The sequence below is a fragment of the Camelus ferus genome, chromosome 19, assembly GCF_009834535.1.
Source record: "Camelus ferus isolate YT-003-E chromosome 19, BCGSAC_Cfer_1.0, whole genome shotgun sequence".
Classification (NCBI taxonomy): domain Eukaryota; kingdom Metazoa; phylum Chordata; class Mammalia; order Artiodactyla; family Camelidae; genus Camelus; species Camelus ferus.
This window is the reverse complement of record NC_045714.1, coordinates 11391853-11463355: the sequence shown is the minus strand read 5'-3', so window position 1 is coordinate 11463355 and position 71503 is coordinate 11391853. Positions and strand designations below refer to the sequence as shown.

The following is a 71503-nucleotide window of genomic DNA, read 5'->3' as shown; positions in this document are numbered from 1 at the left end:
AGTTTTGGCTTCAAAACCTTGAAAACGTTTAGATAATTATAAAACCAAGGAAATTTTAAATGACAATGCAAACAATGTAAATGAAAATAGTTGCAAATAAAGAGAAAGTGTGTGAGCCTGCACACCGGGTTGGTGGTTTACAACCACAGGGTTCAGCAAACTCTGCCCTGCATACTGGCAAAAGCCAGCTTGCTACCTGTTTTTGTAAATAAAGTTTTATTGGAACACGGCCGAGTCTGCTCATTTACACTTTGTCTATGCAGCTGACTGTGTGCTGTGATGGCAGAGTAGTTGCAACAGAGACAAGAGACCTACAAACCTGAGAATACTTACCCTTTGGCTGTATACCCTGGTGGGACAAAAAGGACGACAAAGAAATCTTAACACTGTTTTTAGTAACAATGATATTGTTAGTAATACATTGGTGTTGAAACACATACATAAACACACACACACACATATATATGTGTAAAGCCAATATGCAATTATTTTCATTATTGTCAGTGTAAGAGAAAATGGAAATATAAAATCAAAGCAATCAAGTAAAATCCCTGTCATTCATCCTAAAGTTGAAACGAAAATATTAGTATGAACACACGGTATCTTTTTCTCTTATCCATTTTCTAGTTCTGACCACTGAAAAGCCCAGAAGCAATGATCAGTCCAATAGCACTGAGCACCCACATTGCCCAGACTGTGGATTCTAAGTACTAATTCCAACTAACAAGAGCCAGGGCTCTTTGGAGAAATGTCTGATTCCAAGTCTGGAACAAGAAATGTGTATCATGGGTCTGGAACACCTTGTCACCCCAGAAAGCAAGGAATTCATCAAAGACTCCTGATGGGGTGAGGAGAGGGTGTCAAAGGACACAGAAAACAACTTGAAGAAGCTACCAGTGGCCAAGGATGGAACAATTTAAACATCAAGAAGAATAATTTTGCAATTAATTAAAATACATCAAATATGTTAAAAATCCATGAGCATCATCATCATCTTCACCATCACCACCATCATCACCACCATCACCACCATCATCATCACCATTAGCATGATCGTCATCACCATCATCATCATGACCATCATCACCACTTTAAACATAAGGAATGAAACCCAGCCGGTCTGTCTCCAGAGTCTGTACCCTTAGCTTCCAAGTTATTCTCCCTTTTGTCAAACTCCAGGGTGAGCAGAGAGCAGAATATTCAAGAGGCTCCAGCGTGGCTGAAGGAGAGAAGGAAAAGAACAGGTGGGCCAAGGGGAGGCTGGAGGAGGGACTGGGCCAGAACACACAGGTATAAAGAAGGAGGCGCCATGAGAGTGACACGGTCAGATTTCTCTTTTGATCAGATTTGCTTTGCCCATTGACCTCCATACAAATGGCCAAGGAGCCCTACCTAGATTATATCAAGAACTACTACAAGTCAAAGAGAAAATGCAAGTAGACCGATGCAAAAATGGACCAAAGACTTGAACGAGCACTTCATGAAAAAGACATCCAATGGCCGATAAACACAGGAAAAGAGGCTTAACCTAACCAGCCAGCAGGGAAGCGCAGACTGAAAGCACAGGGAGGTGAAAGCAACCTCAATGCCCATCGATGGGTGAACGGGGTAAAAGAAAAAGTGGTCATCCATACAATGGAGTATTACTCAGCCTTGGAGAGGGAGGAAATTCTGACACCTGCTACAACATGGGCGAACCTTGGGGACATGATGCTCAGTGAAATGAGCCAGTCACAAAAGGACAAATACAGACTGATACCACTTACACTATCTAAAACAGTCAAACTCATAGAAACAGAGAGTAGGATGCGGTTACCAGGGGTTACCAGGGAGAGGTGGAAATGGGGAGTTATTGCTTAATGGGGACCGAGCTTCAGTTCTGCAAGATATAAGAAGTCCTAGCGCTCTGCTGCAAGGCAAAATGCACAGTCAGCACTATGGCACTGTGCGCTTAAATACGGTTGAAGAGGTAAAAAGTTGAATAAAGAAAATCAAAGCACCGTAAGATACTCCCCACCCAGAGAATAGCAAACTAAAGAGACAAATATAAAACAAACGCAGAACCGCCGGACAACAGTGAGTATTTCAAGGGTGCAGACCGCGAGGGCCCTCGCCCCCCGGCGGGAGCCGAGACCAGGAGAGTCTGGAAACCCACCTGGCGGCGTCTATAAAACCCGAGCGTGCGCCCTGTAGCGGGACGTCACCTGCCCAACAGGAGCAGGTCAGCACGAGGCTGCTCACGGAAGTGCCGTCTGTACATGCCCCCAGATGGAAACGACCCAAACACCCATCAATTGCAAAATGGGTGAACGAGTTACAGCACGTTCGCCAACAGAACCCCACACAGCGGAGCCACGGACGTGCTCCGCCCGCATACGACGGCGCGCTGGAGCTTCACGCGGTAAAGGTTGTGCAAAAGGAGCCAGGTATAAAACACACGATCGAAATTACTTGGTTTAAGGAAAATTCAAAAGCAGGCAAAGTAAAACAATAGCGTTAGATGTCAGACTCTTCGGGGAGTAAGGAGGGGCCATTTCTGAGACCGGGCAAAGAGGCGACTTCGGGCTCTGGGCTGAGGGGCCACAGAGCGGCACTGCTGGTTATCCTTTCATCCTTTTTTCTAAATGATGTTACATTTCAACTGGAAGTCACTTTGGCTGCTCTGGAAGATAGGATGCAGGTGAGCAGGGGGCCGGAATGGGAGCAGGGAGATCATCTCAGAAGCTGTGGCACTTGTCAGGAGAGAGAGGAGGATGGGTGGGCCCACGGCGGCGGCTGGGAAGCAGTGAGGTGCACTAGTGAGGTGGACTGGGCGACACTGACCTGCGGTCGGGGTGCCAGCCAAGGGGCCAAGCGTGGTCCCCAGGCCAAACAATTCTGCTCTCCTTGTATCCTGCAAGGAGGGGCCCATTTTGCCCCTGGGCTATTTGGCCTTTAAGAAAACATTGCCAACTCCTGGTTTAACCAATTAGAGAAGAATCACATCAGGTGATTAAAAAATACACTGATGTGGATGTGTATCATAGTTGGACCAAAAAAAAAAAAAAACTACAATGAGATCTTAAACCTTTTTTAGGAATAATGACATTGTTTGTAATAATATTGGTATTATTATTTTGGAATATCTAGGTACAGCCGGTAAACAATTATTTTCATTATTTGTAGCCTAAGAAAGAGAAGAAATACAAATATAAAATCAAAGCAGTCACATGTACATAGTCAGGATTCACGAATTGGCTGGGAACCTGCCCACAGAGCTTGGACCCTGTGTGGGGGCCTGAGTTTGTGCCGGTCCTGCTCTCCAAGATGTACTTCTGTAGCTCCGCCCCCTGCACCCCACCACCCACGTGTGGGATCCCCCCAACTCATCCTCCAAACCTCAGCTCCAAACTCCCACTCTCAAGGAAGCCTCTGCAAGCCCCCAGACTCACCATGACAAGCTCTCCTGTCACCCTCCAAAGTCACCACTTGTCATCAGCTGGGTGTGGGGGGGCATGTGTGCAATTACTTGTGCCCATAGGCCTCAGTGCCCATGCCATTGTATCTGCAACCCAATCATGGCTGGCCCGTGGCAGCAGCTCAATACAGTATTGAGTGAAACTTTAAAGACGTTGTAATAGCTAACACTTACTGAGCACTTGCTACGTGCTGGGCTATTGTGAGCAGGCGCTCACCTGACCCCCTCAGCAATAATAATCTAACACTTACGGGGAGCACACGCTTTGCCAGGCCGCATCCTAAACATGTCACAGCTTATCTTAAGTTAAAAAAATATTTTAAATTTCTTATTAAAGTATAGTCGACTTACATTGTCTTAAGTTTCTGGTGTGCAGCACAGTGATTCAGTTACACGCACGTATATTCCTTTTCATATTCTTTTCCACTATAGGTTATTATATGATACTGAATACAGTTCCCTGTGCTGTATAGCAGGACCTTGTTGTTTCTCTATGTTATGTATAGTAGTTAGTATCTACAAATCCCAAACTCCCAATTTATCCCTCCACCTCCCCTCTTTCCCCTCTGGCAACCATAAGTTAGTTTTCTATGTCTGTGAGTCTGTTTCTGTTTTGTAAATAAGTTCATTTGTGCCATTTTTTTAGATTCAACATGGAAGTGTTTGGCTTTCTCATGCTGGCTGACTTCACTTAGGGTGACGATTCTCCTCCTCCTCTCTTCCTGTCAATCCTATGCCATCTTGGATGGTCCGAGTCACGTGTCAGCTTGGCTGGGCTATTATTCCTCGTTACCCACCAAACACTAATCCAGGTGTTGCTGTGAAGGTATTCTGTAGATGGCTTCACATTGACAGATGACTTCAAATAAAGGAGATGATCTTTAATAATGGGGGGTGGGGTGCTCCACACAGTCAGTTGAAAAGCAGAACTGACGTTTCCCTGAGAAAGAAATTCTGCCTGTGGACAGCAGCCTCAGCTCCTGCCTGAAGGTGCCCAGCCTGCCATGCAAATTTCAACTTACCTAGTCAGACCCCCGATCCCGTAAGACAATTCTTTAAAGTGCATCTCTTAATATAAATATCCTACTGGTTCTGTTTCTCTAGTATAACCCTGACTGATACACCATCCAAATTTATCAACAGGGAAACTGAGGCAGGGGCAGGTCTCCATAGCTTGCCCGGGCCACCCAGTTAGCATCTGCTGGAGCGGAGATTCAACCCCAGGCAGTCAGGCTTTGGAGCCAGAACACAACCACCAGGGCTCAGCCTCCAGCAACAAAAGCCTCCTTCCCCGCCTGCCCTCCTTTTGACTAAAGGCAGGTACGGGCCAAGGAGGAACAGGGGAGGGCGGTGGTTGTGGTGGAGAGCGCCAAGTTCTACTGGAACAGAAGTTGAGTTAGAAATTGCTGCCGCAGTTGGAGATGGGTTGAGCTGGGTCAAGGGTGACCATCAGTAAGATTAATAAAGCATAACTTGAGTTTTTATTCCCCCTGTCGTGATGGACGAGGCCTTTGAAGGAGCTGGCGGAGGACTCACCCTGAGCGTCCAGGAAAGATTTGTGGACACATTTATACGAAAGATCTCCTTCCAGCTCCCACGAGTGTTTAAGTTGACTTGCTTCAAACCAAGATCAAAGAACAGACCGGAGATATTGTTTCACCGATTTGTATAAATCAACCAGACAAACTGTGGCCTCGACAACTACTGATGTTTCTCCAGTTGGAGGTAACTTGTTAAGAAACATGTCAGGCAGCCGCACAAATCCGAATGCCTCCTTGGGAGAGCAACTTCAAAAAGAATTGATCACTCACCGCCTGACTCTACCTTAACTGCTGCTGAAACCAACAACGGAGAAGGCTCCAAGGTCCACTTTTCACGTATCCCTTCAACCTTTCGGAATGGGTTTGAGTGATCATTTTTAACACTAATGCTTTATATGTTTGGAGAGTTTTCAGATGGTCACAGACATCGTCCTGCTTTGACCTCGTAACAATCAGAAGAGGTAAGTGAGGGCAGCAAAGATTTCTGCCATCTTACTGGGGAAAAATCGAGGCTTAGAGAAGTCAAGGGTCTTGTCCAAGGTCACCCAGACACGTGACCGACAAAAGTGAGACAAAGCTGGGAGTCTAGCCCCAGCCCCAGCCTCTCTCCATCTGACAGATTACTTTCTCTCATTTTGCCAATGTTTACTGAGTGCTTTCTAGATGCCCAGCCTGGGCTTGGAATATGACGTCACGGTGGTAATAGTAACAGAAGCTACTCTAGAGAATTTCATCAAAGTCTCGCACAAACACACCGCGCACATCTCACTCTCTCTCTCTCTCTCTCTCTCTCTCTCTCTCTCTCTCTCTCTCACACACACACACACACACATACATACATACCAGCTGAGTCCAGGAGCCTTGGAATCATAAAGAAAATAACCAACTAATTTCTCATCTGTGTACATGCAGAAGTGCCTCCCACACTGTGAAAATGGTCTTCATTGAAAGATTCTATGAAATTGAATTTCGCATATTTTATGAAAACGGATAACCACCCTATATTAAGCAATTAACCTGAAGCAAGCCCCCTACCAAGCACTTTTTATAAATTAGCTCTTGTAATCCTCTGGAGTAGATCACATTTGATTTCCATTGTACAAAAGAGGAAACGGAAACTGAGACTCAAGGAAGTCAAGTCCCTCACCCAAGGTCACACAGACAGCATGACGCTCACCCCAAAGCTCTTGTCCTGAACCCAGTGCTTCCCCACATCACACCTTCACCTACCACCTCCCCCTTTTTTTGCCATTTCATCTACCCCCTGGGCTACCCTTTGCTGCAAGTTATGAACTTATGATTTAAAGGAAACATTATTTTTACTGAACAACTTGATCTTTAAGAGAAATCAGACAGCTTCAGATATAGAAAGGTATAAAGAGCATCTCTCCCGTCGGTACCACTACATCAAGACCACAAGCCTGACAATTTGAAATTCTGCAACTTTTCTTTAATCCAGCAGAGATCTGAGGTTGCCAGGAAACCCACTAACCTGAAATCTGAGGAAACATAGGTGTCTCCAAGGAGAGATGGAACTGGGGCACTTGCTTACCTGGGGTGATGCCATTGGACACCAATGGGGGATGGGAGGAAGCTAAAATATTTAACAAATTGCTAAAGGTTGAGTGTGGACTAGTGAGACAATGTAAGACTTCTGGGAGCTGTGGACACAAGAGGAATTCATTCTATACACATGTTCATTTCCACAGCGGGACTGGGGCTCACGTAAATATAGGAGAAGGGAGCCTGGGAGTTCTGAGAAAGGTCCCTCAAGCCTGAAGGGGGGGACAGCAGCCACCACAGGAAAGCACACAGCCTCACCTGCTCCGCCTCCCCACCTCCTAAAACTTCTAAGGGAAGGGCAGTAAAACCTGGTACCCTTAGGACACTGCTGGAAACCAGTGAAGCTGACTGGAGGAAACAACAACAAAGACCCTCTACTCCTGGGGTGGGGTGGGGTGGGATGGACAGGCAGACATCCGACACCCAGACATCTACCTGGGGTCGGACAGGTCACACAGTGCCTGGCTGAGAGTACTCCATATGCAGAACAGAGAGCATTCCCCACGCGCCGCCGCCAAGCAAGTCAGCAGGAAGTAACAAGCGAGGGCCCCTGCTGCCGGGAGAGGGGCCAGAGTCTGCAGAGAGACCCTCTCTTGGCAAAGTGCAAAGGAAGACTTAAAATTGAGAGTGGAGCAGACGTTAAGATAAAGGCTCTCACAAACCAGCTCCCAACATAAACACAAGCTAACAAAAGAGGACTTTGAAGCTATCAGCGCCTTGAGGGTAACTATAGCAACAATGAAACCGAAGCCCAGCTGAACTCCTGAGTAGGCTGACTTATCTCCCCCTACTACAGGGCTCACAGAAATAAAGACAGGCTCCATTTCCAGACATAAAAGCGGCTTACTTCCGCCTCTGTTGTCCTACGCAAGATGTCTGGCCTTCCATAAAAAATTCTGAGACATTCAGAGAGGTGAGAAAAGCAACAAACTGTCAAGAGATAAAAGAATCAACAGAATCAGACTCAGATATGGTACAGATGTTGGAATTAACAGACAGGAATTTAGAATAACTATGATTATCATGTTAAAGGCTCTGGTGAAATTGAAATCACCACGAATCATCCCAGGGGTAATTTCAACAGAGAAATAGAAACTATAATGAAAAAAATATCAAATGGCAATATTGGAAATAAAAACCAGCAGAAACCACAAAAATAAAGGATGACTTTGACAGACTCATTAGTAAACTTAACAGGTAATAACAAACGTGAAGACAGTTCAATAGAAATTATTCAAACCAAAACTCAGAGAAAAAGAGTTCTAAAAAAGCAGAGCACCCAACAGTTGTGGGACCGTAACAAGTATCCAACAGAAGCGTCTTTGAAATCCCTGGAGAAGAGTGAATGAGGCAGGAGAAAATAACTGAAGAAATAATTATCTAATTGACACTCATAGAAAATGCCACCTAAGTACACAAGAAACATTCAGCAACACAAACCATATTCTGGGCCGTGAAACCAGTGTTAGTGCTTTAAAACGGATCATTGAAATTTCTGACAAAACTAATAGCAGACATCAAAGGACAGATCCGAGAAGCTCAGAGAACACCAGCCAGGATCAGTTAAACAAAAACAAACGCCAAGGTCAGTGCACCAGATGCAAATAGCTAAAGGCTAAGGACAAGGAGAAGACCAAAGGCAGGCAGAAGAAAAACAAATGCACTACGTGCAGAAGAACGAAGATAACAATCACAACAGACATCTCATCAGAAACTAAGCAAGGCTAAAGACAACGGAAACATGTTGAGAGTGCTGCAGGAAAAACACGACCCACCCCGATTTACTCCCAGCCTGTGGGCCATGTACCACCCCCTGCCTGTTTTTGTAAATAAACTTATATCAAATTTATAAAACTCACCCATATATTGCCTACAGCTGCTTTTGTTGTGGAAAAACGTGTTACAGCTCGGTGTTACAGCTGAGTTGCGACAGCAACCTGGATTCCGGCAAGAGACCAAGCACTCGGAGAGTTGGAGAACTCGATAGGACCAGAAAAGGTAACACTTCAAACTCTGGACCACGTCTGTAGGTTTACACAGGCCTTTTATAGGCTGCCAGTTTTACACTTTGCAACATCGTATGCAAATAAAGTATAACAGAAGTTGACCAACCAGGAACAAGCTTTGTAGAAATAGCCCAATCAGGAGTGAGCTCCATGCAAATGAAGTACTACAAATGGACCAATCAGAAGTTAGGGAAGTCGACCAATCAGAAGTGAAAGTAATAACTAATCAGCAGTGAGTGTAATAACCAATCAAGAGTGAAGGAAATAACCAATCAGAAGTGAGCTCAGGGAACCAATAGAATTCTAGGTGTAAGTTAGCCGCTTTAGAGGCAGAAAGTGAGATAGAGGCTCTGGGCCAGGGAACCCGACGGTGCTAAGAGGAGAGCAGCGGCCCTGCCTAGGGGTCCTGCCGGTCTTTTTATGGGGCTTCCCGCCTCACTTTCACACTCTAATGGTAGAGTCGAGGCATTGTGACAAAAACCATAAGGCCTGCAAAACCTAAAATATTTACTCTCTGACTCTTAACAGAAAATGTTTGCCAACTCCTGCTCTGAAACATAGATGATTTTCAAAAGAGTCGTAGCCAAAGGCAAAGCGGCGGCGAGCTGTGTGTGTCCGTGCCACACGCAAAAGGTAAATACTTGACATCAATGGCAGAAAGCATTTGAAGGAAGAATTGATTAGCATGTTGGTGTGAGATTCCTCGACCAGACATAAAGCAGTATCATTTTATTTGAAGTTAGGATTTTTAATTAAAGATTTCTATTCTAAAACCTAGGGCAATCCCTAAAAATTCATTTAAAGATATAAATAATAGACCAATAGTGAAGATAAAATAGAATCATAAACAGAAGGATGGAAATAATAGGAAACAGAAACTACTGAAATTGAGAACAGAGAAATAATAGAGAAAATAAATGAAACCCAAAGGTGCTTCTTTGAAAAAAAATAAAGCTGATAAACCTCTAACCAGAATAATCAATAGCAAAATAGAATAATACAGATTATCAATACCAGGAATGAAAGACTGGACATCACATTGCAAAGATCAAAAGATAATAAGGGAATATTACAAATCTGACCACTTAGATGAAATTGAGGAATTCCTTGAAAGACACAAACTTCCAAAGCTCATTCAGAAAAAAAAAAAAAAAAACAATAACCTGAATAGCCCTTTATCTATGAAATAAATGAAACATTCAGTTAAAACCTTTTATAAAAGAAAACCCCAGGCCCAGATGGCTTCCAGTGTGAATTCTACCAAATATTTAAGAAAGAGATAATAACCTCCTGGAATACAAAACAAGCAGGAACACTTCCCAACTCGTTTTATGAAACCAGCGTTACTCGGATACCAAAATCAGGCGAAGACGTTACAACAAAAGAAAACTACAGACGAATAACTGCCATGAATATAGATTATAATCTTCAACAAAATACAAGTAAATCCAACAACATATAAGAAGGATAATTCATCACAGTCAAGTGGAGTTTATTCCAGTAATGAAGGCTGGTTCAATATTCCAAAATCAGTCAATGAAACTCACCATATCAGCAGGTTAGAGAAAAAAAAAATCATACGATCATCACAAAAGATGCAGAAAAAGCACTTTATAAACATACATCCATGATTTAAAAAAAAAAAAAACTCTTAGAAAACAAGGACTAGAAAAGCATCTAAACTGATAAAGGGAAGCCACAAACAACCTGCAGCTAACACCATGCATCAGAGTGAAAGACTAAATGCCTTACCCCCAAGATCAAGAACCAGGCAGGGGTATTGGCCATCGTCATTCCTGCTCAGTACCGTGCTGTGCAGTAAGTCAGTCCAGGGGAAAGGGTGTCCTCACTGAAAAGGAAGAAATAAAAGTGTCTGTATGTAACTATCACATAAAAAATTCCGAAGAATCTATTTTAAATGTTACAAAAACTAGAAAACGAGTTTTAGTGAGGTCCTAGGATACAAGGTCCATGTACAAGAATTAGTTGTATTTGTAAACACTTTCAATGAACAATTGGAAATTGAAACATTTTAAGGTATCATTTACAACAGCACCCAATCCATGAATAATTAGGTATGAATCTTACAAAATACACATAAACTCTTAATGCTGACAATCAAAAAATGGTAACAAAGGAAATCAAAGACCTCAGTTAATGGAGACATACGCCATGTCAATGGATGGGAAGACAAGACGTCAGCTCTTATAAAACCAATTTACAGTGTCAACACAATCCAGTCAAATAATTCTATGCATTTTAGAATCGACTCATCGATGTCTATGCAAAAGCCCAAGTCTTGGTTCCATCCCCACCACAGGCTCTTCCCCCACATCCCACCCCCAGCAAGGGCCTGTTGAATGAATGACTGAAGGATGAGCAGACACTCTGGTCTTCCTGGGGATGCCTCTCTGCTTCTAACAGTTTTCTGTAATAGGAATGTATTTTATGTTGGAATTAGAGGAAAAAAAAAAAAAAGAGAGGAAAGAAACTTGCAACCAAGGGAGACCAGAAGTTGTGGGGTATCACTATCTCAAGATCAAGAGCCACACTTTACCCGTCTCACCTCCCTCCCATGCACGTTGGATGCTTTATTGGTGAATAATCCAAGTCCGAGGGGAGACAGGAACTGACCTAGGTCTCACCGGTGGTGAGCCCTTTGGCTGGGCTGGAGCCAGAACTGTCCCCTCCTCATGTCCTGCCTCCTCCTGCTCATTGTCATCATCCTCATCATTGGCATCACAAGCCAACGCCATCCGACACTCACTTTGGGCCAAGCACCAGGACTGCAGCTATGCACACATCTTCTCACTCAGCACGGCCACTGGAGACCCAGCAGTGTGGTCCGGCAAAACATGCACCTTAAGCACCAAAATCGCCCTCGTGAGGTTGCACAGCCCCCACCAGCAGAGGCCCGTGGGACCTGCGTTCCACCATGTCCACGCTGGGGCAGAGGTCCCCCTGTTAACATTTTTAGTACAGTTGAAACTCACTACACACTCTACTTCCCAAAAAACCACACAGCCTAGAGACATAGCAGGAACATGCGGATTTAAGTGGGGCAGGAGTAGGCCCCCCTGCGCTGTTGGAGACCAGCTTCCAAGGAAAGGCCCGCTATGGGGAGGAGGGGGGGTCAGTGACGGCAAGCAGATGCCCCCCAGCTTCCCCTGCTTTCCATTCCCTGGCACATCCTCCGCTTCCCTCAGCATCCAGAATGTTGAGGACCAGAATCACTACTGGGGTCTCATCCAGATCCTAGGTCTTTGGTGGGAGATCTGGTTTGAGTTGGCTTAAATTGTGTGCTAAAACCCATGGCATGTTTCTTAATTTCCTGGAGCTTTGGGGAAATGGGCCAGAAAGAAAAAAAAAAGGGGGCTTCTGATTCATTTTCTCTCCACCTTCTGCAAATGAAAGAGAAAACAGAATGAACGGTGTGGTTGATAAATGAGAGCGGCTTAAATCAAAGCCCCGCTCCCCCCACGGCGAGGTAGGACGGCACAGCTCCCAGGAGACTCGGAAGCCAGCACCTCTCAGCAGGTTTCAGTGTGAGACCCCGCCAGCCACAAGGCAGGGACAATCTCAGCTGCGTCAGACCCAAGTGCTTGCCACCTGGAGACCCAATGGGAAGACTCTAGGGGTGGGGGGAGAGGAAGGAACACTACCTTGTTAACCGTTTTCCTTAGGGGCATTTTGCACCCTCACCCCAAGTCACGTTTACCTTGGCGCTGCAGAACTGAGACATTCTGCAGTACACTCTGTAGAGTCTTTTTTTAAGCTGGCTTGAGCCAAATATAACAGGTAGCTGTCCAGACCTGTTTAAAAAGGATAAACCCCACCTAAGCGCATAAGTAACACCCCACTGCCTTTATCATATAAACACGGCCAGAGAGCCAAGTGCATTAAGGAGGCGAGACGCAGGCCCTCTTTGCTATCTCATTAAGCCCATTTAATATTAGGAAAGAAAATACCTTCACATCTTGGGTCTGGTTTAAACTATCAGGGAACAGATTAGAGTTAATTAATGCCGTGAACTCTGAAACCGCCAGCCAGGAGGCTCCCAGCGGAATCCACACCTGTCACACGCGATTTCAGAAAATCTAAGCGGATGCTGACATGCCTCCCCCGCCCCCCTCATCCCCAACGCTGGAACCCTAGGTACCTAACCGGTAACTCTCGAATCTGGATCAAGAGATAAACCCCACCCCTGAGACCAAAAGTCGGTGGACTCCAAGCAGAAACCGGGCGAAGGGCTCTCGCCGCTGCTCCGGAAATTGCCAGGGGTTCCAGGCCTCAAGGCGAGGCTGCGAAGTTGCTTCTGGCAGGTTGGAAAGAGCTTATCAATTATTCATGCAACTGGATAAATAGGGATTTTATCTCGTAGCATGAATCAAGAGATAAAAATTCCATTTCAAGAGGAAGGGTGGAGACTAAACTGTGAATGTTAATTGTAAACTGAAAAAAAAAAAGGAAAGAAAGAGTAAGCTCTCCTCGGGCTGTTCCCTGAGCGCTTGCGTGCTCCCCCCACCCCACCCCCAAGTGTCTGTGCACCTGGACTGCAGCTCACCTGCTCCCCTGGCGATGCACCAAAGCTCTTCTACTGATGTAATGAACTAGCCATAAAACCCCAACTTGGCAGTTGATGAGGGGGGGCACCTTTGAATGGATTTTTCAACCCCCAAACAACACCAGCCTCAACGTATTTCTATTTAAAATCAGTTTGCTGCTTCCAGGCTGAAATCAGAAGCAGGGTAAAGTTTACAAACAGCTGCCTAACATGTGGAAAGGCTCAAACAAAACAAAACAAACAAAACAAAACAAGAGAAAATTCAACATCCAGGACACTTGGGCTGAAAAAGAATATGACTTGGCTTTCTGTCCTCTTGTCTCCCTTCCCACCGTGGCGTTGCATCTGACAGTTCCTTAAAGGCTGGAAAATTAAGCCCAAAGATGAAGTTGGGGAATGAGTGGTTTATTTAGACTTTCACATTATTAAATTTGACCCCCGATGGGAAAATCTGTATATAAACGGAGCAGAAAGTCGTACATCCCAGGGTCAGCCAGGCTGGTCCCTGCGTGGTCAGACTCCAAAGGACTCTCATTTTTATTCTACTTTGTATTTTTCAAAAAATATATTAGGAACACTATTAACACTATAATGGGAGAGAAATAAACTGTGCTTTTTAAATGCTACGTTAGGAGCGTATACTGATTTTTCTAATTGGGACATAACCATAAACTTTACTATTAAAAAAAATCAACAAGGGAGGAGGGTACAGCTCAAGTGGTAGAGCGCATGCTTAGCATGCAGAGGTCCTGGGTTCAATCCCCAGTACCTCCTCTAAACATAAATAAATAAACCTGATTACTCCCTCCCCACAAAAAAAATCAACAGTCTGAAGCTATGCACGTCCCCCAACTTTTCTTTCTCCATTTTCTTCCTCTGACAAAAGCGCCTCAAAACAGAGGAATCATCACACTAAGTTTGCCTTCTCACCGCCCATTTGGGGGCTGGGAAGGGGGGCCGATGGCCATGGAAGGGGGAGACCCCGGTCTGGGCAGCTCTTCTGCCAGCACTTGGAGGTAAGAGGAGATGGACCCCACACAGCGTGCTGGGGTCTAGACAGAGATGCTGCGGGAAGAACCACCTTAGGGGTCCCTGCGCCCCTCGCTGTGACTCAGGAGCCCCATGTTCAGGAAGGGGAGTCAGGGGTGTCCGCCCTCTCTTGCTGATCTTAGTTTTTGGACTCAAAGCAGAAAGTTGCGATAACATTACTGAGTTCATGACGCACCGATAACCTGGGTCAGTGTAAGGACTGTCATGTGCTGTCTTTTATCCATTTTTCCCTCCCGCCCCATCTCCATGCCCTGTTCCCTCTTCTCCCCCTAAAGCAGCCCCTCCCTCGAGTCTGTCTGATGTATTGCGTTGGAAAACCTATGCGTGCAGGTCCGCTGTTTGGAGCTTACATGCATAAACCCGTCCGCTGCCCACTTCTTTCCTGAGACACTACACTTTCTAGATCTCTGTGTATCCTCGTGTGTGTATCTCGTTTGTCTCCCCGACAGCATCAAGGACCCCTGCTTGCAGTCCCCACGTTTGACAGACACCTAGCTGGCCGCCACTCCCCTCCTGGACAAAGACACTAGGATGAAGGCAAGACAGGCTGGGCCAGGGTGGCGGGAGAGCTCAGAGCCCTGAGCCTGCCTCCTTCCCGTCTCCTCCTCACAAGCAGGCCTCCAGGGAACCATTGGAAAATGAGTGAACTAGCTGATCTCCTGAGGCTCTCCCAGCTCCAACGCCCTGAGGACTGAGCCCAACACAGGGTCTTGGGCACATGGGAGTCACAAATCTCCGTGTTCGGGGGACTCATTCACAAATGGAAACGGCCGCCATCTTACCAAGGACCAAGGACCCACCAGGCCCACGCTGACAGCTTTACTGGTATCACCTCTCAGGATCCTCCCCAAACCCTCTGAGGATTGTCTCCTGAATCTTACAGGGTAGCGTGGGTACTCTCCCCATTTTACAGAGGAGGAAACTGAGACGGACTGAGTTGCAGGGCTGGGACTGGAGGGAGCCCAGTGACGCACCCCAGGCTCAAAATATGAGGAGGAGCTCACTTGCGGGCACCCACCCTGCACCTGCAGGGCCTGAGAGTGAGCGCCCCTCTGGTTTTCGGCCCCAGCTTCCTCGCCCTGGCCCCGGCCCTGCTGAGCGGCTGAGTGGGAGCGTTAAGCTTGCGATCAAGTCTTCTGACGTGAACCCAGTGCTCCTTCTGTGATAGTCTATTTGACCATTCATTCATTCAGTAGAATGTAGCGAGCCCCCCGACACACATGGCGTGTGCTGGGCACAGCAGGCAGAGCGGCGCACCAGCGCAGTGGCGGGGGAGACTGACGCCGTGGCAATTACCAGAGGGGACAAGGGGCGTCAGTTACCCCGTGACGCTGGGCTCTCCCGGAGGGGCAGGAACATGAGTTCCCTGCCTCCTTCTCTCCATCTGAAACATAGGGGTGGCAGTGAGGGTCTGGGTGACTCCAGGGCCAGCCAATGAGATCCTCTGTAGGCAGGAGTGGTCACCACGGGGAGGGTGGGGGTCCTGCCTGCTCTGATCCGTCCCTCACTTCATCCAGAATAGCCTCCGCTTGCCTCACCCAGCTAGGGAAGCCGACCTGGATGTCTATTTGGTTACTAGATAACCAGGCCCCGGCACCGCGTCTTTGATCAGACGCCCCTAATAACATACAGAGGAAACAGACCGTTTTATAGCAAGACTTTGTGGGGTGATCTTATCCTCCCGTGGTGTTCTTAACAGGGACAAGGATGAGGAGGTAGGTGCTTGCTGGAGAGGGAAGAAAGAGGCCTAGTCTGCAACACTCTCCTTTCGGTCCACCCCGACTTTGATTTGGCGGGAGGGTCGGGTGGGAGATAAACACTCACCGGCTGCCCACTTCCACCCGGGACATCTGGCTCCTGGCCACCTCCCTCACTCAGCTGTGCACGGCTCCCCAAAAGCCCACCCTGTGTCCACCACACCCCCTGCAGCTCTGATCACTTGGGGAGGGCCCTGCAATTAACAACCCAGAAAAGCCCAGCTGCGGAGGCCAAAACACCATGCTGCCCATGGCTGCGCCTCGTGGCCAGCAGAGCTGGGGCTCAAGAAATAATTGGCTTGTCCCCCAAACAACCTAATAATCACCACCATTTCCACGTTCTCGGGTGATGGCTCTGTAGATAAGGAAGGGTCAGGAATCAAGGACCCTCCTTCCAGCAAAATGCAAGGACTGGACAACATAAAAAAAAATTTTTTTTTTGTTTAAAAATAAATATCTATGTTTGAAGTCAAATCAAGTTTTAGCTTTGGTTCTTTGTCTCTCTTTTGTTTGACCTCCTGGTGACCGAAGGGAGTCTTGCTCAAACACTATTTATTCATTTCCTTTGCTTTTTTTTTTTTTTGGAAAAAAATCTGCATTGAACAGGTAGCCTATCGGCCCCGTGCATCCACCTGTGAAGCCCGGAGAGCAGCCCCAGTTGGCCTTGAATGCCCTTTCCCGCTTCTCCCGCCGTCCTGGGCACCACCCACCCTTAGTGTGTGGATGGGCGGGGATGGGCGGGCGAGGGTCCCACCTGTCACTCTCAGTCTCAACAGAGGGGACTTAGGCGGCACTTGGGAACAGTGTTTCCCTGTCATTCCTAAGCCTCTCCAAGAAAGGCTGTTACTATAGAACAGGCTTTTTCACCCAGGAGCTTCAGATTCAGGATGGGGCCAACAGCACAGTGAAAGAGGGCACCCCAGGGAAACGCAGAGCATCACAGACATGAGCAGGGACTCGGGAGTTCTGCCATCCTTCCAGCTGTGTGGCGTTGGGACAGTGGCCTGACCTCTCTGAACTCAGTTTCCCTGTTCTGTGAAATGTGGCCAATGAGACTTCCTACTTCTCATCAGGTTGTCCAGATATAAAGCATATATACATCAAAAGCACCCGGCCCACACCAAGTTCTCCATTATTGTCAGACATTCCTCTCTTCTTTATAAATCAGCCAACACAGCAACGAACACAGGAGCGCCATGCCCTGCGGGGAGGCTCCATTTCCAGTTGGTTCTGAAAGGACCGAGTCACGACCCCACCCGAGACAGCGACGTAATGCCCTCCCCACAGCCACACCGTGAATGCTCAGGCCCCCATCGGCGGCCTGGGATGGAAAAATACCCACACACAGGAAGCCCGGAGAGCACAGCCTCGAAGAGTCATGGACAGAATTGCGTGCAGTTTTCAAAACTATCCAGAATTGTAAATTTTGAAAATTTAAAGGCACATAATTGCCACAAATAATCACAATTATGCAATTATAAATCACCCTCCTCGCAACTCTCCTCTGCCCATAAGTCAACCCTTCCATGGAAACTTAATATGTGGCACACGGCCGCTGTCTGCCGCGGCGGAGCTGGTGGCTTCAGCAAGGCCACCTCGAGTCTCAAGCTGTTCTCAGCAATCCATAGAGACCAAAAAAAAAAAAAAAAAAAAAAGTCATTTTCAGGAAGGGAATTGATCGTTTCTCTCGCATTTCCATTTGTGTAAGATCACGCTGTGGCCTCATTCTGCACTTTCTGCTGTTCTGTTGCCTCTGGAGAAGAGGACAGCTGAGGACTGCCCAGGGTGGGGGGTTGGGGGTCCCAGTTGGGGGTCCTTGGGTTGAAGTTGCATTTGAAAGGCTCCAGAGGCCCCCTGGGAGCCTCACCCCAGCTGGTGAGGAATCAAAAATTGGGGTGCTGTCTACTGACCCCCAGGGCCACACAGCCCACAAATGTGGATGGGCGGGTCTGCAAGCCCTTCAGAGGGCAGGTCAACTGCCTGGACGTGCACCCTGGGCACAGCCCAGTCCCCATGTCCCAAGTCCTCCCAGGGGACAATCTCCATCTCTCTTATTCCCCCTCCTCTTTCTCATGCTCTTACGATCCCGCCTTTTCACCCTTTCTGCCTGTCCCCCTCCTCCGTAGTTCTTTGTCTCTGCCTTTCTCTTTCCCTTTGTTTCTCCCCTTTTCTCTTTCTTTTCTTTCTCTTCCACTTCTTTTACTTTCTCTCCTTTCTCTCCTCAGTTCTGTGTCCTCTCTCTCTGTCCCTCTGTCACACAGTTAAGGATGACAATGCGGACACCTTGATCTACAGTCCTCAGGCCCCCACCCCGCCCCCCACAGCTGTACTTCCGTTATCCAGAGAATCCCCGCAGGTAGGAGCAATCCAGTTAGATGTTTCCAATCCAAGTGATTCTCTCTCTCATCTTCATTCCTAAATCCAATAACTTGGGAGATCCTCCTTCCCAGATGCTTGCCTGCCGCTCGGGAGCTGCCTGGGGAGGGCCAGGGCCTGGGGTGGGGGCACCCCGTCTGCCCTCCTCCTCGTCTTTCCAGCCGCCTTGCCTCTGAGCTGTCACCCTAAACTGACTGACTCAGATGGGAGTGGGGGTGGGTGGCAGGAGGAGGAGCTGGGGGTAGGGGTGGGGGGACCGCCCTGGTCGGCTCCACACTGTTTGTGCCCATGCTCTTTGGAGCTAATTACAGGGAGCGGCTGCGGGCAGCCGGGTGCCCCAGGTTGGCCACTCTCACTGCGCTCCTGCACTCCCCCAGCTCCTAGTTGACGCAGCTTTTCCAAGAGTCTCTGGAAGGCCTGAATAGAAGCCCTGGGTGTCTGAGGACCCAGCGGGGCATGGAAGAGCTTCCCCTGACCCTCCTGCCCTTCCAGGGACCGGCCTGGATAGGCGTGCGCTTTGGTGGGAGGAGCGCACAGCGCCTTCTGGCTTGGCCCGGACAAGAATTTGAGGGAGAGTTTGCTCGCTGCAAAGATTTGAGGGGAGGCAAGAACCAGGGGGCGGAGGGGGGTCGACTAGGGGTTCTGAATGGCAGGAGGAGCCGCGCCAGAGGGCTGGGAGCGCTGCGCTGGTGTGCGCGCAACGCTGGGAGCTGTCTCCACCTCTTCTGGAAAGTTGGACCTATGAGTGCGCAGCTCGACTTAGAACTATCAACAGCCCGCGAGGGTGAGCGCGTGTGAGCGCCGAGGGGGGCGCAGGGCCCTTGCAACTTCTTCCCAGGACCCCAGCCGGGCCGCCGGCATCCGCTGCTGCCGGAGAGACCCGCGCCCGCATCAGGGAGGCCCCCGGGGGCCGTCCTGCTAGCCCCGACGGGATGCCCGCAGCCATGCTCCCCTACGCTTGCGTCCTGGTGCTTTTGGGAGGTAGGTACCACCCTTCCCCCACCGGCTGGCCTCCTGAGGTCGGAAGGGAGGGAGCTGCCGTCTGACGTTCCTTGGGGCTTCTTGGGGACTGCTGTAAGGGTCTGGGCATTAGGCCGGCAAGTCCGCGCCTTGCGTGTCCTTTTCCAGCCTCACCTGGCCGGCACCTGCCGTGACTCCAGGTTCCTCTTGGGTCCTATGCAGGGGTGCCGGTCACCATGCCCTGCACCACACACTCAATGCAGTCTGACCTCCAGGTACTCGAAGCAGCTCCTGGTGCCAGACCCCGAGGGGCTGGGACCTCCAAAAAGATGCAGGAGGCTCCCAGGCCCACTGAGCCCCCGTGACATGGTACAAGCCCCAGGTCACTCAGACCAGTGCTGCGGAATCTGGTCTTGCCCACTGAACCCTAGGTCTGTTGGTCCTCAGAGCTTCTGTCTTGCTGCAGAGCTGGGGAAGAAGTTAGGAGAGGGTACGATGACCCTGGGCTGCGGCTAGTGCCCAGCAGGCCTGGGGTGGGGAGGCAAGGGACCACAGGACCCCTGGTAGAGGTGACAGTGCCTTTTCCAGGACCAACTGCTCTCCTCCTGGCTCTTCTCAGGGGGTGGGAGTGAACAAAACTCTTTCCAAATGCCAGCTGACCACAGTGTGCCACCACTGGCAAAAATGACAATAAGAACCATAGTCGTGGAAGTGTTCCCAGCCCCAGGCTCACCCACAGGCAGCCTCACATTGTGAAGGGTTAGGAATTCTGGCCTTGAAGTCAGACTACCTGGCTCAGAAGCCCAGCTCAGCTTCGTATCAACCTGTGTGGCCTTGGACAGGCATCTCCATCTGCTCTCTGAACCTCAGCTTTCTCATCTGCCAAATGGGCTCAGCAAATCCTCTTCTCTGCCTGGGATTATTGTGAGGATTACAAGAAGGAGGGCAGGAGAAGCACCCAGCGCACGGCCCCACACCGAGGCGCCAGGTCCCGCCGGGCACGCTTTACTCCATTTGCGGACGAGAAGCAAAGTCAGGTCTGCCTCGGGGCCCTTTAATCACCGTCGTCTTTCCAACTGCGAATTTCTAAGCAAGGTATTTGGAGAAGAGATGAAAGGGGTCTGAAGGAAGGTCTGAGGGAGGGTATGTTAGCAGTTTGAAGAGTTGGAGATACATCCACTGAAAGGGGACATTTATCACAGGGCTGGGGTGACAGGTCACACAGCTAGCCACCACCACGGAGTCCTCCATCGATGCAAAACTCAGCCTTGGCAGCCCTGTGCATGGGTGAGGGAGGGCCAGGAAAGGGAGTGGGTGTGTGGAGGGGTGCTGAGAAAAGACTCCGTAAACTTTCCCTTTGGGCACGGAGCTGGGACAGGGAGAAGGAGGAACAGAACGTGTGTCTTCGCCAGTCCTCCACCTCCTCCCCGGGCTCTTCCCTCCCGTGGGAACTGGACAGTCCAGAGCGGAGGGACCGATTACCCCAGAAACCTGCAGCCTTGGTCACAGCACAGGGCTGTTGTCCTTGGCAGGCCCCGAGCTTCTGTCATGCCAATAAAATCACTGCAAGTGTAGCCTCGCGGCTCTCCCTCCGGAGTCCCGCTGCTTCGCTCCTTGCTGACCTTTCGCCACCGCCAGTCAGACAGATTCCACCGGAGAGAAGCCAAGAGCGCCCGGCGGGCCCAGGCACGCGGAGGCGGCCACCGCGGAGCCCGCCGGCCCTTGAGTCAGACACAGACGTTAGCAAGGGCGACAGTCCCCCTGGGGCTGCCTTCAAAGTTCCCTGCTCTAAGCCAGGCACCATTTTCCACTGAGCCTTTTCTCAAAAGTCCTTTTCACCACGGGCTGCATCACCAGGCGACAAGATCCTTTTGCTTGAGTGAAAGGAAACAGAACCCCGTTAATCCTTCAGATACTTGAATAATTTCAGTCCCCACACTGAGGCAAGCCTGGACTTCACAGCTTCAGGCTCAGGAGACCTTAGTGTGGCGTGGCCCCCCCACGCGGGTTCACATTAAGACACACACGCACACACACACAACCTCAGCATTCGTGATGCTGTGGTCCAGGTCCCCCTCTGCCAAGAGACAGCTGTCCTGGGCCCTGCAACACGCCCAGCAGCATCTCCGGCCTCTGCCTACCACATGCCTGTAGCAACACCTCCCAGATGTGACAACCAAAAACATCTCCAGATGCAGTCAAATGTCCCCTGGGGACCAAAACTGTCCCCGATTGAGACCCACTGGGATGGATACATCACATTCAACTGGTAGCCTTTTCAGTTGAATCTGTCAAAGAGCACCGCCTCGGATGGATTTTGTTATTCTTGCTCCGAGCAATCAGGAAATCAAAGGCACAGCAGGGCCCCAAGAAAAACAGAACCATTTAGGTCATTTCTAATTTGGACGTTGATTTTTTCCCATTTGTTCTCCCTCCGTCTCATGTCTGCAAAGGTCCTCTTTGGGGCTGACCAGAGCCAGGCTGTGGGTGAGCATGGTTAGTTACCCACGGCAGCAAACCTGCCTCAAACCCAGGCCACGCCAGATGTGTTCCGTGCCAGTGCTTGGCCTCCAGCTGTGGTCTGCTCCACAGAAACTTCTGGCTTTTAAAAATCTCCTTACTCAACAATTTATGCTGGAGGGGGAAAAAGAGAAACCACAGCCTCTTTTTTTTTTTTTCTCTCGTTTGTATTTTTTTTTTCTCATTTCAGTCCTGCTTTTATCTCTAGACATATACTTTGCAATGGCAAGTTATCATTTAGAGACAGATTAACTAGGACAAAATCACAGGCTACTCCATAATGAATTGGTGGTTGGCGTGGGGCTCTGTTTCCAAACTGAGAATAAAAGTGGTGAGGAAATTAACTTAAGCACGCTCGTCCAAAAATCAAATGTGAATGGAGATCGATAATTGTGTTAGTTACTCAAAACAAAGGAAAATCCTGAACGGAGACTTCCTCTCGCCACTTTGCGGGGCACACGCTGTAGACGGATCATCATGGCCAGCCGTTTCACTCCTGACCGAGGCTGCAATCTCCAAATGCAAAATCACCAGCTCAAGGCAAATGCAGCGGCTTCCTCGATTCCAAAACCGTCTGGATGGCAAACTAGCGAACAGCGACACGTGAAGAAGTACTTGGGCAGTATATTGAAAGCTCACTATGTTCATGAAAGCTTGAAGCCAGAAGGAGCTTCCAAGCTTGGCAGTTGGATCAGGAATGAGCTTCCTGATCAAACTTCCAAGATACAGCACTTGGCTGCCAAGGCCAGTCTGGAAAATGAGGATCAACAGCCCAGTGCAAAAGCAGGCAGGCGGCTGAGATCAATTTGAACTTGAGGGCAGCGAAGCTGCGCTAGGGGGACTCCAGGGAAGGAGCTAAGTTCTGAAGTTGGCGCTGGGGGTGGCCTTGAGTTGTGGCCGGGAGGAGCAGGGGCTGGTGTGATTGTTCTTCCAGCCAGAATGGCTTTCTGAAGCCCTTTGTACAGAGCCAGTGCCCTGGCCCCTTGGGTATTCAGGAAGTTTCTGAAAGACCCAGATGCAGGAAACACACAAGACCTGTGAACACACAGCAGGAGTGGGCCGTGAAGGCGTCACAGAGAGCAGAATGTCCCGGAGGACGCCAGATCTCCTGGCGGGGAGGGCAACCAGGGGTCCTGCGGGCACTGGGGCACTGCAGAGGCAGGGCTGGTGCCCTCCCGGGACCTCCACCAGGGCTCTGGGAGGTCAGCTGGGCATGGCTGAGTCTAACACGTGTTTTGCCTGCTATGGAGAGCTTGAGAGCAACGGCGTGGGATCCTCAGACCTGGGTCCCACCCAAGCTTTATCACCTTCCTGTTCTGTCCCCTATGTCCCCATCAGTGAGCTGGAAACAGTGGTGGCTCCGCGCTCAAGGGCTGCTAGGAGCAGCAAAGGAGATGAGGTGGGGTCAGACCTTGACACCAAGAACCTATCGAAGCCTTCCCGCCGTTACTGCCAAGAGCGGGACCCTGCACTCAACTCTCCAGACCTGGGGAAGAAAGGGGCAAGTCCCTGCTCTCCCCTGAGCCTGGGCCAGTCACTTCCTGGCTGTCTCCTTTGGGTGGGTGCTGCATTTTCTTCTCACTCTGAGGTTCTGTGTGTCCTCAAGATCGCCGACAACAGCAACAACATTAGTCATTGTTCCTGTTTTGCGAGCCAGCGTCGGCCCTCGTGGTACACCGTCTCCTATAACCCTCCTCCAGCCCCAGTGGTCCTCCTCCGTCTCCCGATCTATGAAGTGGGAGGGTGGCCGCCCTCACTGCTGGGGTCGGTGAGCTTGGTAACGGGGAGAATTGTCTAGCAGACAGGGCCCAAGTGAGTTTCTGATCCGTGAGTGACATATTCAATGAGCAGATAATTACAAGAGTGACGAACACTCCACAGAACGCGTCTGGAGCCGCTGGCCTGAGCCGGGGGCGGGGAAGGAAGGCCTGCCTGCAAAGGGGACGTAAGCTGAACCTTCACAAAGGATGGAGGAGGAGGAGGGACAGCCAGGGAGAGGGACCAGCGTGCAAAGGCCTGGGTGCGAAAGAAAACAGTGATGTGTTCAGGGACCTGGGAGAAGGCCAGTGAGACTGGTGAGGGGAGAGTGAGAGAGTGAGGGAGTGAGGGGTGGATGAGGGCAGAGGTTCGCAGGGGCTCAGTCATGGAGGGCCACAGGGCCTCAGGAGGAGTCAGACTTTATGTCAAGGGCGATGGAGGGTCCACTGAAGGGTTTTCAGGGGGCAGGACCAGGATGCTTCTAGAAGTAGTGAACTCCCCACCACTGGAGGCAACTAAGAACAAACTGGATGATGGTGGGTAGCACTAGCGAGGGAGTTCCCTGGATTGGCTTCCAGCCCTGAAAGTTTCTGATTCTGAGGAGTCGCGCCTACCTCCCGACACCAGGACACATGCAGTCACCTGTCATTTTGGCCCCCACATCCCCCTCAAATTCAATGCCCAGGAGGAATGCTGGTAATAGTGTCAGGCCACACTCAGCAGCGTCCAAGGGGTCTGACAGGCTCGGGCTCAGTGCCGCCCCGGCCGCAGCCCTTGAGGCAGGCTCTGCCCTTGTCCCCACCTTACAGCAGCCCTGGGAGGGGGAGCAGGGTGGGACCTGCCGCCTCGCCCCTGCCCCCCCTCCAGGAAGCTACTCTGGCTCCTTTCACCTCTTCTCTTCTCTCAGTATCACCCTTCACATCTAATCAAGGCCATCAGCCACTTTCAAGGGGCATTTTGAGATTTAAAACACTTACATGCTGTCAAGATGCAGAATGTAAGAAAGTCCACCAACTGGACTGGACTCACTTATGATTCACGGGGCTCAGTCCCAGCCAGACTCTCCGTCCAGCTTGACCATGTTCATACCCTCTCTCCCTCCTTCTTGCTCCTTCTTCCTTCTCTTCCACCCTTGCCAGTACCCCTCGGTTCCCATCAGACCCTCCTCCCCACACACTTCACAGATAAGCCTTCTTCCTCCTCAGAGAAGGTGTCACCAGCCACCACCAGGTAACAGTCACACGAAATTCTGTCCACCTGTCCACCATGCCTTCTCCAGTACAGCCTCCACACACATACATGCTGTTCCTTCTGCTTAAAACACTGTTCCATGCCCCCATCTTCTCCTTCACCTGCAGATTTGGGTGTAAATTCCAAGCAGTGGAATTGCTGCAGCAAAATGTGTGTGTTGAGGATTCTTTCACTGGCCTTCCTTCCAAATAGGGTGCACCACTCGACACGCCCATGGATGGCCAATGACAGTGCCCGTTTTCCACATCTTCACCGACCCTCATCATTGTCGTTCTTTAAAAATCTTGCCAGTGGTGCTGCTTGGTTGTTTAAAAGCGCATTCCTCTAATTATGAGCAAAAAGGAATGTCTATTCGTAGTATCTCTTTTATTGATTTTCCTTTGAGCTATGAGGTCATATTGTTTGCCCATTTTTACATCAGTCTTAAAAAAATCTTTTCTTATTGATTTGTTAGTGCTCTTTATATATAGAAAAGTAGCTGTCCCCGGGATATTTCCCCAGCTTGCTGTGTGTTCACCTAGGCTTCCTAAAAGAGAATCTACTGTCCTCATCTCTTTCACACTTACTCCAGTGAAACCCGTGCTCTGGCACGTGGGTTTTAAGCTAAATGTGCATTTTTACCCAAGAGGGGAAGAGATGGCCAGATCTCCTTCCCATAAATGACCACATGTGGGGGATGTAAGCAAGAGAGAGGCTGACATTCCTCTGAGAGAGACACACAGCCCAAGAACAGTGCTAAGTGCATCGTACACGGTACCCCGTTTGACTCTGTGACCTCCTATGTGATCAGGGCACCGCTTTGTATAGAATACGGAAGCAAGACCACAAGCCCACGGTCATCCAGCCGGCAAGTGCAGGGGCTGAGATTTGTGGGCCACTGAGTTTCATGCCTCAACCATCCCCTTCTGGGGCTGTTCAGCTCAAAGTTCAGGCAAGGATCACCCTGCCTTGCTGCCTGTTTGAAAGAACCAGGGTTTAGGGCAAAGTCTGGGTACTGGGAGACACGCAGGCTCTGAGGCGTCTGGGCCGACAGTTTACATAACACGACCTAACGGGAAAGATCGCAGTGCAGAGACCACAGGCATGCTAACAAGAACAGTTTTTAAATCCCCAATTAAACATTAATCTGAGGGTTGTTGAAGAGGGAAGGATCCTAACTGCCCATCTGCACAGATGGCAGCGCTGGCTGGGCTCTGGAACTCAACTGCCCACATTCAAATTCCAGTGGCCGCACTGACTTGAGAATTACTTAGTCCCTCTGAGACTCAGTCTCCTCCTTTGTGGATTGACGCCTGCCCGAGGGGCTGCTGTGAGAAGTAGGTGTTAGCGTCCACGTGAGAAGCTTGGCACAGTGTCAGGCGTAGAACAAGGGCTTGGTGATGTCCCCCCGTCACTATTAACGTGACAGGACACTGCCTTGCAGGTCCCAGTCCTGGGACTATGCCGCATTGCTTCTTAGGGGTGGCTGCAGGGCATTTTGGGACTTCAGGGGTCCAGGGGGAGGAAGGGTCAGAAAAGGTGGTTGGACAGAATCAGAGGAGGACGGGGGTGCAGAGTAAGGGACGGGAGTCAGATGCCCAGATTCCCGCTTCCTATGTGAAGGAGCTTGTGTTGCCTTCGCCTGGTGATGTACCCCAAGTGCCCATCTGGTGGGTTGGGATGGTGCCGTGGGCTTCAGGAAGGAGGGATTTGGAAAGCCTGTTTATGTCCGGGGGCTACTGTACATGGAAACCTGAAATCCAGGTGTCAACAGGCCACGCTTTCTCTGAAACATGCAAGGGAGACCTGCTCCTTGCCTCTCGTGGCTTCTGGTGTTTGCAGGCAGTCCTCGGCGCGCCCTGAGTTTAAATGCGTCACTCCCACCTCCGCCTCTGGCCTCACATGGCTGTCTTCTCCCTGTGTGTCTGCGCCTCTCCTCCTCTTCCTGTAAGGAGACCAGGCATCTTAGATTGGGGCCCATTCTTCTCCAATATGACCTCATCTGAACGATTTGCATCTGTAACGGCGCTGTTTCTAGAAATTAAAAAAAGCCGCATTCTCCGGTGCTGGAGGTGAGGACCTGAACATGGCTTTGGGGGGATGCGGTTAGCCCATAACATCTCGTGTTGCATCTGAAGGGCCCGCTCTGGTGGGTGGGTTGGCACCAGGCATTTCTGGGAAGAGGAGGTTCAAGAAGTCATGGGATCAGCCTACAATTGAGAGGTGGGTGGGACAGGACTGAGCCAGACCCAGGGACCTGGGAGGGGCGAGGCCAGGAGACCAAAGCCTAAATATTCGACATTAGGCAATGACTTAAATAAACTTTGAGACAATTATGCATCCATAAAAAATTCTATATCCAAAAAATGTTGGATGATGGGAAGGTACTTCTGGCATAATGTTGAAACAGAAACCCAGTGTATGTAAATTTGATCTCAATTATGTTTTCATGGTGGAGAGAGGCATTCTTTTATATATATATAAACTGTATCCTATTCTATGCAGTTTTCTGCGAATTGTTTTTTTTTCACTTAGTATTATGCTGAGGAATTCACCTATGCTGTTGTTTGTACTCGAGTTCATTTTTTTTTAATTTGTTCATTTTTTTGAGGTGGGGTAATTAGGTTTACTTATTTATTTATTCTTAGAAGGGGTGCTGGGGATTGAACCCAGGACCTTGTGCATGGTAAGCATGTGCTCTACCATTTGAGCCATGCCCTCCCCCGAGAGAGGCATTCTTATTTAAAAAAAAAAAGAAGAAGAAAACATATGAATGAGTGGTTATCTCCGAGAGGTGGGATTGTGGCTGATTTCTCTCTTTGTCTTTATGTATCTTTTTCTTTCCCTTCTACGTACAAATCCTTTGTACTTCCTATAGGATCAATTCCATCTGGGGCTGGGAGTTCCAAGGAAAGGGGCTGGGTCTGCAGTCTCCCAGACTTGCACTCCCCCAGGTTTGCTAGGATCTCAAGAAGAGGCTGGTCAGAGAAGTGATGGAGGCTGGCTGAGGCTTGTGAAATCTGACCTGGCTGCAGGGTTGGGTCCTGGTGTCAGAAGTGGGCTCAGCCCCAAACGGCACCAGCTCTCCTGGGCGGTAGAGACAGTCCTAGGCAGGCTGGTGTTCCTGGGTATTGATTCGAGGAACAGCAGTGTCCCAACCATTCACGCATTTAGACAGGATCCTGCACCCTCCCTGCTGCAAGGAGAGGGGGTTGCCAAAGATGCCCTGTCTCCAGTCAAGTAGACAGGACTTCAGAAGAGGGAACTGGAGTCCCAGATGGATGACTAAGGCCAGACCACAGCTATGGATGGCTCAGTGTCAGCAGTAGCCAACGTCCACTGGGCACCTGCTTTTGTTAAGCACTGAGGGAGCACTCTATTATTTCTTTACAACTGCCTTGTGATTTGGGTATTGCTGTTATCACCATTCCACACCTGAGAGGATGGAGGCCACTGGACCAGGATGCTCCTGAAGAGGCAGAGACCTGGGAAGACGGCAGCCTGGTGGGCTCTCGGTCGCTCAGGACTCGTTCACAGCAGGTGGGGTACCAGACCCAGTAAGCCCAGGACGCACTGCTCCCTGGGGGCCTTGGGATACGAACAGTCTCAACACAGTGAGCCCAGGGGCCGGGAGACCCACGGTCCACCACACAGAGGAGCCAGGGACGGTGAGGTGCTGCCTGCTGCTCCCATTAGCAGTGGAGGCTTTGCCCTGAGGACTCCTTGTTCCCCCGCCCCCTTCTCAAGTCCTGTCCTGCTTGAAGCAAACCTGCAGTGGACAAGTGCCGTGTTTGCCTGCCTCGGGTCCACGCTCCCATTTCCTGCTCACAGCAGTTTCCCTTCCTGACTGTAACCCTGGAGGACTTGTGAACCCCGGTGCCTCCCCTCCGCCTGGGGCATGAGTCTGGGGCCCGGCAAAGAGCTGTCCCCAGAGCTCTGCGGCCATTACAAAATCTGAGCTGCCCTCCCCAAGCCTCAATATTAAATTATACAGAAAAGGGGAAGCAAATCTATAGCTCACACCCGACCGTACTCTTTCCCAAAAATGTGCATAAAAACAGTGCACAAGACATAGATGTATTTAGCTTGGAATTACCGGTGACCACAGTAAAACAAAATTACTTGTTCTTTGAAATGTACAATTACAGTTGTTTTAACATGTGTTTTTGGTGGTGGGGTGTGGTTTCTAGATAGTTTGAAACTGAAGTCTACTGTTTGGCTCATCAGCCTTAACCAAATTCTGACGGGCTCCACTTCCTCAACAGCACCCCGCGGTCGCTGACATGAAAACTGACTTGCCGAGGAGGGAGAGAGTCTGGGCTTTTAAAACTGATGTGTGGACGTACTCTTTCTTCTACGGTCTTCTAAGTCTTACAAGACTTTTGCACTTCAACTGTCTTTTGCAGGGGGCCGACTTAAGGTAACCATGGAGACCTCAGAGAGGGTGCTAACCTTGGGACTGAGTGACCAGTTGCCTTTTCCTAGCAAAGCCTACCCCAAGCTTTCAGGGGTTGCCAGTGCCTGTTTGGGGCCGTTCAGAGATGTACCTCTTTGCGCCGCAGGCGGGGGCAGCCTGGCTGCCTGAAAAGTCGGAGTTCCAGGTTACACGTGCAGAGCTAAGCCCAGCCCCACCCTGGGCATCCATTACTGCTGCAGACGGGCACAGGGAAGAGAAGTTAGGACCTTGAGACTCCAGAATCCTGTAAGGGCTTCAACGAGAACGTGGAATCCCTTGGAATTTGCATATTCATCACCAGAGAGCTTCTCAGACTGTTTGAGGCCAGAGCTGCTGGAGTTCATTATAAGAGGGCAAAACATATTCCCTGTTTACATAGATAATTTGCTCAGAAAGTTCTTTTCTTTTTTTTTTATCCCACTTAAGTACAAAGACAAACTTCTTTCTCTCTCCTCCAAATTCTAATTTAGAAGAACCAAATGAATGAGCATGCATTTACTGTGTTTTTAGATAACTTCCTATAGCTTCAACTCAATGATGGAAATATTTCTTCATTCAAGTACTCAGTTCTTCAAGGGGCATTCACTGGGTGCCGACGATGTGCCAGGTACTGCTCTACACCCTGGGACAGGATAATGAACAAAATAAGCCTGGTGGGGCCCTCGTGGGGCTTTCATTCTCACTGGGTGGTGGGCTTGGGGGTGGGGGAGCACAGACAATAAATAAGAAAACAAATAAATAAATGAGAAAATGACTGACGGCAATGACACTATGAGATGAAGAAAAGATAGTGCCTGGGGAGGTGGGGCTGCCAGAGGAGGTGTCCCCGGAAGGCCCCTCCAAGGAGCTGACACGGAAGCTCACACGTAAAAGATGAAAAGGGGGCCGCCTCGCGAAGATCCGGGACGGGAGGAAACTGAACAGGGCACTCAGCAGGTGCGGAGGCTGGTGCTTGAGAAACCAAATCACCGAGGTCAAGGCTGCAGCACAAGAGACAGACAAACCAAAGGGCCAGGGCTGTTGCAGGAGAAAAATCCTTCCTGACAGTGGCAGGCACAGCCCAGGGCGCGGCCAGTCAGGGGGGCCTCTCCCAATACCCACAGCCCCTCCTTTCTGCTCTAGGACCCCCGTCTCCCACCGGGCGCGTGGCCATTCACAGATGGCGCAGCTTCTCTCCAGCAGCTGGCGTGACCGCCGGCTTGGGAGCAGGAGTGATGTGTGACTAACAGGATGGGCACACCTACCCCTTCCCTCCTTCCTCTGGTAGAAATGCAGGCCTGCTCATGGGACCGTGCAGCCAAAAGGGGTCCTGATGAGTAAAGGAGGTGGGGGAAGTGAGGAACTGGGGGGCTCTGAGGCCAAAGTGGGACCAGCCTCCCAGGGGAACACATGATGGAGATGTCCCCAAAGAGGGGACAGAGATGCGGGAGTGGGGCCCACGGCCTCAACGAGGCAAGAACAGCAGCCGGTGTCTGGAGATGACATCCACCAGGAGGTGACAAGCGTGGGGGGAGCCTCCAAGGACAAGGGGCTTTTGCCCCAGGGAGGAGGAGACATGATCTAAAAGCACCACCAGCTTAGGGCCTGCCACCAGGGAGGCTGACATTCGGGTGGAGTTTGAGGTTATCAGGGTTGGAGGTGTAGGTCTGGCTGATTTCCTTGTCCAAACAGAACTCGGGGGCCAGTTCGGATGGGCACCCTTCAAACCCTTCCTTCACTCCTGCCGGCCCCTGAAACCCTCTTCCTGGTCCTATCAGCTTCTTTCCTCTTGCACAAGGGCCGATTCAGTGTAACGGAGGATATTAATGGAATCATTTTTCCCTTCAAGAAAGTATATCCTTGTTAATCAGGAAATGCAATCTCTGAAACTACACTTAAGCATCCTTTAATAGGTCCCCAGTCACTGGAGGGGTTCATTTCGGAGGCTAGGGTTTCAGCAGCGCCACAGCTGCCCCCCCGCCCCAGGCCCACTGATCGTGCTGCCCCCAGAACAAATTTCATTATTGAGCAATACACTCTCCAGGCTGGTTTACATTGTCTTTGCTTGGCTGACCTTGTACACTATTGAATTGGAAAATGTGGTTTGTATTGTAAGGCCTCTTAATAATGTATTTTTTTTTTTTTGAAACAAGGGACTCTTCCACTGCAAATGAGACAAAAACATTGTATGTAGCACAAAGAATGCCTCAGTCTATTTTGAAACATAATTTTCATTAGCTGGGCTTTTCACTGTAAAAGGGATTTAAATTTTACTTTAAAAACAGGCTGAGCACCCCCCAGCCACATATATTTATGTATGCTCCTCCATGAAAAAGGTCTGGAAAGATACACAGGCTAATAAGAATAGTTGCTGCTGGGAAGAGGGAAGGATGCTGAGGGGTGGGCTAAATGGAACTCTGCCTCTTTGCACTGGATTCTTTTTTAATAATGAGAATATATTTGTAGAGCCTGGCTAGGGTCCTGCCTCCACCACCAGTGTGAGCTTGGGCAAGTGTTAGGGGTCAAACTGCATCCCCTACCCTACCCCCAAAATTCATCTGATGAAGTCCTAACCCCCAGTAGCTCAGAACGTGACCTTGTTTGAGGAAAGGGTCTGCACAGAGTGGTGAGGTAAAACGAGGTCATGAGGGGGGACCCTAATCCGATATGCCTGGTGTCCGCATTAAACGGGGGGGACGTGGACGAAGCCTTGCTCACAGGGAGGGCGGACGAGGTGAAGGTGCAGGGAGGAGATGGCCGTCTGCGAGCCGAGGGGAGAGGCCTCAGGAAGAACTGAACCTGCCTGCAGCTCCATCTGGGTCCTCTAGCCTCCAGCACGGTGAGGGAACTCGTCTCTATTGTTTGAGCCCCTGGGGTGCAGTGCTGGGCGGCGGCCGCCCCAGGAACCTGACAGAGTGAGTCAGGGCAGCTCCAGCCCCATCGTCATGGAGCAGGGCACACAGCTGCTGCCCGTGCTGGGCACCACACCCAGCCCCCCACCTGCCTCCGCCGGCCTCCACCCAAGCCTCTCTTACCCCCGCCCCACAACCCGTCCCAGATCAATCCAGCTGTCCACACGGGATGTGAAGTGATTTTGGAGGGATTACGACCATCGGATCGCACTTAAACTGCCCCCTACCTGCCTCCTTCGCCACAGAGGACCTCCAGGCTTCTGTGGGGCTCCTCTGAGCCAGACGTCTCCCTCCCTGCCCACTTCCCAAAGGCCCAGGGAACCCAGCCTCCAACACCAGGTCCCACCCACCCACCCTCCCCTCGTCTGACACCCCTCCTTCCTCTCCCAGTATCCCTCCTCTGTCTTCTCCAAGGCTTCTGCCCCTCAGATCAGCACTGGCCAATGGAAGCTGAATGCTGGTCAAAAATGTGATTTTAAATTTTCTAGTGGCCACACTTTTAGAAGGTACAAAGAATGGGGTGAAATTATATAATAATATATTTTGATGAATGTTTAATTATATACTTACCTAACCCAAGAGAGCCAAACTATCATTATTTCAACACACCGTCCATATTTTAAAATCGAGGTAGTTCACATTACTTTTGAAATAACATGAGATACTATTTGAAATCTGGTGTGTATTTTACACACACCGCACATCTCATTTTGGACACAAAATTTCCATCAGAAATACTCAATCTGTATTTAGGTTTTATAGAATGTACAGTTGAAAAAGACTTGCACATAACCAAGCTGTTCCAAAATGTAAAAGGTTCTCTAATAACCAAATTGAACTTTGGTTTTTAAATTTAAATTACATTTAATTTAAAATCCTACTTCTCAGAAAAAGGACATTTGGTAAAAATGAAGAAAATCTGAATCAAGTATGGACTTCAGTGAATAACACTGTACCAAGATTGGGTCACTAATTGTAATAAGCGTACGGCACTCATGTAAAATGCTGATCATGGGGGAAATGGGGACGGTGTAGATGAGGACTCTCTGTACTATCTTCTGAATTTTTCTATAAATCTGAAACTCTCCTCAACTCCCCTCAAACCTGCTCCCGCAATCTCGCTCCCCAGAGAGACCCCCGTGACCAGGTCTGTGAGTTTAGACCTTGTAATACACACGTGCAAATTCACAGTGACTTTTCTTTTTCAGAGTTTACGTAGCCTACATGTTTTTTCACTCCACAGGAGATCAGAGTCTTACTAATGGCACCTCCTCAGCGCTGCATAAGCAGCCCATTCTCCCCTCCCTGGCCCCCAACCCCATGCACGACTCAGGCCTCACCCATCCTTGCCTGGCCCTCCAGGAAGCTGCCTGAGCAGTCTCCTGCTCCTCCACCTCCTCTCCCCTGCAAGCCCCACGCTCTCTCAGCTGCATCTGCTTGTAGCATCATCTAAGGGCTCCTGTGCCTCAGGATATGGTCCCAGTGCCCCACCTGCCCGAGCCCCAGGGTTGGCCCTCCTCTCCCTGCAGGAAGACCTCCAGCCACAGCAGCTGTTCATCTTTATCCAACTCAGCCCACCCTCAGGGCCTTTGCACAAGCCGTTCCCTCAGCCTCAACTTATTTCCCACATGTCCCTTCCCAAAACTTCCCTGGACCTCCGGCCATGGGGAACCTTCCTCACTAGTCCTCTTTACCCTACGTGGTGTCAGCATTTGTTGTGGCATTTCATCCCTGAGATTACGTGGACACCATCTGTCCCCCTCGACATCAGGCCACGCTGTCGGGCGGCACCCGGCACGTGAGAAGCAGACCCAGGCCTGCCCGCCCCCACGCAGGCACCCACCTTCCTCCCCTGCCCCCCAGTGACGATCTGTCTGGGGTCTGGCTCGCAGGCAGGGCTGTGAAGCCCTCCGGGACACAATAGGTTTCATTCCTCTCCGCGTCTCTCCCACGCCTGACCTGGGGTTTGGCGGAGATTATTGCTAAATAAAAGCAGTAACTGCAGACACTAATATTTCCTTTCAGGATTCAGAAAACCAACCTGAACTCATTAACCTTCGGGCAGCAGGATTGAATAGAAATGCCCCTTGTGCTCATCTGCTCATAAAAATATTCATAAAGCGGGTGCGTGGCTGCAGCCCGCCGCGTGGCAGGCCCCGTGCGCAGCTCCCGCCACCCCGCCCGCCCTCGCTTCCCGCGCCGGGGGGACAGCGGTGTGCACATGGGAGCCCCGCGCCCACTGAGGAATCGGGGGTGCCCACAGTTACGTGTGCCCTAGGAGACTGGGGTGTCCGGGGACCCTCAGCCAGTGCGTCACATCACAGCCCGGCGTCCCTGCTTCTGTGCTGCAACAGGACTCACACACACGGCCTGAGCTTTTCCTCCGTGTCAGATGCGTGAAGCCCTTTCCCCGTGTCACCTTTTTGCCCAGGGAGCCTCTGAACCCACTGTACTGAAGTGAAGCCTCCACATCTCATCCAGAGCCGCCTAACCTGGGTTCCAGCCTGCATCTGTCTGGTCCAGCCTGGGCTCCCGCCACAGAGCACAAGGGTCCCAGTCCCCGCCCTCAAGGAGCCCCAGCACGGTGAGGGGAGTGGGTAACGAAGAAGAGAGGGGTGTGTGCTGGGAGTTGGGGAAGCACAGAGCCCTTGCCTGCCTCCCCGGAGAAGCACACCTTCTGCAGGGAAGCTGACACGCGTGTGGGGTTGGGTCACACGAGGCGATAATGAGGCCTGGTGGTGTCTGTATAAGGCCACAGCTCTTTGACACACTGATCTGCATGAGGGTAGCTATGAGCACACGGGCTAAACATTCACACTGGGCCCCATGCTCAGAAAGGCACCACACAGGGTGCAATGCTCTGCTCTCATTGCCTTGCAATTCCTAATGCGTTCCAAGCAAAGGCCCTGCTTTTTCAACATGCACGGGGCTCTGCAATTTCCGTAGCTCATCCTGGTGGCCAGTCTTGGTGTGTGGCTCTGGCAGCTATGGTACGAGGCTCGGCAGAATAAATTGAGCAAGACAGAGGCATTCTGGCCCTTCCTGAGCTCACAGTCTGCTGAGAAGGCATGTGATCCACAGGTACCCTGATCTGCACTAACAGTGCTTGGAGCTGGGAAGGTGACCCAAATGCCCCTTGTTCCGTGGGAGGCAGTGAACGGGGACAGCAGTCTAGGCTCTAGGAGGCGCGGGCAGGCCCAATGTGAGACAGGGTCATGGGGAAGTTCTCACTAAAGATGTGGACACTTGAGCTGAAAGATGGAAATGAGCCGGAAGTTCCAAGAAGAGCATTCCTGGGACAGGGAATGGCCAGTACAAAGGCCCTGGGGTGAGTACAAGCCAGGTGTCCATCATTTTAGGCAGGAAATACCCCAGACTGGGCAGCTTAAGCAACAGACATGTGTTTCTCACTGTTCTGGAGCCTGGGAGGCCCAAGATCATGGTGGCAGCACATCTCATGTCAGCTGAGGGCCTGCTTCCTGGTTTGCTTTCTGGCTGTATCCTCACATCACTGAGAGAGAGGGCTCGGGGCTTTCCTTCTTAAAAGGGCACCAATCCCATCCTAGGGGCTCCACGTTCATGACCTCATCTAAACCTGCTGTCTCCAGGGACCCCACCCCAAATGCCATTGCACTGGGGATGAGGGCTTCCACCTAGGAGCTGGGGAGGGCACAGGCACTCAGTGCACAGTGCTGGATGTGATCGTTCAGCCCACAGTCATCAAATTGACAAAAATTAAAGATAAGGAGAAAATATTAAAATCAGCAAGAGAAAAGCAACAAATAACATACAAGGGAACTCCCATAAGGTTATCAGCTGATTTTTCAGCAGAAACTCTACAGGCCAGAAGGGAGTGGTACAATATATTTAAAGTGATGAAAGGGGAAAATCTTACAACCAAGAATACTCTACCCAGCAAGGCTCTCATTCAGATTTGATGGAGAATTCAAGTTTCACAGATAAACAAAAGCTAAAAGAGTTCAGCACCACCAAGCCAGCTTTACAACAAAGTTAAAGGAACTTATCTAGTCATTAAACCACAAGAAAGGAGAACAAAGAGAAGAAAGAGAAAAAAAAAAAACACCTACAAAAACAAACCCAAAACAATTAACAAAATGTCAGTAAGAACATACATATCAATAGTTACCTTAAATGTAAATGGTTTAAATGCTCCAACTGAAAGCCACAGACTGGCTGAATGGATACAAAAAAAGACCCATACATGTGCTGTCCATGAGAGACCCACTTCAGAGCTACAGGCACACACAGGCTGAAAGTCAGGGGATGGAAAAAGATATTCCATGCAAATTGAAACCAAAAGAAAGCTGGAGCAGATACTTACACCAGACAAAATAGATTTTAGAGCAAAGACTGTTACAAGAGACAAAGAAGGACACTGCGCAACGCTCAAGGGATCGAGCCAAGAAGAAGATGTAACAATTGCAGATATATATGCACCCGACATGGGAGCACCTCAGCAGAAAGGCAACTGTTAACAGACATAAAAAGAGGAATCAACAACAGCACAGTAAGAGTGGGGGCTTCAACACCCCACTTACATCAGTAGACAGGGCATCCACACAGAAATTCAATAAGGAAATACAGGCCCTAAATAACACGTTAGACCAGATGGACTTCATTGATCATCTACAGAGCATTCCATTCAAAAGCACGTTCTTCCCAAGTGCACACTGACCAGGCTCCAGAACTGACCACACGCTGGCCAGCAAAGCAAGCCTCAGTAAGCTGAAGAAAACTGAAATCGTATCGAGCATACAGGAACTACACCACGATGAAGGTGTTAAAAAAAGTAAGTCTGAGGGTTTTTAAAGTGCATTTTAAAACCTCCCACAAAACTTGTTAGCACTGCTCTTATTCCACAAAACAGCACCAGCGGGAAGCACCCGAATGACTTACAGTGAGAACCGGTGCTGTTTGCCGACACCTCTGTCCCCATCATTATTTGCATGCGTGCGTGTTGACGTAAGACAGGTTTCTCACTGTGAGTCACCGAAAGTGTTTGTAAGCCCCTGGTCTCGTGTTGTAAGTTTTTAGAAAGTCCATTTAGGAGAATCGTTTTACAAAGCCTTATCCCAGTTGACGTTCCCACTGGCAGGGTTCCCACTAATTTTCACCTACATTTGCTATTTTGGGAATTCATATTTTTTGCTAATATAATGAGGGTAAAATTTTAACTCATTGGGCCTTACTTTGCACAGCCCTGATGATTCAAGGGCCTGAGTGTCTCTGCGTAACTTTATTTCCCGTTCCGTTTCCGCTTCTGTAAGATACTGGCTTGTGCCTTAATGCCTATTTTTCTACTGTGTCGTCTTTTCCTTAAGATCTGTGGGACTTCTTGACGTGTGCTGACATTAGCCCCGCGCTGGTTCCATGAGTTGTGAATATCGCCTCCTGGTTTGTGGTTTTCCTTTTCATTCCCTTCATGGTGGCTTAGTAACAGAAGCGATAGAATTAGGAACAGAAGTTCCTAATTTTAACGGATTTATCAGCCTGTCTTGCAGTGGTAATGCTTTTTGCATCTTGTTTAAGAAATCCTGCCCTACCCTGAGGTCATAAAAATATTCTCCCACATTTCCTTCTAAAAGTTCCAGTACTTTGCAATTTCCATTTGTGTTCCAATATCCATTGGAAATTGACTTGGGGGTTGGAATGGGGAAGGGGTAGAATTTCTTCTTATTTTCCCCGTGGAAAACCAATTGTCTTGGCCCTACTTACTGGATAGCCTTCCCTTCCTCACTGACTATACATTGAGCTTATAAATCCACAAGACATTATCTGAGCTTTCTATTCTGTTCTTTTGGTCAATTTGTTTATCTCTTCATGGAATACACAATGTTACAATTACTCTAGTTTTCAATAAATCTTCTAGTACAACACGCCCCCATCTCTTTATTTTTCTTCCATTTCTGACACTTTTGCTCTTTCGTACAAATTTTGTAACCATCCTGTAAAGTCTCAAAAAAATAAAAGAAAATAAAATCACCTGTTGGGATTCTGGCTGGAATCCACTGTGTTTACTAAACAGTCTCTTGATATTTCCTACCCATGAACATATCACTTCATTTATTTATGTCTCCTTTAATGTCTTTCAGCACATTTTTATAATTTTCTCCAAATATATCTTGCTTATATTGATGAGATTTATTTCTAGGTACCTTATACTTTTTACTACTATTGTAAATGGTATCTTTCCCCCCATTTATTTGTTGCTGTAATAGAATATAATCAGTTTTTATATTGATTTCTTTTATCGAGCCATCTTGCTAAACACTCTTACTGTTTCCAATGATTTTTCTGCAGATTTTGAATTCTGTCCAAAGATAATCAGATCATCTACAAATAGTGCTCATTTTATTTCTTTCCTAGTCCTTAAACCTTTCATTTCTTTTTCTTATCTTACAGCTAGGACCTTCAGTAAATGATCAAAGTAAGTGGCATCCATTGTGAAGGCAGCATCTTTTATTTCTGATTTCAACAGTTCAGTATTTCACCATCGAGAAACACCAGTTAGTCAATTACACTTCAAACTCACAGGAAAAGAGTCAGATTTGAAGGCACCAGAGGCAAGGGTGGAGGGAGAGGCAAAAGGTACAAATTTCCAGTTAAGAGAGAAATGAGCACTACAACATGATAAATACAGTCGACTCTGCCGTATGTTCCATCTGACAGTTGTTAAGAGAATAAATCCTAAGAACTAGCAAAAAATAAATAAATAAATAAATAAATAAATAAATAAACAAACAAACAAACAAACAAACAAACAAACAAACAAAAAAAGAAATATTACTTAATGAAATGATATTGGTAATGCCCTTAATCAGCATAAGGATATTTCGAACAATTTCTCTTTTGATAAGATTTTTTTTAAATTGTGAATGGGTTTAGAATTTAATCAAATGCTTTTTCTGCTCTTATGAGTGGACATCACATGGTGTTTCTCACCATATGGGAATGCAGTGAATGACACAGATTTTTCTGACATTAAATGCTTTTGCATTATTGTGACAGACCCAACATGGGCATAATGCGTGATTGTTTATGCACTACGGCATTCCACTGCTAATATCTTTCTTTTTTCTTATTTTAAAACCTTCATTCAAAATATACAACTACTAATATTTTATTCAGGACTTTTGCAACCACGTGCATAAATGAGGTTGTCTTGTAAGTAAGTTTTCTTTCTCACACTGTCCTCAAAAGGCTTCAGGGTCTCTCTCTTGTGAGGGTCCTTTCCAAAACCTCACCAGGGGGCAGGAACCCTAGCCACGTCTTCATGTGGACACCAATTCCTGCAGACGTTGAGATGTGAAATACACTAACAGTCATTTGGGAGACGGTCTCTTCCCTTTCTTTTGCTGGCCTGTTCCACTCTGACTGCCCTCCAACACTACCGCCTGCTGTCAGGTGCTGGAGTGGCCAGGGGCATTCGGGGATCCGGCTTAAGAAGAAGCCAAGTTGGAGAGGCTTTTACTTAGTGAGGTGCCGTCCGTGTGTTTCACAACCACTTCCCTGTGTAGCTAAGTGAGCACTGGCTGAGCAGGTGTGGGACTGGCTTCCAGGAAGGCTCTCGCCTCTCTCTGAACTCCCTTCCCACTGTCAGGACACGCAGGTGCACTTGAATTTGTCCTCTGGCACCAGTCACCAAAACCCTGAGGGTGGAGGAGAGACACGCATGAGCCAGTCTAGGGAACGCTGTCTCACATCTTGGCTTGTACGTGAAAGAAACTTGACAGAGGTTTTCCAGAGTTTGATTCCAACCCAAAAAATGTATGCCATTCTAAGGAGTTGTGAAGCTAAAAAGAAACATTTCTAAATTACTGAGAACTGCAAATATACTCGCTCAACAAAGGCAAAGGAAAGGCAGACTGGCCTTGGTACTCTTGCCATAGAAAATGAAACTACAAAATCTTCGTCAGATAAGGAGCCATCAAAGACGGCACCACCCAGAAGGTGCAGGAAGGAACCGCAGTAGGAAATTCAAGCAGTTATTAATAAAAAGAGTATTTTCCGGATTTTTGTAATGTGTGTAATATTTGTCAACTTTCTACAAGTTGTTGATTTCGTATGATTTTTTCCCTCATTCTAAATCAGTATTTACTTTGATGCCATTTTGGGATTTTTGTATAAATTTGCACCCTGTTCTTAGGAGGGTCTCCCAACTTGAGTAAACCTCAGGCTCCACAAAACCTGGCTCTGCCCTTGGTAACAAACGACCCACAGAGACGCCAGGGCGGGGGCGCCCCCCTCCTCCTGCCCCCAGGAGGAATTTTTGTGAAACTGGAATGGTCCGTTTCTTCAGAGGGTAGTGGGACTCATCTGTAAAAGCACCCTAGCCTGGGTTTTTTTGCTTGTTTGTTTGGTTTTTGTTGTTGTTTATTTTAGGGGTGGAGGCGATAAATTACAGCTCAGTTTTTCATTATAGAACTACTCATATATACATGCCAGTAGGGTTATATACTGGACCATAAATTTCTTTTTTTTTTTTTTAAATATTGCTGCTGGATCTATAGTTTTGTCTCCTTTTCATTCCCAATATTATTCTCTCTCTTCTCTTCCTTCCTTTCTTTTTCTGATCAGTCTCAGCAGAGGTGTATCCAAGCCATTAAGGATTTCAGAACCAGCCTGGGCCTTGCTGGTTCTCTTATAGCTTTGTTTTCTACTTTATTAATGTCTCCTTTTTTTTTTCTTATTATCTCTTTCCTTTTACTTTCTTTGGGCTTACTCTATTTTTCTTGTTCTAACATTTTAAGCTGGATAACTATCTTTAAATTTCAGACTTCCTTCTCTTAAATGTAAGCCCATAAGGTTACCTCGAAGTCTTGCTTGCTCCGCATTTCACGTGTTTTTGTATGTTCTTTTCCCACTTTTTGCTTAGCTCTAAGTTCTGGGTTTTTCATTTTTTTTAATTTTGATTTCTTCATTGATGCCTGAGTGCTTCCAAAGTATTTAAAATTTCCAAATACATCCAATTTTTTCAATTGCTTTTGTTTGTGACTTTTAGTTGTACTGTGGTCAAAAGTGTGGCCTGTGTGGTACCAGTCCTTTGAATTCGTGGAGACTCATTCTGTGGCCTAGTAGAGGGTCAGTTTTTGTTATTGTTGAACATGTGCTTGAAAAAAAATGTGCATTATCTCATGGTTGAGCACAGTCATCTATTTATACATAACTGTGTATACATACTTACACAACACACATGCAGGTGCACACAAACAATGCATGTGTGCACACACGTGTATAAAATCAATTACATTTGTTCACTGTGTGTTTAAATTTTCTGCATCATTACGAATCTTTTGCCTGCTTGACCTATAAATAATTGAAAGTTGTGCTAAAATCTCTCATGATGATGGATTTGCCAGTATCTGGCTACACCTGTAGCAATTCCTGCTTTGCGTATTTTGATGTAACTTTATGGCCTTATCTTCCTGGCAGACTGGATCTTTTATGGAGTGACTGCTGTCCTTAAGAATGCTTTTTATAGTACATCCTATTTCATCCGATAGCACTTTCCTTTTACTTAGTGTTTGATAAGGATTTTTGAACCTCTTACTTTCAACCTTTCTGTGCCTTTATGCTTCAAGTGTGTGAATAGTATCTAGCAGAAGTTTCAAAAATCCAAATTAATAATGTCTGCTAACCAGCAAATAAACTGGATTTGTTTTTATCATCTTTTTATTTTCTACAAATTGTGCTTTTTATGCTTTTTTCCTGCTTCCTTGTCTTTGTTTTCAGTGTAAGAGGTCAGCTGAGCCGTGCTTATCCCTGCTGCTTTTTCTCCCCTCTTCCGGCTGAGACGTTATCTGACACCTCTATTATTTTTAGTGGACACGTCTGAAATTATAACATCTCAGCATGTTAATCTTTTCCCTGATAACGCAGTGAATTTAGAACACTAACTTAATCATCCCGTCCCAAATTACATAGTGTTGTTTTTCCAGTATTTTAGTTAATGTCTTTTTTTAAAACTCCACAAAATTAGACATCATCAGCTTATTCAACTTTTTTTAAAAGATTTACAACATTTTTCAAAGTCTTTGCTTGTTATATTTTATATTAAGGATCAGGCCTTCCTTCATCATAAACTCCTTCGCATAGAAGGGCGTTTAGTATAGCGGTGAACACTCAGTATTGTTTATCTAAAAAGGTCTTTGTTTCACCCTTGACCTTCATCCAGTTATTTGGTGGGTGCACAAATCTGGGCTGGTGGCTCTTTTCTCTTGTTTTCCCCTTTGGTTCTGCAGGTTCGAGGGTTGATTCATCTTCACTAGTCTGGCTTGGTATTCATCATCCTTCTTGGCACCAAAGGTTTGGTGTCTTTCATCACTTCCAGAAAATGATCAGACATTTTTCTCTTCATCTGCTGCTTCTCCGATACCTTTCTTTCCTCTCTCTCTGGGAGACATTACTTAGGGTTCTCATTATAGTTGCTGTGTCTCAAATCCTTTTCCTTAGTTTTCAGCCCCCTCTCTTTCTTTCCTGACTTTTGGTAATTTCTTCACATCTATTTTCCAGTTCACTAATTCCCTTTTCAGTGGTATCTAATCTGCCTCGTGACCTAAACACTAAATTTTTATATCAACAATTATATTTTTTTATTTCTTAAAGTTCCATTAGATTCCTTTTCACATCTGCTTGGTCATGTTTATAACTCATGTTTATTGTTCATTTTTTTAAAACTCTCTGTTTTATTTCATTAAACATTTTTTACATACTTTTCTTTATTCCATGATAGTAATTCCAATATCTGATGCTCCTGGGATGTAAGCTTTTTCCTTCTGCTAACTCTTATTCCATAGTGGCTGGTTTAGCTGTGTATTTGGTGATCTTTAACTGGGAATTCATGGACAATTTTGGAACTAAAAATGATCATGTTTTCCTCAAGAGAGCATTCATATTTGCCCAGGAGTCAAGGGAAACCAATATCTTGGGACCCCCCCCCAATCCCTGGTTACCCCAGTCTCTGACCACAGAGGATGCTGACACTGACTTCTGCCCTCAGGAGGGTCCACACAGGCCCCACTGCAGCTCACTTTGGGAGCAGTGGCTCAGGGGCTTCCCTGATTTCTGACCAATCATGCTTTACATCAGATCCAGCTGTGCATGGGGAGGATGTCCCTCAGAATATTCAGAGTCACGGTGCAGAATCAGGGGGCCAAGTTACATTCTTTAAAGACCACACTTGCTGCTCCATGGAGAATGGATTACAGGGGGCAGAGTGGATTCTGGAGAAATGGTGAGAGGCCACAGTCAGTTTTTCAGGTGGGAAATGATGATGGTTTGACCCAGAGTGATGACAGTGAAAATAAGCAGGAGGGTATCAATCCAAGTCAGTGGAGCATCTGCTTATGAATTTGTGCCCCTTTAATTTAGGTATTTTACAATCACACACAAAAATGTGTGTTTAGCCACAGACTTTCATTAACTTGTAATTGCTCTTCTATTGTTCATACATTAGATTTGCAAAAAGTGAAAAGTTTGATCATATCGATGTGGCCAAATGTGTAAGTACATAGATACTCCCATCCCCCATCGGTAGAAGATAAGTTGAAACAGCATTTTTGGAGAGCAATTTGGTCAAATCGACCAACATGTTAAATGCACATACAATTTCTTTGTTAGGAATTTCTCTAAAGGACACACAAAAAATTTATACCAAGATACATTAAAAGGATGTCCAACGTATTGCTGTAGGCATTAATAGCAAAAGAAAAGAAAAAGACTGACCACAATCTACATGACCATCTACAGAAGATTGGTTAATTAAACCAAGACTCATCTGTATCATGGAATGCTGTTTTGTCTTTTCCACAAAGAGATAAATCGAAGGTGGAAAGATAGCCCTGATAATCGAAGTGTAAAAAGCAAAATGCAGAATGATGTTATAGAAAGATTGCATTCATAAAAAAAATTAATAGCCAAATAAAAACATATACATTTATATGCAGAGACCAGCATGAAACGTTCCCTGGGAGGGCACACACAGGGCTGCGACAATGATTCACTTCGGAGGGGGCAACCAGGGCTGGAGGGTAGAAAGACACTTTCACTTTCCATTTTACCACATTTTTTTTTAATACATTTTGAAAATTCCACTGCAAGCCACATATTGCTTTTGTTTGAAGAGTTTAGCCTGTTTTTATTGGACTCGCCTTGATTAGGGCATCTGCTTCCCCTGCTTATCACATCTCCTGTTTGTACCACTTCATCATTTCCTCTGGTTCTTCCTTCAAAGACTGTGTCTTAGTCCCTCTGGCTCTAAAAAGCCAACCTTCCTCAAAGATTTCCAAAATCCGTTATTAAGTTAAAAAACATAGATTCCAAATAATCTACATAGGATGACCCCATTTTTGTAAAACTAATAATCATAATAGTAGTTGAATAAATGCACATGGGCGTGTGTGAAAAGAAAAAAAGTCTGGAAAGATCTATTCACTCCTGCAACTAAAATGTACCGTGTGCCTGCCGTGGGCCAGATGCTGTGGTGGGGATGGAAGTTCAAAGGGGACCGGGGCCCCTGTGCTCAGGCTCCTGGCAGCCGGGACTCTGGAATGCAGACGGTAATGTGCACCAGCAGGTCAAGGGCAACGGACTCTGAGTGAGGCGATGAGGGTGAGCTTTACATCACCTTCATGCCTCTCTGTATCTTCTGATTCATTTTTTGCCCTGTGTATGGAGTACAAGAACATATATGAAAATAATAATTAAGCCATAAAACACTTAATCGCTCTAGCCCTCTGGTTTTGTCTCTCCTCCAGACTCCTACACTCGTCTGTGCCATAGTGGAGACTCACTGATACTAAAACAATTTATGTCGTGTGTCTGGATATCAGATTTAGGTGGGATCTTGTGTTGTCTCTGCAATCCTACCTACACACAACCTGCCCCCAGCATGTCTGCATCTCCCTGAGTGTCCGTCCTGCCTCAGCCTCTGCAGGTCCCTTCCCGAGGGGCTGCTTTCCTTGAAATTCTGCCTCTGGGTGACTTCACCCTCCATCCTCACCCCATGTGTGCTTTCTGGATCGATGTTTAGCCCTGGCCAGCTCCTCAGCACCGGGATGCCCCATCAGCTCCTCCAATCACACCCCCCCCCAAACAGAACTCTTCCCACCTCTTCATCTCAGGAGTGGCACCCCAGCCCTGCAGCCCCTCGGCTGAGAGCCCCACAGCCACACCACCCTTCCTGCCTGACTTCACCCCACGTCTCAGCAGCCCCAGGGTGCTTTCCCACCTCCTGCCCCTACCCCTCGACATCCCACTTCTCCAGCCTTGCCTCCGCACCCGGGGTTGGAGGTGGCCTCCCAGGGGTCACCATGAGCCCCTCCTTCCCCCTCACACACTTGATAAGCCTTAACACACATACACCTGATAATCCTTAATATAAACCAATAGGGCCTTAGAGCCTTTGTCCCCAGCTGCCTGTCACTGTGTGCCACCAACGGCAATTTGGCCACAGCTGATGGCTACTATCCTAGAATTGGGTCACCGTTTCTATCCAAGTCAACTAATTCACTTTCACTTATTTTCAAAAAATAACCTATCCAGGGAGAGGGTATAGCTCAGTGGTAAAGCACATGCCTAGCATGCACGAGGTCCTGGGTTCAATCCCCAGTCCCTCCATGAAAATAAATAAATAAACTTAATAACCCCCCAGAATAAAAATAATAATAACTTTAAAATTAAAAAAAACTTTTAAAAATAGCCTATACCTGTATGCTTTAGCCTCATGCTAACAAAATCCCAGGCTGGCTATGTCAGTTATCCACCTGAGTTGAAACAGACATGTAACTATCGAATGTAAACTGTCCACCATGTGCCCCTGGACTCATGGCCAGTGCCCCCCTGGCAGGCGCAGCACCCCTCCCAAAGCACTGCCTTTCAAAATGCCCACCTGCTCACACCCCACCCCGCCCGGCCTGCCTCTCCCTGCTTGAGGAACACTCCATACACCGCAAGTGGCTAACGGGGCGTCCCGTGCAGCCCCTGCTGCTGTCGCCTCTCCATCTCTCCCCTCGACAAGTCCTCACCCCGCCCCCGCCCGTCACAGGGACTAATTACTCCGTCAGCTGTCCGCGCTTTCACACCTCCCTGCCGCCTTCGCAGCCTCTGCCTGAGTGCCCATTACGGCTGTCGTCCGCCTGTCGAGCAGCTCCTCTCCTGTAAGATGCTGAAGGAGCACGTAGCGGCGAGGCTCCTCCTGGCAGCCCCCTCCTTGAACCTCCCTCCCGCAAACCCCACCAGCATCGGGAAGAACATCTCCAAGGTTCTGTTCAGAGTATCAGCCCCTGAGCCCCCGTAGGAGCATCTTAGCCACCAGGCACACAGCAGGTGCTCAATAAACGTCAAGCAGACACCAGGGGCTGTGTGTGCATTTGGAAGGACAGTTTACAGGTAACAGAACTGGTTTAGAGTTTGGGTCTTTTTTGACCCGCTTGGGCAACAGAGACTAGCCACTCTAAGACTCTCCCCTTCGGAGCCTCTGTTTCCTTGCCCGTGAGGTGGGGCAATCACTCCTGCCCCTTGGCTTGTGAGGAGGACCCAGCAGATAAGCACACATGGGCTTTACAGACTCAAGAGCTTCACAGAAATGTAGGGCTTACTCATGGGATGGTAACGAGATGCTGGATGAGTAATCCACTGTGGTCATCCAATTAGCGCTGCTCCCGTCCCCTCGGTCCCCTAGGAGAGCTGTGCGCGCTCCCCGGGAGGGATAGGAACACCCCGATCCAGGGTCTTGAAGGAAGGCAAGAATTGCAAGCCTGTTTATTTAACATTTAGGAAGCCAGCGCATTTTCCTGTACCTTGTCTGCAACACTTAAGCCAATATTTGCGTCTTTGGGATTCTATTTGTATGGTAATTTAAAAATAGGGTTCGGACTTCCAGCTGGCCTTTCTCCCAAAACTCCAAAAGCCCATTCGTTTTCTAGACAGTAAAATAATGCTGTGATTAAATATTACCATTTCTTTTCAAATAAAATCCGGTAACTTCTAACAAAATGGGTTTTTTGAAACATGATGTAGGCTTTCCCACAAAATTGCACTCTAGGGAAATTCCTTATTTTGAATGTATGGAAGAGACCACGAACTTAATCTCAACACAATGTAAGAAAAATTGACTTGTTAAATTACAGTAATTTTCTTGCATTTAAAATCTCCATGCTTCCTGTCCTGGAGGACCCAAAGGCCCCCCGATATGCCTCTTTGGGGTAGAGACCGAGGAGCCAAGATGTTTTGTTCAATTGTTCATGAAGCTTCCCAGATCCCCTTTCTTGTGGTTCCAATTGGAGCGTTCCTCCTGTGTTGCAAACTTCTTCCAAAGGAGGCAAGGGTCGGCGACCCCATGACCCTTGCTCTTTGGTCTCCCAGTTCATTCTCTGTGCGTGTGGAAACCCAGATCTCCCACGTGGAAGAAAGCCTGGCCCCCAGAGCAGGTCTTCATGGGCTCCCTCTTCGCCCAAGTCAGGATGGACCGAGGGAGCCCGATGGCCCCAGGCTGGAGGCGGAGGCTGGAGGAGGTGGTGCCGGGTTTCACCCGGGGCCGCCCAACCGCCCCAACCACAGCTCAAGAGGGCCCCCTTGTGGAGACTCCCAAGAACAGCCCCTAAGTGGTGTGCTTCCCCCAGCGCTGGGGCAGCTCCCCGTGCCCCCCCCCCCCCCCCCCCGCCGCTCCGGGCAGTTCTCAGACCCAAAGGCACTCAACGGAGACCAACGGTCTCCATCCTTCTCTCCTGGAAACCTAAATACTTCTGTGAGACAAGGGGATTCTTGGCCCCTCCGGGGAAGACTGGGTAGAGAACCAGCTCCCAAGGCCCCACGAAGAGTTAAGCTCCCCAAGGCGCCGCCCTTTTCCGGAAGTCTTCGCCGCGATCACACAGACATCTTCTTTCTTGTTGAACGTGACAACCCCTTGCGAGTATCTTGCCAAATTTCTGTTCTATGGAACAATGGAAGCTTCAGTCTTCTGCCAAGAGAGCGAACAAGGATTCAGTCCACTGGAGACTTCTAGACACATGTTCTGTTTAGCAAACACTGACTTTTAGCTACACCCCTTAGGGCAGGCGCCGCAGTGTTCGGGGCGCCCCGGGCTCGTTCAGAGGCGCGGGGAGGCCTCGCGCTCCAGGCCCGCACTCCCCTCCCTCCGCCCCCCGGAGCGCAGGGCCGGTGGCTGGCGTCCGTGGAAAGCCTTGACCAAACCCGGGAAGAATTATGAATATCCGAGGGGCCAACGTGCAGACCCGGGAACACAGGCGCTGAAGTCGGGCTCGGGAGGCAAGTCTCCAAGACACCAGAACATCTGGGTGAAAAGGGAGGAACTCCCATCCATCACCCTGATGCCGTGGCTATTTGGAAACAGCTGGGCTTTGGCTGGAATGTTCTAGTTTTCATCTGGGTGGGAGCCCCAGCCAGAGTGAGGAGCAATTAGCATTATCCTGGGGCTCAGGGAGTTTGGATGTGAACAGTTTTTGTACTGGAACATTCCTAAACAAACAAACCAAAAAAAACCGGCCAGTGAGCCTGGCCTGGTGGGCCAGACTTTGTCTCCCAAAGCCCCCATTCCTCTCCCGTCCCAGGAGCTCTACGTTTCCTCTTCCCTGAGCAGGAAGTGCTCAGCACCAGCCGTGGGGAGACATCTGTGTGGTCAGCCACTCCCCTTGACAAAATGATTTTCAGTCTTGCAAATATAGACATAAAACCATCGCCTTCTCCGCGGGCCACCAACAAGGTCCACCTCCACCAACTCCTCGGCCCAGCCCACCCAGGGACTTTTCATGGAGAACTAGGGGAACAGTGACAAGCCAAACAGCGTCCCTTCACTGACCTTTCAACACAGTGACATCCGAATCGGATGTCCTCCTGAATCTCTCCAGCTCAGAATCTCCTTTTCCCAGATACCCAGTCCCTCAAGAAGTCCTCAGGGCGACTTTGAACTTTCTGACTGCACCACGCAAAGGAGGGCAAGTTCCGAAGCCCTGGAGTGCTGCAGGGCTGTACTTTTTTTAGATACACAATTTCTGAGTCTCTCAAGATCGCAAAGTCCATCCTGTCCAGCGGCCCAGGCCTTGTATGCGAACAGGTAACCCCCATCCCCACCCCACCCCCAGCCTTGAATGCAAAGACCCTCAGATTAGATGAATACTGAGATTCAGTTACGGCCAAATGAGGGACATACGCAGAATCGGAAGGCCAGCCAGCCACACCAAAGGGAACTTTAGGCTCCTTAGAATTCAAAGTTTGTCTTCATATTTCTGTGGTTTGCTGGTACTGTCATAGCATGCCAATCTGTAACCTTCTCAGGGGAGTTTAAATGGAAACTCTGCGTGCCTTTTGTGCAGTGACTTCACTGGAAAGCACATCTTTTGCTGTAGCGACACAATGACAGCTGCCATTTCAACAGCCAGTTTCTGAAGCTGGTTGTTGAAACATCGTCTGCGTACCATTGCGCGCCAGCACATCTGCACTTGTGAACGGCGGCCTCCTCTAATCAAGACAGGTTATTTTGGGGCGGGGGTATTTTTATTTAACACGTGCGTAAGCTTCCAAGTACAAACGTTGTAGGTGAATTACCTCACGCTGAGGGTTTTGAAATAAACCAGAGGGTTTCGGACCTCTTTTTTCTTTTTTTTTTTTTTTTTTTAAGCAAGAGAACACTTTTTTTCAAAGCAAATCTTAATTAGCATCCTAGGATATAAATCAGAGCAAACAGTGGGGGCCATGTGGGCTAAAGGTGGGGGGTGGGAGCTCAGTGTCTCCCCTTCTCTCCCGAAAATAACACCTGTGGTCTTCTGAAACCGGCTTGAAAACCTCTGATATAGAAAAATTTGACACACACATCCCATTCTTGAGCTGGAGCCATGCTGTCCAAAACAGCCACCACCAGCCACATGCAGCCCCTGAGCCCTGGTACGTGATCCATCTACACTGAGTTGTGCTGTGAGTGTAAATACATACTTGATTTCAAAGGTGTATTTTAAAAAAATATATAAAAAAACTCACTAATAGTTTTCATATTTGCTACATGTTGGAATATAATATTGGTTGCTGACTAAACTGTCTTCAGAACTCATTTCACCTGCTACTTTTTAGCTTTTCTAATGTGGCAACCAGAAAATGTAACACTATGTAGATGGCTTACACATGTGACTCACATTCTGTGTCTATTGAACGGTGCCGTGGAGTAACATGGAGCCTTCTCTGGGGACGCAGAACCACATCAGGGTCCTGGCTTGGCTGGGGCAGTTCCCAAGGGTCAACAAAGGCTTTAAAGCCAAGCATTTGGCATCACATTGTTACGCTAGGTCCAGCCGGTCCTCAGAACTCTTGGCGGGACACACGTAAACCTCCTTTTGCCTACTTCTCATTTCTCTCTACCTGCTTGGATCAGCGAGGGTCTCCAGGCTGCTGGGAACTCCCTTACTGACCACCCTTTTGCATTTAGCCAGATTCTTAGTTTTCCCAACAGCTGCAAACCTTCTTTTCCCCCACTTCCATTTTCAGCCTGACCCTAATAGCCACACACATGATGGAAATTACCAGACAATCTTTAGGAGGGGAAACCCCAAGGGTTGGGAGATATGACAACAATGAATGCATGTGCATCATTCTTATGGAGCACAAGCCATTCATTCATCCATTCAACTAGAAGTAGCAATCATAACCAGCATTTATTGAGTGCTTACTATGTGAAGGGATTGTTCTAGTGCTGTCCATGTCTTGATACAACAAATATTTATTTAGCATTCATTGGGCACTGTGCTAGAGGCTGAGGAATCAGCAGTGAGCAAGAGAGATAAGGGTCTGTCCTCATGGAAGGTAAAGGAAAAGAAAAGAAAGGAGGAAAGAAGAAAAGAGAGAGAGAAAGGAGGGGAGGAAGGAAGGAAGAAAGAAGGAAATAGGGAAAAAGAGAAGAGAGAAAAGAAGTAAGAAAGGAAGGGAAAGAGACAGAGAAAGAAAAGAGGGAGGGAGGGAGGGAAAAAGAGAAGGGAGGAAGGAAGAAAGAAAAAAGTTGAGGAACCTAGAGTGACACCTCAGTGGCAATGAGCACCCAGCACTCAGATCTTGGTTTCTAAACACAATTTTCCAATAAAAGGACCCAGAACTCCTTAGAGAAATGGCTGATTCCAGGGTTGGGGGCAAGAAAATACAAAATAAGCCTGGAAGATCTTCCAGTGCCAGAAAATGAGGAAGTGCTCCCAAAAAAAAGAAAGAAAGAAAGAAAAGAAAAAAGAGAAGAAAGAAGAGAGAAGTGTATGTAGAAAGGACACAGGAGCTAAGTTGAATTATAACTGAGCAGGACCCTGTGGGGCCTTCCCAAGACAGACACCCCCACACCTACATCTTCCCGCTGCCTCTTGTTTAGAGAAAAACTTTAGCCTCCTAGGCCTTCCTCAAATTCCAAAGAATAAATTTAATCAGAGAAGTGAGAAAATGCAAGAACAAAGGGAAACAGTCAAGCAAGACAAAACAGTGACAGTTTAGTCACCAAACAAAGCCAAAGACCTTCAGTGCCTTCTCAAGGGCTACGGATGACATTCTGAGCCATGTCATTCGCGCAGTCCTGCAGATGCTGAAACTCCCACCTGGTGGAAGAAGTCAACTACATGCTGCCCACAAGCATGGAGACCCCAGGCCAGCTGGAACCAGAAGGTTGGTGATGATGTTGACTTCCAGTCACCCCACCAGCAGCCAATCAGAAGAAGGTCCATGAGCTGATCACACAGCCTACTAAAACCCCCTCCTTTGCCCTGTGTTTTAAAACCTTTCCTTGAAAGCCACCTGGGAGTTTGGGTCTTTTGAGCGCTAGCTGCCTGGACTCCTTGCTTGGCACCTGCAATAAACGCTATACTTTCCTTCACCACGACCTGGTGTCAGAAGGAGCTCTCGGTGGCCGAACCAAGGACAATTTGAGCAACACACCAAATCGTGATGGCAATGGATTGTAACCTATAAAATAAAGATCCCTGAGTTCATACTAATACAAATAATAATTAAGTAAAGAGATAAACAGAAGGGAGAGTGCTTCCTTGTAGCACAATTCCAATCAATAAATTCAGAAAGAGTGGCAGAACTCGAGAATGACCTTCTGGAAAACACCACAGAAAAAACTGTTGTAAGGATCATCAATGGTCATCAACTGATGTTAAAATCATTGGAGGGAAGTAGGATGAAAAACAAGATATTCGCAGGATCTCTAAGTGTATATAAGATTATTACTGATTAGAAAGAGAAAAATAGTAATTTAACGATGGAGAAACCTGGCAGACGCCGCCTTCAGGAAGTGATCACCAGTGGGAGACAGGCTGACACCCGCATGCCTCTGGAGCTGATGCAGAGGGAGGCACGACCTCATTTCTTTGCAATTCTTACCGAATCTGCGGAAGTTGAATTTAGTCACGAGGAAACATCAGAAAACCCCAAATCGAGGAACACACTTCAAAATAATTGGCTAGTACTCTTGTAAAGCGTGAAGGTCATGAAAGACTGAGACCAAAGAAGCATCTCTGACGGAAGGGAACGAAAGAGACATGACAACTAAGTGTGATGTGTGATCCTGGGTCAGATCCTAGACCAGAAAGGAGACTGACTGGGACATCTGGTGAAATTTGCACAGGATTTGTAGATTGCTTCATCACATTGGATCATTGTTCATTTCCTGGTTGTGATCATCCTGCTGTGTCTCTGCCAGATGTTAACCTTTGGGGAAGCGGGGTATACGGCAGCTCTTCCTGCTGCTTTGGCAACATTTTTTAGGTCTGAAATGACCTCAACTTGAAATGTCAAAAAACAGAAGTAAATAAAAAAAAAAAAACAGGCAGCAGGTAAATAACCGAGGGATGTGATGAGTGCTGCACAGGTTAGGAGGGGAAAAGAGCAGAAGGGGAGTGTCGGATGTCAGCCTGCCACGATTGTGTTGAGAGCCCGGTGACGGGCGAGCACCCTGTGCAAAGCAGAGGGAAGGGTACTCTTGCCGAGGAACAGCATTGCAATGGCCTCGAGGCAGGAAGGAGTTTGCCTGTTCATCCCTAGGAACTCGCAGTAGGGAAACATGGTAGGATCCGACGGACGGCCCTGGAGAGACAGGAAGACAGCCGATTTTGAAGTCCCTGTAGGTCATAAGGGAAAGCGTGGTATGTTACTCCAAGTGTGTTAGGAAGTTCTTGGCCATTGTGTACATTTACTTTGAGACACTTACGATTCTTCAAAATTATAATCCTTTGTGATGAATGCCAGCCTCTCCAGGAGACCAGGGACTCTGGCCAGCGTGTGCAGCTTTACAAAGACATAGAACAGCCATGCGATGTTGGTGTGGGGTGGAGGGATGAGTGCATCAAGGTCAGGATGCCGGGAGCCCTGGGCTTTGGATGGGACCTTGGTATCGCTTGTGAGTTGAATGGTGTTCTCAGAAGGATATGTTCAAATCCGAACCCCTGGTACCTGTGAATGTGCCCTTATTTGAAAGTAAGGTCTTTGCAGATGTAATCAAGTCAAGATGAAGTCATATTGGACCAGGGTGGGCGCTACCCCAGTGATGGGAGACGGAGACACACAGAGGAAAGATGGTCACATGAAGGTGGGAGACATTGGAGTGATGTGTCTGGAAGCCCTGAACGCCGGGAGCCTCAGGGGCCGGAAGAGGCAGGAGGGACCCTCCCCTAGAGCCTCGGGAGAGAGAGCAGCCCTGCCCACACCTTGATTTCAGACTTCTGGTCTCCAACTGCGAGAGAATAAAAGTCTGCTGTTAAGCCCCCTAGTTTGCTGGCCTGTGTTTCGGAGGCTCCAGGACACACAGCCGGGGGGTGGGGGGGTGGGGGGGGGAAGTGATGAGTTAACCTCAGTCTCTCCCTCTGGGGACTGGGCACCCACCACGTTTACTTATTAAATATTATTTAAAGTACGACATGATATTTTAAGATCAAGTTCGGACCAAGCTCCTTTTAAAACTCCGTCCTGCCCTTGGCCATGAGGGCTGTGAAAGCAGTCTTGCTCCGGGAAGTTCCGCGGCTTTTTAACACCCTCTAAAATCAACGCCGAACCACTGGAATACGCAATGCTCACCTACATGCTGCACCTAAAGGCACCGGGCACGCCTCCCGGAACCTCGGAGTAAGCCAGTTAGGGTAGGGGGAAAACCAGTGCTTTGCTTTTGCTTTTTGCCCCCCAGAGAAAACTATCTGAAGACCTGGTATTTCTCCATCTGCTCTGGCTACAAACCCCATGTCTTTTCTACACATCTCCCCAGCCCCTCCCACCCCATTGATTCAGACCTACTCTTTTCATAATCTGGGAAGAAATCACGGATTGTGAAGCTGGGTGTAAAACTTCTCCAAGTCTCCAATTTTCATCTGGAAAATGAGAATAATCACGTCCACCTAATGGAAGCGTTGTGAAGAGCAGATAAGAAAAGGGCACGAAATACCCAGAATAGGCAAATCCATAGAGACAGAAAGCAGATCACCGGTTGCTAGGGTGTGAGAGGAGAGAGGCATGCTATGACTGCTAATGCGTACGGGGTGTCCTTTTGGGGTGATGGAAATGTTCTGGAACTAGACGGTGCTGACGGTGGCACAGCCTGATGAATATCTTAAATGCCACTGAATTTTAATTGTATGCTTTAAAATGGTTAAGATGGTGAATTTTACATGAGGTGTATTTGATGAGATTTTTTTTTAATTGGGTAAGAAGCACCTGCCTAGGGTAGAATGATACAGGCCGAGCCTCTCCGCCCCTCAGAACTGCAATTTCCTCATCTGCAAAGCGGGGGCATGGACAGAACCTCTGCCGTGGGCGGCTGTGTGGATCCCACCTGCTGGAGTGGCCGGCACATGGAAGCACTCCATCCCCACACTGACAGGCTGCCTTCCCCAGGATTACTGGGCAGACTCGCCACCATCACGCAGACCCGCTGATCGCAACACGATGTCCGCCCAGGGCCCGGGCTCAAGAGAGGCTTAGCAAGTGTCCTTCCCCCTTAAGGTCCCAGACAGGTTTCACGTGGTGTTGGCTGTGTGGTCCTCTCCTGGCATTCTGACTCATGCTCACACATCAGGCTGGACCAGATCATATTTTAAACCCCAGTAGCCTGGTCTGAGCAATTGGACACTCTAGATTTAATTCTGCAGGTAATTTGAACGATGCTATTTAATTTCAAATGTTCTGCTCTTATGAGTGCAAAAGCAGCATAATTTTTAATTAGTGGGTAAACAGTAAATAATGGACGGCGGTAAGTGGACACCACTGTTAATTAAAAATCCGTGGCTGATAAAAATCAATTTGGCCCATGCATTTAACTCTGTCTATCAGGTCTCTGCAAAAAGTTATGCAACCTGGCCCATGGCACCATCTGCTTTCAGCCGTGGTTCCCTGAGTTCAGACTCTTCTAGGGGAGAAAAGAGGGAGAGAAAGAAAAGCTACCTCCAGCGCTGCCACTGGAGACATTTCATGTGCTCATTTCTAATCGGTTGGTTTCTTGTTTGCAACCTTGACGTTGAGAACCACCAAGAGGCAACATTCTGCTCCGCCACGGGGGTTTTCCAAAGAAGGGCTCTGGTTGTGTTTTGTGTTTCGTGTGTGCGTGTTCTGAATACGGTGAGATGGCACCATATCCCGTCTCCTGACTTAATTAAATCCCAATTTCTCGCAGAAAAACAAGGCAAACAAAAGCACGCCTGGCGGGACCCCGCTATCTGAGGATTCAAGTCAAAATAGAACTTCATGGAGGCAGCACCTCTTCGCGGTGCCTTCAGAGAGGGGACCAGGGTTGGGGGTGGGTATCATTCCCTTTTGAACAAAAACACATTTTCTCAAGGAACTAAACTTTGTGGAAAGTGTCAGTGTCATTTTGGGGGGCCACTCACTGTCTTGCTCTGAGACATCAGCCGGATATTCCTACCGGGAAAGCAACACCCACCCCTTTTGGATTTTTTCTTCCCTCTGCTCCCGTCCGTCCCCCAGATCAACACATTTCATTGATGAGCACTGATGTTCACATTAACCTGCAGTACTGGACCCAGGAGACCCAGTGTCTCCGGGTCACGCCAGTTGCAGGAGCACAAGACAGTGTGAGGTGTGGACGCCGATGTGTGTGTCCCAGCTCAGGATTGCTGCCTGGGCGATGCTGGGAGTTTGGCCCAATTCGAATGCCACTCATCCACTGCAGCATCCTGGGCTCTGGTCCCCGGAAAACTAGCTGTGCCCAGGTAAACCCATTTCCCGGGCTCCCCCTGGCGTGGCCTCATGTGCTGAGCGGCCGACAGCCCTTGGGGCAGCCCGTGTGCCCACCGTCCGCTCGGGGACACCACCGCCCTGGGGCACTGGTTGTTTACTTTCATTTCTCCTGTTTGGTTGATTAAGACCTATAAGTCAGGAGCAGGATGCGCCAGGAACATGCAGGGACATGGAGCCGCGCCGGCAAGCCGACTTGTGCGCGCATTCCTGCGCTCAGCCTCGCATCCCACTGTGCCTTGAAAACAACCCCACCCACCCCCGGCCTGGGACCGAGAGTCGCCCACCCGGCCACACCTCGGCTGTGTCGCGCTGGGCAGGCGTGCCCCAGGCCAGCCTTGCGGAGCCTGTCGCTCTGCCCCTAAGAGGAAGCCGACGGGAACATGTCTCCTAGGGCCGTTGCCGAGGTGAGACAACGCATACAAACGTATAATAACATCCCAGAAACGCAGAGTCAGGAGTCAGCCCGCTGCTGCCGTCAGCACCATCACCATCAGCATCACACAAGCTTCCTCAGCTGGTCCCTGGAGACCCCAAAAGTCTCCCAGTGAGACCTCAGACTTCTAGGAAGGGGGGCAAATCCACTCTGAGAGGCCACTGGGGAGCTGAGAGTTTGGGGGCCATGTGCCCCATCAGACAGCTGCGAGGGGGCAGGGCGGGGACCCCAGGCCTGCCCAGGCCATCCCTGACCGAGCTCCTTTCCTGAACTTGACCGCAGAAGACGTGAGTGTGCGATGGGGAAGGGGACAGAATGGATCATGCGTTCACTCCCCTACGCCGCCCACAAGCCTGCCTGGGCCTCCTGGGGCCACCCAACATCTCCACCAGGCCCCCGTGCCCCAACCCACGACGGCCACAGGCCAGGTGGGAAGACGTGCCCTTGGAAAGGCCTGTGGCAGGAGCTGAGCCAGCGGGTCAAGGCCGGCCACCCTGCGAGCACAGCCTGCTGCTGTGACATTTGGACACTGCTCGCCACCAAGCTTCCCACCGCACCCTGCCATCTGGGCCGTGTCGAGCCCGACTCTGAGCGGGGCTGACAGTTTCTAGGGGAACTGCTGTTCTCGAGCAGCTGAGGGCCCGGTGTTTTCACCTCCGAGCAGCTCCTAGATGTGCAGATCCCACAGCAGGCCTGGCTTGTCTCCACACAATGAGCACATCGGGAGGGTCACTGGAGGGGGCCGGGGCCGGCCCCTGCCACTCCAGCCATCCTCCCCAAGGCCTCCAAGGCCTCCCCCCACTGCCCCACTGTTGGCCTCGAGCCTCGGCCCCAGACCCATCACACACTTACTGGGCACCACGCAGCACCTGGGATGGGCCTGGTCCCTCAGATGTGGGGAAGGACAACACACGGGCCTGGCACCAAGAAGGGACTGGGAAGTGAGTGGCCATGGAGGGGGTGGGTGCTGGTCTGGCTTGCTCCAGGAGGCAGAGGTGGAGCAGAACCTGGGCTCCTCAGGGGAGGGGGTGGAAGTTCCACTGTCCCAGCCCCTCAGTCTGAGTCCAGGTTGCCTCACATCCCAGAGCACAGGGCTCCTCAGCTACTGCCCAGCAGGGCTGGACCACAGCAGGCAAGCATATAGACAGGAGATGAGTCCAGAGGCTGATTCTAGGTGCGCCGACTTGGGGAGCCCATCACTGTCTCCGGGACTGGGGACACCCTGGGAAGAGCTGAGGTGGAGGTGAGGGTGGAGACAGGCCCCTGCCTGGCTCTCTGTTGCCTCCTGGGCTGTGGCCCAGGTTGGGTGGGGACAGCTGGGCAGGCAGAGTAGAGGCTGAGCTGGGATCGCTAACCTGGGTCTGTCTGCTTTGCAGTCCACACCACAGAGACGGCTGGGACGGCAGGGAGTGGCCGCCTGCACTGGGAACCACGCTGCCAGCAGCCCCTGCCCCCCAGAGTGCCCGTCACTGCACTGCTGCCCCCGCGCCTCGACGGGCCCTGGATCTCCACCGGGTAAGCCCCTGAGGTCACCCTAGCCATAGACCGCTGGGCTGGGAGACTTCACCCTCTCTGAGCCTCAGTGTCCACACCTATGAAATGGGCACAATTCATCCAACTGTCCAGAGGCCTGCTGCCTGCCAAGCATGTGCTTGCTTGTCCCCTTGCCCCAGAGCAAGCCTGGGAGGTTGGGACTGTGCCATGCATCCTGCCCCAGCCACAAACAGCACATTGATGAAATCCACACGTCCACGTAATGAACACCTACTGTGCAAACACTTATTGAGAAGCTGCCATGGGCTGGGCGCAGGGGGGGCCGTGGTGGGGACAAGCCCTAGACACAGAAATAAGTCGCAAAACCTTGTGCTAATCTCTGTCCTGAAGGAAATAAAATGGAGGATGTGAGAGTGAGTAGCCTGGGAGGGGTCTTCAGAGGGTGGTCAGGGAAGGCTTCTTGGAGACGAGGACACTTCACTGAGATCAGAAAAAAGAGGAGTGAGCTATCCAGGGACCGGGAGCTGGGGAAGAGCCAGGCAGTGGCTGGTGCCAAGGTCCTGGGGCCAGAAGCAGCAGGCCAGAGGGAGCCCAGAGGTCCTGCCTGACTGTCTGATTCTCCTTCTAGCCTGACTGGCTCACCTGACATTTCAGTTGCCCTGCTGCTGCTCTGGGGTGATGGGCTTTGTGCTCTGCCCTCGTTGTGGGGCACAAACTCGATGGCAGCCCGCTAAGCCCTCCCTCCCTGGGTCAGGGAGAAGGAAGGCAGCTTCCTCCTCCACACCTAGTACCCCAGCCCCGCCCTCCCCTTGGACCAGTCCCTCTCTGGGCTCAGGGCCTGGACTTTCCATGTCCTCCAGGCACCTCCTGAGGTCAAGGAAAAGTCCAACTGCCAAACACCTGCTAGCGCCCTGGGGGAGGGGAGGGACTTGAGCTCTGCAAAGCTGCTTGGGACGCCTTCCCAGGCTCTGCCTGCCCCTCAGCTGCATAGTCCAGGTGGGTCCAGGCCCCACTGGCTGGGGTCACTCAGAGACAGAACTAGGACATGGAAAGGATGGGGACTGGTTGCAGGCTGTTCCTGCCCCAAGACAACAGCATTCTAGACAATTCTAGAAACTTCTAGAAGTTTCTTCCTAGAAAGTCCCCCATGGTGCTCTTCAGACAGGCTTTGCTGCTTTCTGGGAGTAGAGCAGGGAAGGGCCACAGCTCTGGTCTGGGAACCACTGAGGTGTCCGGTGTGGCCTGCTGTGTTCCCTGGGGCAAGTCTCCCCCCCAGTTTGTGCCTGTCGGTCACCTCTCTCCACTTTTAACTTCTGCCTGCTCTGGTGTTTCCTTACAACTTCCCCTTAAGCCAGCTTGCTTTTGTTAGGGTGATTATATTCACGTATTTTTACAGCTTGACTGGGGGTATGGTGTACATGTTTATAGCACGATGATTGTTTTTAAGGAAGTGCAATATGACTATGGATACGGAGAGCTGGCCACTTGCCGTAAGTAGGAGGCAACCATGAAGAGAAAGTCAGTGAAAACAGAACAACATCAGCCCATTCTCCCTTGGCTCGCTGCCCACCTCAGGCCCTGAGTATGTTCTCTTTGAGAAAAGGGTGACTGGTGTTACAGATGCATTAGCTCCAGTGCAGACATTCTCCTTCACGTAATCAGAAAGATGGAAAGAAAAGAGTGCATGAGAATGCGTCTCTCCTGCTGCAGTAGTCCTGGTATGAAAAATATTGAGAAAACAACAATGCAGGTGGTGTCTGGTTGTAGTAACATGGTGCAGGGCGTACCTGCCTGCTCCTTCCCCCTGGAACTCGTCCACCATCTACCCAGCTTCCCTTTGCCCCCAGCCCCACCCCAGGTGTGTCTTCACACCAGCAGAATAGAGCCTGGCTCATTCAAAGACCACGTGGCTCACAAAGACAGAAATATTTATTATCTGTCCCTTTATGGGAAAAGTTCACTGACCCCTGGTTTAGGTCAACAAGCCGGTTACAGACGCAGATGAAACGTGGTTGGGAGTTCAGCTCAGCCAAGGGGGAGACAGAATGTAAGCACCCATCACCCACGATTCACTCAGGGAGGACCAGAGTTGGGGGGTCCAGTGTGTGCTGGGGAGAGAACTTCCCAGAGCTCAGAGCACAGGGCTCCCCACGTGGTACAAAGGAGCCCCTGTTTCTTAATCACCTGCCAGGCGCCACCACTGCGCTGGCTGCTTCTAGAAACCCCGACTGTGGATCCGATGCCTCCATGTCCCGGAGGAAGGGGCTGAGCATCATGCAGGTTCACGTACCCTGTGAGGGATGGAGATGGGGTCTGAACCCGGGCTCTCTGGCTGCGAAGTCTGTGTGTTTCTCAGGCCAGAGGGACCCACAGGGACTCACTCCATGTCGACTGAAGAAGGCAATTAGGATTGAATGGAAGGAAAGCTTTTGTTCAGGCTACAATGCGTGAGCAAAAGGTCCCCCAGCCCCAAAATTGGGGCTGAAATGAAGACACACAAATGGCCAATAGGCACATGAAAAAATGCTCAATATCACTACTTATCAGAGAAATGCAAATCAAAACTACAATGAGGTATCTATCACCTCACACCAGTCAGAATGGCCGTCATTCAAAAGTCCACAAAATAAATGCTGGAGAGAGTGTGGAGAAAAGGGAACCCTCCTTCACTGTTGGTGGAATGTAGTTTGGTGCAGCCATTATGGAAAACAGTATGGAGAGTCCTCAAAAAACTAAAAATTGACTTACTGTGTGACCCAGCAACCCCACTCCTGGGTATATATCTAGAGGGACCTCTAACGTGAAAAGATACATACACCCCAATGTTCATAGCAGCACTATTTACAGTAGCCAAGACATGGAAGCAACCTAAATGTCCATGGACAGATGACTGGATAAAGAATTTGTGGTGTATTTATACAATGGAATACTACTCAGCTATATAAAAAAAATAATGAAATAATGCCATTGGCAGCAACATGAATGGACCTAGAGATTTTCATATTAAGTGAAGCAAGTCAGACAGAGAAAGACAAATAACATATGTTATCACTTATATGTTAAGTCTAAAAAAATGACACAAATGAACTTGTTTACAAAACAGAAACAGACTCACAGAAACAAATTATGTTTACTAAAGGGGAAAGGAGCTGGGGAGAGGGATAAATTAGGAGTCTGGGATTTGCAGATACACACTGCTATATACAAAATACATAAACAACAAGGTCCTACTGTATAGGATCGGGAACTATATTCAGTATCTTCTAATAACCTACAATGATTAAAAAATGAAAAAAGAATATATATATATATTTATAAGTGAATCACTATGCTGTACTCCTGAAACTAACACCACATTGTAAATCAATTCTACTTCAATTTTAAAAAGAGGTGAGGGAGATCAGTTTGGGAAACTGAGGCTGCGGGCCCCCAGCCCCGAGCGGAGACCTGAAACGGAGGCTGTGGGAGAGGGGCCTGGAGCAAGGGTCGGGGGCTGGCGGGACGGGAGCTCACTGTCTGTCCCCCTCCAGCTGCGAGGTGCGCCCGGGACCCGAGTTCCTCACCCGCGCCTACACCTTCTACCCCAGCCGCCTCTTCCGCGCCTACCAGTTCTACTACCGGGACCCCTCCTGCCGGGAGCCCGCCCACTCGCTGCTCATCAAGGGCAAGGTGCGCCTGCGCCGGGCCTCCTGGGTCACCCGCGGCGCCACCGAGGCCGACTACCACCTGCACAAGGTGGGCGTGGTCTTCCACAGCCGCCGCGCCCTGCTCGACGTGGCCGGGCGCCTCAACCAGAGCCGGGCGGGCCGGGACTGCGCGCGGCGGCTGCCCCCCGCCCGGGCCTGGCTGCCCGGGGCCCTGTACGAGCTGCTGAGCGCGCGGGCCGAGCGGGACTGCACGGCCGCCCTGGGCTTCAGCATGCACGAGCTCAGCCTGGTCCGCGTGCAGCGCCACCTGGCCGGGCCCCGGCTGGTGGAGGAGCTCTACCTGGGGGACATCCACACCGACCCGGCGGAAAGGCGGCACTACCGGCCCACCGGCTACCAGCGCCCGCTGCAGAGCGCCCTGGTGAGTCCGGGGCCCCGGGAGGGTGAGCTCTGAGCCCCATAGGATCTGTCTTTGCCCAGGGCCCTCTCTGCCCTGCACGCTGGTCTGCTTGCCTCAGGACATTTGCACATGCTGTTTCTGCTGCTTGAGACATCTTGGGTCTGTACAGGACTGGCTTTTTCCGGAAGGAACTCCTAGAGAGCCCTCTGGAATCTAGTCCTCCCGACATCCTCCCCATGGACCCAGCAGGGTCCCTTCCGGTCCCTCCTGGCCACAGGCAGTTTCCCTATTTCAGTTCTCGGCTCTGATGCCTCCTCCAGTCCCTACGCTGAACAGCTCCCAGCACATCCTGAGCTGCACTACGTACTGACTCATTGCCTTCTGCCTCTAGCACCAGACCCTCCAGGAGGGTGAGGCCCTGCGCCCCTCTGTGTCCTCACCCAGAGGCCAGCACGTGGGCAAGGCCAATAAACTTTGGTGCATGAACTAGGGAGGGTAGCCTTCTCCAGGGCACTGTCAGGCGTCCACACAGCCCTCAAAGGCCCCCCTAGAAAGCTCCATGTGTACTCCATTGTTGACCTGGAGCCAGAGGCACTGAGTGCACCCCATCACACTAATGTTAGGTAGAGCAGCAGGTCCCAGACTCTGACTGTCTCAAGATGCCATCACCTGGGCATCTTCTTAGAAAGGTTCCCAGATTCCCTGGGTCTGGACTGGGATTCTGCAGTTCTAACAGGCTCCCAGGTGACCCATGGACCACCCTCTGGGCAAGAGGCTGCAGTCTAAAGGGACCCCAGCTCTGAGCTCTCTTTGAGACCCCTCCTCTCTCTTTGAGATGTCCCCCACCCTACCCGAAAGTGAATTTCACTTAGCCAATTAACATAGATTTTAAATTAAAGCTGTCACACTCATAGTGTGTGATTTGGGGAAGATCTAATGGCCCTTTTTGTCTGATGAGTACAGAGGCAGAAAGAAACTGGACTTTATGTGTGTAAGTTCCCCTGGGCACATAGCACAGAGCCTAGTGGGCACGGGGAGGACCTCGTGTCCTCTCCTGTGAGGCTGGTGAGGACCCCTCCTCAGAAAAAAATCTTTGTGAAAGCATAAAATAAAACACATCCGGTTTAAACAGAAACCAATTCTATTAACATAGTTACCGAAGTCTTAGTATTAATTTGTGACATAGACATACTAAGTAGTGAGGAGTGTAAACACTGTTTCCAGTGTCTGCAACCCTGTTAATATGAGGTCAGCCACCAAGCAGAAAGTCCCACGGAAGCCACAGGCGTTTGTTGCCTACATTCACAATTAGAAGAAACGCTCACTTTTAGACAGATAGAGGTTAATAAAAACGAAGTCAAGGTTAGGACTCCGGGTTAAGAACGTCTGTAAGAGACATCCAAGGAATATTTTTCAAAAGTAAGAATGAACGGATGGATGGAGGAATGAATGAGTTCAGGCATTCCTACCAAGTGCTCTTTGAGGCAGCCCTAACACATTCAGCACGTATTGAATGCCTGCTGTATACTAGACACTCAAAGCATTAAACCAGACGGAGCAAAATCTCACCCCTGAGAGTGGCAGCTTGTCAAAGCAGCCCCAGAGTCGGGGCAGGGTTGGGGGTGGGCACTAGGTTTGAGCCATCAGCCTTCTCTCCTTCTCCCACCTCCTTCCTTCCACCCCAGGATCTGTGCGCAGCAGCAGGTCTCATAATCAGAAAATCAGCCTGAGTTCTTTCCGTGACCTTGAAATGATCCCTATTTTGGCAGCCAATGTTCTAGGCTGGTCTGACGTTAATCCCACTTAGAGCAGAGAAGGTGCTGGCGTTGGGGTGATTACCAGTACCTACCACCTCATTGGGAGCACAAACAGCTCTGAGTGCAGAGAGGATGGACCCCGGGACCTCTCCCCAGGTGGGGCTCTGGGGCTGTGGACCCCTGCTGCCTGACCCGCCAGGGCGGCCAGTGCCACCTGCGATGTGACTGCCAAGCACAACACACAGGAATGTGAGCTTGGACCAGCAGGGCCAGCTGTACAGACATTCAATGAAATGTCCGCTCACCAACTGCCCTCCTCCCCGGAAAAAAAAAAGGGGGGGGGATAATTTCAAAGAAGGGAACACTGCAGATAACCTCCCCACCAGTAACAAATTGGTCATTCCCTTATGCTCTCCGGGACCCAAGCCTTGCCCACGACTCAAACCAGATGATCAATAGGAACATTTTTAGAAGTTAATTTAAAACCAATTTGACCCCCAAATTCATTGCTTGGGTATAGAATCCTAATCAATCAGCCAACCCTCGACCAAAATCATCTAAGCCTGGTGTCACCTCTGGGGGCTTTTAGACACTGTTGTGTGCTGTTTGAGAAACGACTTTATGTAACAGGAAGAACTGGGCTTCGGCGCCAGTGTGAATTCCGCTGACGGAGGCCTTGTTTGTTAACACGTGCAGCTCCGGACCTGTGCGGGGTGACGTCCAGAAGGTTTCCGCTAGAGACGGTACTTTCTTCCATCCCCTTACAAAGGGTCAGAGAAGGAAATGCCTTCTCTAGTCCTTCCCACACCTCAGAGCCTTGCTAGCTCACCATTTGTTTCTGCCACACAGAAAATTGCTTGCCCCAAATTACCAACCAGCGTCTCCGGATGTCCTGTCAGCAGAAGAGATCTCTGTTGAGGGAGAAAGGCAGCCCTGAGATTATTCTGATGTGATGCATTATGTCTTGTCAATACACATTAGTGTAACAACAGTTGGAATGTGGGTTAAAATGCCTAAATAGAGGAGGCTCTTATCAGCCAGCGTTCCAATTACCCGCTGCAGCTAACCAGCCAGCCAGATTGTCCCCTCCTGTCACAGACATTTCTGAAGCCATTTATTAGCATTTCCAGGTGCCTTCCAGTCCTCTGGGTTAAAATCCCCCAAGCCAAAAATAATACAGTAGAAAACTATATCGTGGAAGTCAAGGCAAGTTTAGGTCCATCACAGAAATAAATATGCAGAGCTTATAATGCAGCAATCCGAAAAAGAAAAAAACAAAATCAAAAACACCCAGAAAAAAACACCCTGTTCTCGATCGTCCAGTATTTTCTTTCCAAACCAGAACTCCCAAATGCCCCCTTGTTTGGCATGAAACTCATCTAGCAGCAATCAATCTGTGGAAATCTTTTGGTTTTTGCAAGGGAAAACAACTTGGAGCTGATTTCCCAGCTGGGCCCTCACAATGCTTTCCCCCGGACTGTCCTGTGTGCACCCCTGGCCCTGAGTTTCCTTCTGGAACCGCAAAAGCCAGGGATGCTGGCTTGTTCCCACGTCAGCCCTGCCTTGACGGGTGCCTATTCCACTTGTACCTTTCAGAATGATGCTCTGAGCTGAATTCTGGCTATCAGCTCCCTTAAAAAAAAAAAGAAGAAGAAGAAGTTGTCTGTGTCTGGTTTCTTTTTGGCCTAGACTGAGCTTTTTCGCTCCAAAATGCAGACTGACTACTCCCACAGAATTTGGTTTAGCATCTGCTTCCTGTTGACATGTTTTACTGTAAACTCAGCTCTGAGGATTTATAAGGCACTGGCAACTGTAAATCAGGCCAGAGAGCGAGGAAAACAAACTCACAGCCCGGGGCAACTGAGGGCTGAGGCTGCACCTCACAGCACCAGGTGGGGCTTGGTTTCCGATGATAAATAACACAGGAGTGAACATCTTTCTGCTGAGTCTCTTTGCAACTTCTCAGCAAGTCCTTAGCCCAGACCCAAAGCCGGGATGTCCAAGGGCATGAGGATCTCAGTGGTCTTCATCCTTGCTGCCATATTCACTCTCCAAGGGAGAGGAGGGAACGATGCTCACCCTGCAAGGTGAAATTTCTGAAGACAAAATGCCTCTGGTCTCCCCCCGACGGTGGAGACTGCAGGCTGCTGTGGGCAGACAGTGGGCCAGGGGGCCAGTGGTCTCAGCTCATCTCTACCACTTCCAGGCTGGAGAGCCTTGGCAGGCCACCTGGCCCACTAGTTTTCAGCCTCAGCTTCCCAGCTCCAGTGTAACAGCACATGAGAAGGACTTAGCACAGCTCCTGGCCCTTAGGAAGCACCTAAAAGAGTGAGTTGGGGGTAGAGGGAGTAGCAGCAGGCAAGGGGAAAAGAGAGTTAATGTTAATGGTGGTCGAATTTCAGGACCACGCAGGCTGGGTGTGAGAAAGGAATTCTGCTTTCAAACCCCAGGATGTAAGTTCCATTTCCCATCCGTTCATTCACCCACTGTCCCTGCTGTGAGCAGGCTCAGCCCTGGAGATAGAACAGCCACAGAGAGACAGTCCATCCGGGCTTCCTGGAGCTTACTATCCAGGGAAAGGGGAGGGATGGAGAGAAGAGGAAAGGGGGAATGACACATCTCTGAGTGCTAGGAAGGGCTGAGGACCACTGTACAAGGGGTGGTCGGGAAAGGGCTCTCCCAGGCCTCCCTCTGAGCTGAGACTCAGAGGACAAGAAGGAGGCAGCCAGGCAACGTTCTAGGGGGAGTTCCAGGCAGGAGCGGCAGCAGGTGCCAAGGCCCAGAGGATGGAGGAGCTGACTGAGGCCCAAGAAGAGCAATGTGGCCCTCGGGGCTGGAGGCAGGAGTGAAGGAAGTGATGGGTGACCCGGGGGTGGGACCCCACTGGGACCCCGCCCAGTCCCCAGGCTGCACCCTGACTCGCCCTCGGACAGTCAGCCCTCCTCTCTGTCTTTGCCAGCACCACGCTCGCCCCTGCCCAGCCTGTGGCCTCATTGCCAGATCCGACGAGCACCACCCGCCCGTGCTGCCCCCCCGGGCGGCCCTGCCCCTGCGCCTGGACGGCCGGTGGGTCAGCGCCGGGTGCGAGGCTCGCCCCGCAGTGCTCTTCCTCACCCGGCTCTTCACCTTCCGCGGGCATGACCGCTCCTGGGAAGGCTGCTACCACCACTTCTCCGACCCCGCCTGCCGGCAGCCCACCTTCACCGTCTACGCAGCCGGCCGCTACACCCAGGGCACGCCATCTGCCAAGGTGCGCGGCGGCACCGAGCTGGTGTTCCAGGTCACGCGGGCCCGGGTGACCCCCATGGACCAGGTCACCACGGCCATGCTCAACTTCTCGGAGCCAAGCAGCTGCGGGGGGCCAGGGGCCTGGTCCCTGGGGACCGAGCGGGACGTCACAGCCACCAACGGGTGCCTGCCTCTGGGCATCCGGCTCCCCCACGTGGAGTATGAGCTCTTCACAATGGAGCAGGACCCCCTCGGGCAGAGCCTGCTCTTCATCGGACAGAGGCCCACGGATGGGTCGAGTCCCGACACCCCAGAGAAGCGTCCCACATCCTACCAGGCACCCTTGGTGCTCTGCGATGGGGCGGCCCGGGACTTCTCCAGGCCCCCGCAGCACAGGCCTCTGCTGCAGAAGCCTGTCCATGGCGGACAGCCAGGTCCCCAAGTGGCCCCTGTCCCCTTTCTGCTCCTAGTTCAAGGGCTGGCCTTCCTCCAGTGGCTATGAAATTGGTCTTTGATTTCCAGACGGTGCCTCCAGATACTCGTCCGAACCCATGGGCTCCCTCCAGGCATAGACTCCTCCACCCACGATCCTGCCCAGCACAGGTAACGCTGCCAGGCGGTGGCAGCTCAGCCCAAGTCCCAAGCGGGTCAGCCTCTGAGTGGCAACAGCCCCTGCCGAGTCTCCACCACGGCCAGTGGCTCACATCGTGACCGCGAACTTGGGCGCCTCGGCAATGTCGATAGCCCCGAGCGTCTAAAAACTCACTCCCGATTTTCCTGGGCACTTCGAGGACCGGCCCGTCTCCCTGCCCGAAGGGGCCGCAGTTCTCTCCCTGCACACTTGGGGTTCAGTGAGATGGGAGCCAGGTTCTGCACTGCTCTGCCAAGTCTCTGGGTTTTTGTTTAAAGATTATCAATTCGGATTTAGCAATAGAAACTCAAGCCGGAGCCATGAATTAAAGATGCTGCTTCGGGTTTTCAGGGCTTCCTGGCTCGCTGGCAGGGGGGTCGTCTCCCCGGGGGCAACTCGGCTTTCTTGAGTTCTGACTGCTGGTGTGTGTCTGCGCCAGCCTGTGCTTCTGCGAGTCAGGCCTCAAGCTGTCAACACCGCGTGCGGGTAGATCCAGCCCTCCTGGGCCAGAAGCGAGTGAGAGGTGCCCCGTCCCAGCCAAGAAGCACAGCCTCCTGCACTCGCACCAACACCACATGTGGGGCTGGAGGCTGGGGCAGGTCTTTGGAGAAAAGCGCACTTCCAGCCTTTGGAAAGTAATTAATACTAATGAAGCGGGAAGATTAACGTGCTCTGTAATTAGCCCCGCACAGGCGTCCTCTGTTTTCAAGACTCCTTGGGCTCAGCCGACAAGGAGGAAGAGAAACCTCTGCTGTGTCTTTGGGACCGTCCAGGGGAGAGGTCGGGGGCACCGGCCGCACCGCGACAACCGGAAGGGGAGGCAGAAAGCCCCGTGGGCCCAGCCTGCCCGCCGCGGTGCCCTGTGCCCACATCCTGCTCTGCTCGGACAGGCTGTGCCCCTGCAGGGACCCTGCGTGTGTTCCCAGGGCCTCGTCTACACACTGCGAAATTAACTGGCATCCTGGTGGGCTCAAGGGTTTCCGGGAAGCTGCGCCGATGATTCACCCCTCCCTCCTCCTCCCGAGTCCTATCTCTGGCTCTTATCACAGATCTTGAACAATTGTCTGTGAGGCTAATGATGCTTTCAGACAGAAGCCCTTGTCCTCTGTTAGACTGTGTGGGGTTCAATCAGCCCGCTGAAATTGCTCTAACTTATCTACCCATTCTTCTTTAAAAAAAAAAAAAAAAAACCCCACCAAGTTAATATTCTCTGTAGGTCTCAGAGAGCTACGAGTGTTCCTGGCATATTTACCAAAGTACAAGAAATAATTAGATTATTTACGGTCTCAGACTGCATCGAGGTGGGGGGGGGTTCCTGGTGGGGATGAAGGTGGGTGGCGGGAACATGTCCATGGCTGAGCAAGTCTTGTATCTGAGGCTTGAAGGCAACCATACCACCATTTATCATCAAATTTGAATCTTTTAATAAAATTAAACAGCCTGAAAAATGTTCCTGCTGGTTATTAAAGTCAACCAAGGCGATTATGGTTCTAAAGAAAAGAAGTGAAATGTCTTGTAGAGAATGTGTGAAAGAGATTAAAGCCAGTGGAGGTAAACCCTGCTCTCTCTGTTATGCACCTTCAGTTGACCCTTCTGACCTGTGTTGCTTAGAACTCTCCAGGGCTCCCGGTGCACACAGAATAAAATCCCAGCTCCCTGGTCTCGAGGTCGGTCAGGTCCACCCACACCTCCCCTCGCCCTGGCTGCACCGCCCTTCCTTCTGTTTCTTGGTCATATCAGGCTGTTTCCTGCCTCAGGATCTTTGCATGTGCTGTTGCCACTGCCCAACACCTTTCCCCCCAGATCTCCAGAGGCTTGGCGCTTTCTTTGCATCCAAGTCTCAGACCAAATGTCACCTCCTCGGGGAAGCCCACCGTGAGTACCCCCTGACCCAAAACAGCCTCTCTTTCCCTTCTCTCCTTCCACCTGCCCATCCCATCACTCTGCTTTATGTACTTTATAATGCTTTTTGATCACTAATCTATCCAGCTTTACCCTCTGCCCCAAGGGAAGGACTGAGCCAGGCACTGTGATCTTTTCCAGCAGGTTCCGCAGTATCTGGCACACGGCAGAGCCTCAGTGAACATGGCTGGGTAAACCAGTGTTGGTGATCCCACTTACTCCTCGCCAGTGGAAGAAGTCACTGCCCTGTGCCATGCGCGGCATCCCGCAACCTGCAGAGAGCGCTCAGGGCTCAGAGCAGAGAGGGGGCCTGTCCAGGGTCACCGCAGCTGGGCCCCGGGGCCTGGAGCTGAGCCTCCATCTCGGGGTGTCTGTCCCTCGGGGGCTCCGGTCCCCTGGCAGGGAGGGATTCATGACTGCCTTGGGGGAAAGCAGTTGAGAGCTGCTCTGTGGAACACGGCCTGAGCCTCCTCTAAGCAGGAGACCTGTGCTGAGGAAGAGAGATGGTTCTGGCCCTGTTGACTGGATGGGGCGCCCTCCCCTCCCGGCTTTCTTGGTTCTGGAACAGTCGATGCTGGCAGAGAACAGCAGGCTCCTTCCTCCCGGCAAGAAGCCACGCGTCCCAGACTCCGGGCTTCAATAAGGAGGGTGGGCTTGGAGCCAAAGGACTGAGGGGCCTCCCGCAGGCCTGGGGACCCAGAAGCATTAGCATTAAGTCGGGCCCCTCCGCTGAAGACCCGAGATCGCTTTAATCAGACGCGGAGAAAGTAAAACCCACGGTTCTAGTGCAAAACAAAACAAAACAAAATTAATGTTCTCCATTGTATGTTCAGTCACGTTTAAGAGGAGGAAAGAAACAAAACAAAACAAACCCCGTGCAGTTTATAATTTCATAGCACAGGCTCCCAGGAGGGTAAATGAGCTTTTTTTTTTTTTTTAATAAAAAGTTTAAATTGTATACAGCCCTCAGAGGCCCGGTAACTAACAGACGCTGGTTATCAAAAGAAGTTATTTCTCGGCTTTCTCTAAGCGAATGTGTTTAATCTCTCAGCGGTGCCACCGGCCTGAGCGGCAGCGGCTCACAGTGACTCTGGTGGGGGGAGGGGGAGGGGCCCAGCTGCCCGTCGCTGGGGGAGGCGGGGTGCTGGGGCCCTTCGTGGAGCCGGTTCACAGTGGGGGAGTCCAGGCAGCAGAGTGTCACCCCCAGTCTGCTCCTGATGGTCTTCAGTGACGGGCAGCCAGGTCTTCCTCACACACATGACCCCCATCAGATGGATGCGACCCTGGGAGTAAATCGACTGCCAGTATTCCCGAGGACTCACCCTCTAAGCGTCCAGCCGGCCCCTCTGTTCCCGCATCACCCTCGTGCCACCTCCATCCTCCACCAGCCCCCACTAGCAGCCTCCCTGCTATTCTGAAATCACACCAACTCGGTCCCTCCCCGGGTCTGGGCCTCAGATGCCCCCTCTGCCCACCCCACCCCTACTCAGCCCTGCCCACCGGGCACCTTTTTGATTTCGCCACAGCATTTCCCCATATATAAAATACCCTATCTGTTCGACTCCTTTCTCGTCAGCCTCTCTCCTCTGGAACACGAGTTCCTTGTCTGTCTGGTTGCCCGTGCGCCCCCGTGCGTGGAAGG

General features: G+C 49.9%; 1 protein-coding gene across 1 annotated transcript; it reads left to right on the top strand.

The window, feature by feature from the left end:
- Positions 1-18947: 18947 nt before the first annotated feature.
- On the top strand, positions 18948-69407 carry APCDD1L (APC down-regulated 1 like). The gene is made up of 4 exons (XM_032461436.1): positions 18948-19295; positions 58179-58317; positions 61827-62364; positions 67060-69407. Exons 1-4 carry the CDS (start codon positions 19247-19249, stop codon positions 67828-67830), a joined length of 1497 nt encoding a protein of 498 aa, XP_032317327.1. The 5' UTR covers positions 18948-19246; the 3' UTR covers positions 67831-69407.
- Positions 69408-71503: the final 2096 nt, after the last annotated feature.

Excerpts from the sequence above, each read along its gene's own strand:
- APCDD1L (XM_032461436.1), top strand. The coding sequence starts at position 19,247 with ATGCCCGCAGCCATGCTCCCCTACGCTTGCGTCCTGGTGCTTTTGGGA. Across the intron at positions 19,296-58,178 it reads CGTCCTGGTGCTTTTGGGAG|TCCACACCACAGAGACGGCT; the intron begins GTAGGTACCACC and ends TCTGCTTTGCAG. Across the intron at positions 62,365-67,059 it reads GCCCGCTGCAGAGCGCCCTG|CACCACGCTCGCCCCTGCCC; the intron begins GTGAGTCCGGGG and ends TGTCTTTGCCAG.